At 53.8% G+C, this 71,052-nt stretch overlaps 1 protein-coding gene and 1 pseudogene across 3 annotated transcripts in view; both read right to left on the bottom strand.

The window, feature by feature from the left end:
* Positions 1-22,656: 22,656 nt before the first annotated feature.
* Positions 22,657-48,290, bottom strand: ANXA5 (annexin A5). 2 transcript variants are annotated; one of them, XM_081090982.1, is made up of 13 exons: positions 48,130-48,290; positions 47,927-47,977; positions 38,526-38,610; positions 36,502-36,596; positions 35,082-35,195; positions 32,864-32,954; positions 28,340-28,419; positions 27,886-27,942; positions 26,450-26,543; positions 25,534-25,629; positions 24,010-24,068; positions 23,693-23,815; positions 22,657-23,461 (listed from the first exon to the last, which is right to left on the bottom strand). In XM_081090982.1, the coding sequence occupies exons 2-13, from the start codon at positions 47,933-47,935 to the stop codon at positions 23,399-23,401; spliced, it is 966 nt and encodes a 321-aa protein (XP_080947108.1). In that variant the 5' UTR covers positions 47,936-47,977; positions 48,130-48,290; the 3' UTR covers positions 22,657-23,398. The 2 variants fall into 2 exon arrangements, with proteins under 2 accessions (XP_080947108.1, XP_080947109.1); XM_081090983.1 differs by having other exon boundaries at positions 22,661-23,461; positions 26,450-26,531; positions 48,130-48,280.
* A 22,688-nt stretch (positions 48,291-70,978) lies between these two features.
* LOC308519313 (large ribosomal subunit protein uL30-like) overlaps positions 70,979-71,052 on the bottom strand; it is a 2,073-nt pseudogene continuing 1,999 nt past the window's right edge. The window contains exon 2 of the transcript in view: positions 70,979-71,012. The product of the transcript in view is annotated as a large ribosomal subunit protein uL30-like (transcript). The remainder of the gene's footprint in view (positions 71,013-71,052) is intronic.

The following is a 71,052-nucleotide window of genomic DNA, read 5'->3' on the forward strand; positions in this document are numbered from 1 at the left end:
TGCCCTAGATGTCAGGTGACGGGGCTGAGGGATGCGAGGAGCTGGGAAGATTATTGCTGAGCATCCGGGAAGAGATCAGCATGTGGGCCAGGGGACTGAGGGGAGACGCCCCCTCCCGAAGTGGGTGGCATCGCCCAATCATTGAGGGCAGCCTGAACGGAGCAGGAGGACAGAGGAAACCAAGCTCACTGTCTGGCTGAGCGGAGGCTCCATCTCCTCCTGCTCTCGGACATCGCCGCCCTCGATTCTCAGGCTCCGGGACTCAGACCACAGCTCACACCACTGGCTCCTCAATTCTTAGGCCGTTGGCCTGGAACTGAATTCCACCACCGCCTGTCCTGGGTCTCCAGCTGGCAGACGGCAGATCCTGGGGTTCTCGGCCTCCACAACCACATGCGCTAACCCTATAATATGTATATGTAGGTGTATGTGTATGTGTATATACACACACACATCTGTATGTACATATACACACACACACAAATATATATAATCTTATTATTTCTGTTTTTCTGGAGAACCCTGCCTAATACTCTAGGTAGTGGTTGGCAAACTGCGGCTCACGAACCACATGCGGCTCTCTGGCCCCTTGAGTGTGGCTCTTCCACAAAATACTATGTGCGGGCGCGCACATACAGTACGATTGAAACTTCGTGGCCCATGTGCACGAGTTGGTATTTTGTGGAAGAGCCACACTCAAGGGGCCAAAGAGCTGCATGTGGCTCACGAGCCACAGTTTGCCGACCACTGCTCTAGGTCATCGACTTCCAGCCTTTTTCGTCTCATGGCACACATTACACTAGTTATTAGAATTCTGCAGCACACCAAAAAATATTTTTGCCAATCTTATAAAAAATAGGTATAATTTTGATTCAATCAAAATTGTGTTGTGTTGGCTGTTGTCATCTTTTTTACAATTTCAAGGAAAAGAGGTCAGTGCTCCTGACTGAATAGTCAGGCACTGCATGTTTTAGATTTTCTCTCAGGGCCCAGGCTAGGTAGCTCCATTGATTGGAGCATTGTTCCAATATACCAAAGTTGCAGGTCCAATCCCCAGTCAGGACACATACAAGAATCAACCAATGAATACATAAGTAAGTGGAACAACAAATCAATGTTTCTCTTTCTCTCAAGAAAAAATAAATAAATAAAATAATAAAATAAAATAAAACTTCTTGAGGCATCCTGGTTGAAAATGGCTGCGCTATGGTGATCAAATTCGTAGAGACAGAATAGAGATTGCCAGGGGTTGGTGGAGAGGGGCTGAGAAGTTATTAATAGGTCCTGGGATGATGTGGGATGATGGAATACTGTGTGGGACAATGATGGAATCCCATGTGGGAGATGAAGGAATTCCATGTGGGACGGTGATCCAATTCTATGTGAATGATGGAGATGTTCTGATTTCTGCGTAGGATAATGGAGTTTTTGGTGGGATGATGAAGGAATTCTGTGTGGGAAGATGATTCTGTGTAGGATGATGATGGGATTCTGTGTAGGATAATGATGGAATTCTGTGTAGGATGATGGGTTTGTGTGTAGGATGATGATGGAATTCTGTGTGGGTTGATGATGGAATTCTGTGTGGGTTGATGATGGAATTCTGTGTGGGGTGATGGTGGAATTCTGTGTAGGATGATGGGTTTATGTGTAGGATGATGATGGAATTCTGTGAGAGATGATGGAATTCTGTGTGGGGTGATGATGGAATTCTGTGTAGGATGATGGGTTTATGTGTAGGATGATGATGGAATTCTGTGAGAGATGATGGAATTCTGTGTGGGTTGATGATGGAATTTGTGGGTTGATGATGGAATTCTGTGTGGGATGATGTGGAATCTGTGTGGGTTGATGATGGAATTCTGTGTGCTATGATGATGGGATTCTGTGTGGGATGATGATGGAATTGTTGGATGATGGTGGGATTCTGTGTGGGATGAGATGGAATTCTGTACAGGATGACGATGGAATCTTTGTGGGATAATGAGATTTTGTGTAGTATGATGATAGAATTCTGTGTATGATGATGGGATTCTATGTGGGATGATGATGGATTTCTTTGTAGTATAATGATGGAATTCTGTGTAGGATGATGATGGGATTCTGTATAGGATGACAATGGAATTCTTTGTGCGATAGAGATTTTGTGTAGTATGATGATGGAATTCTGTGTAGGATGATGATGGAATTCTGTGTGGGATGATGATGGAATTCTGTGTGGGATGATGGGATTCTGTGTTGGATGATGATGGAATTCTTTTGGATGATGGGATTCTGTGTAGGATGATGTGGAATCTGGGGTGATGATGGAATTCTGTGTTCTATGATGATGGGATTCTGTGTAGGATGATGATGGAATTCTGTTTGGGGTGATGATGGAATTCTATGTGGGATGATGATGGAATTCTGTGTAGGATGATGATGGAATTCTGTGTAGGATGATGGGAATGTGTGGGATGATAATGGCATTCTGTGTGGGATGATGGAATTCTTGGTTTGATGAAATTCTGTGTTGGTTTACGAATGATGGTGATGATTTTACAACTTTATGAATGTACATTCTGCCACCGAATTTCATACTCAAAAATGGTTAAGTTGGTAAGTTTTCTATTATCTTTTTTTTTTAACTGACTCTAATATGTATTCACCATGAACATAGGAAGCAAGTTAAACTCTCCCACAGGTAATGCAGAAAAATTGGTTACACTGCAGGGATAATTACCAATGAAATGAACAGCCCTCTTCACTCACTCCTCATTTAGTTTGACCTCTGGACATACACGCACGCTGCATCCTGGTAATAAACTAAACAGGGAGAATCTTCTGGTAAAAATAAACAAGTGACTTAAATATAGTGTCTGAAACATGGAAGTGACACAGTTGGAAATGTCAGCAAGGTAGGCATTTGGCCAACATGGAACACAGTAAACAAAGTCACGGTCATTGTGGCCGTAAAAGCGCCAACTAACTCAGAGCAGGGACAAGGGAGAATCCAGATACCCCTGCACCAGGGGGGCATTTTAAAGACGCCATTTGCCAGCAAATGGCAGAATCAATGGGAATACCAGAGGTTGATGGAAGAGACTGGACCCATGTGCAAGTTCTTGGCCGGGTTCCATGGGCTGTCCCAAACAGTGGTTCACAAGCCACTTACGGTTGATTTGCAGATTTCAACAAGCTTCACCATGACTGTGTCTACACAACACTTGCCCTACAGGACCGAGTCCTCTCAGAGAACCTGTTTGCATCACAGTGAGCTGAAGCAGGAAGAGGTATGCTGAGCCACGCCTGACGCTGCAGCCATGGCTGAAAGATGTCCCCTAAACAGTGGGACTGCACATGCTGGTCTGCGGTTCCCTGATCTCACATGACAATAGATGACAACAAAGACGAGCAAACTGTCACCTGCAGGAAACTGAAAGTAATTGGTCCTTGCATGAAGGCACACTCAGAGAGGCACAGCCCAGAAACCAGATGTAAACGAGAAGTCATTGACATCTTTACCTGCATCTACTAGTGAGCGCACAAGTGAGGCTGAATGTAATACCCACAGGAAAGCTTCGCAATCCCTCCTCGCTCCTCCCCTCCACAAGTCCCTCTCACTCCACACCTGCTCCAGAACACCCACATGTGCTCCAGAACCTCCACATGTGCTCCAGAACATCCATGTGTGCTCCAGAACCTCCACACGTGCTCCATAACCTCCACACATGCTCCAGAACATCCACACATGATCCAGAACATCCACACATGCTCCAGAACATCCACACATGCTCCAGAACCTCCACACATGCTCCAGAACATCCACACATGCTCCAGAACCTCCACACATGCTCCAGAACATCCACACATGCTCCAGAACATCCACATGTGCTCCAGAACATCCACGTGTGCTCCAGAACACCCATGTGTGCTCCAGAACACCCACGTGTGCTCCAGAACCTCCACACATGCTCCAGAACCTCCACACAAGCTCCAGAACATCCACACATGCTCCAGAACCTCCACACATGCTCCAGAACCTCCACATGTGCTCCAGAACCTCCACATGTGCTCCAGAACATCCACATGTGCTCCAGAACATCCACGTGTGCTCCAGAACCTCCACACATGCTCCAGAACCTCCACACATGCTCCAGAACATCCACGTGTGCTCCAGAACATCCACGTGTGCTCCAGAACACCCACGTGTGCTCCAGAACCTCCACACATGCTCCAGAACCTCCACACATGCTCCAGAACCTCCACACATGCTCCAGAACATCCACACGTGCTCCAGAACATCCACATGTGCTCCAGAACATCCACACATGCTCCAGAACCTCCACAAATGATCCAGAACATCCACATGTGCTCCAGAACATCCATGTGTGCTCCAGAACATCCACACATGCTCCGGAATCTCCACACATGCTCCAGAACCTCCACACATGCTCCAGAACCTTCACATGTGCTCCCAAACATCCACACATGCTCCAGAACATCCACATGTGCTCCAGATCATCCACATGTGCTCCAGAACACCCACGTGTGCTCCAGAACCTCCACACATGCTCCAGAACCTCCACACATGCTCCAGAACATCCACATGTGCTCCAGAACCTCCATATGTGCTCCAGAACCTCCACACATGCTCCAGAACCTCCACACATGCTCCAGAACATCCACATGTGCTCCAGAACCTCCACATGTGCTCCAGAACATCCACGTGTGCTGCAGAACCTCCACACATGCTCCAGAACATCCACACATGCTCCAGAACATCCACACATGCTCCAGAACCTCCACACATGATCCAGAACATCCACATGTGCTCCAGAACATCCACGTGTGCTCCAGAACCTCCACACGTGCTCCATAACCTCCACACATGCTCCAGAACATCCACATGTGCTCCAGAACATCCACACATGCTCCAGAACCTCCACACATGATCCAGAACATCCACATGTGCTCCAGACATCCACGTGTGCTCCAGAACTTCCACACATGCTCCAGAACCTCCACACATGCTCCAGAACATCCACACCTGCTCCAGAACACCCACATGTGCTCCAGAACCTCCACATGTGCTCCAGAACATCCATGTGTGCTCCAGAACACCCACGTGTGTTCCAGAACCTCCATATGTGCTCCAGAACCTCCACACGTGCTCCATAACCTCCACACATGCTCCAGAACATCCACACATGATCCAGAACATCCACACATGCTCCAGAACCTCCACACATGCTCCAGAACATCCACATGTGCTCCAGAACATCCACGTGTGCTCCAGAACCTCCACACATGCTCCAGAACCTCCACACATGCTCCAGAACATCCACACATGCTCCAGAACATCCACATGTGCTCCAGAACATCCACATGTGCTCCAGAACACCCACGTGTGCTCCAGAACCTCCATATGTGCTCCAGAACCTCCACACATGCTCCAGAACCTCCACAAATGATCCAGAACATCCACACATGCTCCAGAACATCCACATGTGCTCCAGAACATCCGCACATGCTCCAGAACATCCACACATGCTCCAGAACCTCCACACATGATCCAGAACATCCACATGTGCTCCAGGACATCCACGTGTGCTCCAGAACCTCCACACATGCTCCAGAACCTCCACACATGCTCCAGAACATCCACACACGCTCCAGAACATCCACATGTGCTCCAGAACATCCACATGTGCTCCAGAACACCCACGTGTGCTCCAGAACCTCCATATGTGCTCCAGAACCTCCACACGTGATCCAGAACATCCACGTGTGCTCCAGAACCTCCACACATGCTCCAGAACCTGCACACATGCTCCAGAACCTCCACACATGCTCCAGAACATCCACATGTGCTCCAGAACATCCACGTGTGCTCCAGAACCTCCACATATGCTCCAGAACCTCCACACATGCTCCAGAACATCCACACATGATCCAGAACATCCACATGTGCTCCAGAACCTCCACATGTGCTCCCAAACATCCACGTGTGCTCCAGAACATCCACGTGTGCTCCAGAACCTCCACACGTGCTCCAGAACATCCACACATGCTCCAGCACTTACACATGTCCTCCAAAATATCCACATGTATTCCAGAACCTCCACACATGCTCCAGAACCTCAATGCATCCTCCAGAACATCCACATGTATTCCAGAGCCTCCACACATGCTCCAGCACCTCTGCACATGCTCCAGCATATCCACACATGTTCCAGAATACCCACATTGCTCCAGAACCTCTTGTAGCCAAACCCCAACACCTTCTGTAATCTCAGCCTGGGTGACTGTTTTCAAAATCTGCCTGTTGCCGTGGTTTTTTCATGTTGTCCAATCCTTTTCCTCCATTTTCCTGATGCTGCTTTCCAAGTCCTGAATCAGACAAAACTCTTCAGGGGAGCTGCCATCAGGCAGGAGGAAGACAGGCCAGAGCACAGATTAACACATCTTCTCCCTATCAGATATCCAGCTGTCAGCTATCATTGTTTTTATTTTTTAATGTTTTATTGATTTCAGAGAGAGGAAGAGAGGGATAAAAACATCCATGATGAGAATCATTGATTAACTGCTTCCTGCACACCCCCTGCTGGGGATCAAGCCTGCAACCCCAGAATATGCCTTGACTAGGAATCAAACCATGACCTCCTGGTTCATGGGCCAACACTCAACCACTGAGCCAGGCCAGCCAGGCCTCAGCTATCACTTTAAAACCCAAGTCAGAAACTGCCAGAGCCGAGCTGACAGTACTGCTCCCCATACATGGGTCCCTGTTCTGACCTTAACTGCTCCCCATACGTGGGTTCATGAAGCAGCATCCGTGGCCAGTCTCTGCTCAAGAGCCAGAGCCAGAGCGGGCCTGAGGTGCAGGGGCTCTAGAATAAAGACAGGCAGGTGATAGGACAGTGGAAGCAGAGTGAAGGCCGAAGACGTTATCTCCAAGCACAGTCAGCCTTGGGGCGCCACCTTGGGGTCCGCCCCTGCCCTCCCTGGCCTTCCAGTGGAAGGCTCTGCGACCGCCGCCCCTACAGCAGGAGGAGGGTGTCCGAAGCCTCAGCCACCAGTGGCGGGGTCTTGGAGTGTCCTCCTGCCGCAGGGGTGGCCTGGGAGTGGGCCTCCCTGACCGCCGTCTCGCAGGGTTTGTCTCGGGTCATGCTCACGCTTCGGTCCTCTTGTTCCACTTTCCCGGCACTGGTCGAGGTGAAGCAGAGGTAAGACCTTGTTCCCGAGTTTCGAACAACAGCGTGCAGGCAGCCTGACTTCCCAGAAGCAGTTAGCCTGTTGTTCTACTTGCTCTGAAAGATGAAAAATGAGAACAAAGTTCAGCAACGTGTATGAAGAGTGTGCCTCTGGCTCGATCTAAGCCAGCCTGTGCCCAACTCTAATTCTGTTCTGTTTGAATGCTTCCATTTGCAAAGTCTCAGAGGTGGGGCGGAAAGACCTTGAACCTACGCTGTTAATTAAAATTCTCTTTTGTTTGGAAACGAGGTGATAATGAGCAGCAAAGGGAAGACTCACTTACAGAGAATCACGGTGGTTTGTAATATAAATTCCCAAGGACGTTTATTAAGGCTTCAGAACTTCTTTAAAAAGTCTGCTTGTCTTAAAAAGCAGTGAACACAGTGTTGTTTTATACACTGATATATGGATCTTTGTCAGGAGACAAAAGTTGCATGTTATTTCAACAGTGAGGGTTTCATATGAAGAATTAAACTAGGTAAAAAGATTTTTTTAAAATATATTTTTATTGTTTTTTTACAGCGAGGAAGGGAGAGGGATAGAGAGTTAGAAACATCGATGACAGAGAAACATCGATCAGCTGCCTCCTGCACACCCCTCACTGGGGATGTGCCCACAACCAAGGTACATGCCCTTGGCCGGATCGAACCTGTGACCCTTCAGTCCGCAGGTCAACGCTCTATTAAAAGGATTTTTTTAAACTAGAAAAACAAATTAAAGAATATGGTGTTAGAAGCTGGCCAGCGAGGAAGCAGCTGGGGGGAGCGGGGACTGGAGAACAAAGGACGGAGGAGGGAACTCCTAGCGTTAGAACTGGGGACAAGGGCCCACCGAGCTGACCCTCAGACCTCCGACTGTGGGCACCTCTGACCGCGGGCACCTCTGAGCACGGGCACCTCTGAGCACAGGCGCCTCTGAGCACAGGCACCTCTGACCGCAGGCACCTCTGAGCATGGGCACCTCTGAGCACGGGCACCTCTGAGCACAGGCACCTCTGAGCACAGGCACCTCTGAGCATGGGCACCTCTGACCGCAGGCACCTCTGAGCACGGGCACCTCTGAGCACGGGCACCTCTGAGCATGGGCACCTCTGAGCATGGGCACCTCTGACCGCAGGCACCTCTGAGCATGGGCACCTCTGACCGCAGGCACCTCTGAGCATGGGCACCTCTGAGCATGGGCACCTCTGAGCATGGGCACCTCTGACCGCAGGCACCTCTAAGCACGGGCACCTCTGAGCATGGGCACCTCTGAGCATGGGCACCTCTGACCATGGGCACCTCTGAGCACAGGCACCTCTGAGCATGGGCACCTCTGACCGCAGGCACCTCTGAGCACAGGCACCTCTGAGCACAGGCGCCTCTGAGCACAGGCACCTCTGAGCATGGGCACCTCTGACCGCAGGCACCTCTGAGCACGGGCACCTCTGAGCACGGGCACCTCTGAGCATGGGCACCTCTGACCGCAGGCACCTCTGAGCATGGGCACCTCTGAGCATGGGCACCTCTGAGCATGGGCACCTCTGACCGCAGGCACCTCTAAGCACGGGCACCTCTGAGCATGGGCACCTCTGAGCATGGGCACCTCTGACCATGGGCACCTCTGAGCACAGGCACCTCTGAGCATGGGCACCTCTGAGCATGGGCACCTCTGACCGCAGGCACCTCTGAGCACGGGCACCTCTGAGCACGGGCACCTCTGAGCATGGGCACCTCTGAGCATGGGCACCTCTGACCGCAGGCACCTCTGAGCATGGGCACCTCTGAGCATGGACACCTCTGAGCATGGGCACCTCTGAGCACAGGCACCTCTGACCGCGGGCACCTCTGAGCTTGGGCACCTCTGACCGCGGGCACCTCTGAGCCCGGGCAGGGAGTCGGGTATTGCAAAGGGAGGCTTCCTGGCCCCTGCTGGCCCCTGAAAGGCACAATGACACCTCTTTCTTCAGAGGCTGCAAGATCTCCAACGTGAATTCAACTGCTTCTGTGAAATGAAGCGTCCCTCTCACTGTGGTACCACAAGAGCCCAAGGAAGCAAACAGGAGGCCTCCCTTCATGGCCCTTGGCATTCCAGTCCTCTCTAGCGCCCCCTTCGTCAGAGTCTAACAGAGCCGCTGGGGAGGAAACCCGGATTGAGGAACCCAGCCCTACCATCACAAAGCTGAGGCAGGACTGAGTGGTGCAACCACCCCTCTGGCAGCTCCGCACCCTCGCCCACCTTCTGCACACGTCTGACCCCGCACAGCAGCCAGCGGACTCCAGGGCTGCAGCTGACTCGTGCCCATCCCGGCACCACAGCTCACACAGCTGCCATGGATCAACACCCCACTACACCTAGAATATTCCGGGGCCGTCCTCCAAGACCCAGGCACTTCTGCAGAGTCCAAGCCAGCACGCCGAGTGCAGATGAGATGTGTACCAGTCAGTATCCCTGCATCGCCCAAGTCTTTGACTGTGGCCACCAGCCGAGCCATTTGTCCAGAGTCGTGCTGTTGCTTAGTAACCTGCGGGGAGGAGACGTTCCAGGGGCAGCCAAGCCGCTGGGTCCTTCCTACCCAACGTCTATACTTTGCGGGTCACAGAACTCTTCCAGTTGACACGTCTACTCAAGTTATACATTCGGAGACTCGGGCACTAGCCACAGTGACTTAAATTGAGGCCAAAACCCCGTATCTCCTGGACCACCATCAGCCCCGCTCTGACTAGCAGACCATAGCGGCATTGGGGTGGCCCTGACTTTAGCAACAGTTCAGAGGCTGTGTACAGTAGTTCCAACGTCCAGCTACTGTATTTCATTCCCGCGCGCACCACGCCCCAGCCCCCTGGGAGAGAGCTGCAGGAAGAGTTACCACAGCTGCTGAGAACTTCCCCACATGACTTGATGGCTCAGAAACCTGCGGGTTCTCTGTAAAAGCATTCATGGCAGAGCAAGAAGGTGATGAAGTGTTCATTTCCTTCCATTCATTCACTCAAAAAACCCTAATGAGTGCCCACTCTGTCCCAGGCCTTGTAGAAGTTGGGGGACTGGAGGAAGTGCCCTCCAGGATCTCACATCTTATTAAACAGGAAGAAAAAAATCAAACATTTCAGGTACTTTCAGAGAAGCAGCATGAAAATGTCCTCACTGTTATACATGTATAAGTGAGTGCTGAGTAGTCAGAGGTGGACTGTGACTTACTTTTCTATTATCTCTCACCCCCACGCCTAACAGCAGCTTGGCAGGTGAGTACAAAGAAGGTCCCCCTCTCTCTGTTTTTCAAATCCCATCAGCATTTCCTGTCAGCAAAAGACAGGCATGGCTCCAGGCTCTGGCTTCCTGTGAACTGGAGCAGCAGTGCAGGACCTAGCCCAGCCCTGGGCAAACTACTGCCCGCCGGATCCGGCCCGTTTGAAATGAATAAAACTAAAAAAAAAAAAAAAGACCGTACCCTTTTATGGAATGATGTTTACTTTGAATTTATATTAGTTCACACAAACACTCCATCCATGCTTTTGTTCCGGCCTCCGGTCCAGTTTAAGAACCCATTGTGGCCCTCGAGTCAAAAAGTTTGCCCGCCCCTGCCTTAGCCCATCTGCACCCGGCAAGTGCTCCGCATGGGGCAGGGACACAGGATTTTTGTTGCAAGTCATAATGAAGATCCCCAGACACTTAGAAGTTGCAGGAGACTGACAGTCACTGCATCCACCACATCAACAATCCCTGATGCATTGCTTCTCCCTTCCTGTCCTTACCTGTCTCAGTTCACAGAACAGGTGTCCAGCCCCCAGTAAGTCACCCAGTTCCTACCCAACCTCCACAGAAGGGGCTCAGCCCTCTGTCTCCAATATATGGTTGGGGCCTGCCTCCTCCTGGAGGACTCCATGACCTTTCACAAAGCATAAACCTCCCAAGTTCCAGAACTTGACCTCAACTTATGGGGCGTGCAGGTGCAGTTTCATATGTAGCGGGTGTGGACTAAAGGGGACACATGTTGACCTGACAAGCTCAGGGGAGGCCTGCATGGCAGTCTTGCAAACTCAGAGACCTAAAGTAACCACAAGTGTTGGTCTGAAATTAAACTTTAACTAAAAGCAGCTGTGGTGGGTAGTCACCTCCTAGGCCAGTATCTACACTGACAAGGTCAACCTTTGCCTTAACTGAGCCTATCTGTCTTTTTGCCTCTATAATAACAGTAGAGGCCCAGTGCACAAATTTGTGCATGGGTAGGGTCCCTCGGTCTGGCCAGCAATCGGGGCTGATCAGGGCCATCTTGCCCAGTCCCAATCAGGCCAATCAGGGCCGGTTGGCCAGGGAGAAGGACCACGGGAGGTTGGCCAGCTGGGGGGAGGGACCGTGGGAGGTTGGCTGTGGGAACACACTGACCACCAGGGGGCAGCTCCTGCATTGAGCTTTTCTCCCCTGGTGGTCAGTGTGTGTCATAGCTACTGGCCGGTCATCCAGTTGTAATGATTGCTTAGGCTTTTATATATATATAGATACCCTTAAAATGCCTGGGAAACTTGTAACTTCCCTTTTACTGGACCCAGATTTAGTAGTCTTCTATAAGTGATAACAGTTGTTCTTAAACATTATGAAATTTTCGGACATTCTCTGTAAGAGGTCAGACTCTGTGGCCACTGTGAAAAAGGCCTGGTTGGCAGAAATAACACCCGAAATAAAATGGCAAGACAGGAAAAGAGCCAGAGAACAGGATGCAGAGAAAGTAAATAGTAACACTTCTAATTCAAATATTCAATACCAGAGGTCATGTCCAAGGGAGAAAAGATCAGCATTGACATAACAAAAACCTGAGATCGAAGGGAGAGGACAGGTTTGAGATATTCTCAAAGCACAAGGAAACATGATAAAGAAATGAAAACCAAGGAGGACAAAGAAAAAAGACGCAACCTCCGAATTATATATTTTCCTCAGGAAGAGCAGAAAACATTCAAACCTATAATTACCAATTGTCTAAATTTTAAAAAGAGTCTCAGGTTCAGAGATTAAAACAGTTCATCTCATTCCAAGTAAAACCAACAAAAATAAATTCATAATTAGACACATCCTGATAAATTTTTCAATTAAAATAATAAAGGGAAAAAATCTCATAAACTTGGAGGCTGATGAGATGAAGTGGGGAGGGTTACACAGACTGGCCTCCGCCTTTTATTTCTACTGAGCGCTAAGTGAAAAGAAACATCCTCAGCTTTTGATGAAAGCAAATTTTATAAACAACCACATTGTTTTGCAGGGAGTAGACAACAAAATTATGTTCACAAATACCCTTTTTCCTATGCCAGCCATGAATAAGGTGAGTCAAAATAATAAACAGTCATATCAGAAAACCATACATGAAAGCCTGGGGAGTCCTTGCTGGTCAGGAACTGAGTTGGCTGACCTGCACTGGAGTGGATTCTGCCCCCCAGAGGTAGAGCCTGGAACTTCACTCTATGATTTCCTCTTCATTCACCTATATAATGTTATTAACCAACTAGAGGCCTGGTGCATGAATTCATGCACCAGTGGGGTCCTTCAGCCAGGTCTGCAGGATCGGGCCAAAACCAGCTCTCCGACATCCCTCAAGGGGTCCCGGATTGTGAGAGGGCACAGGCCAGGCTGGATTGTGAGAGGGACCCCACCGGTGCACGGTTGGGGCCAGGGAGGGACCACGGGAGGGCTCCAGGGTATGTCTGGCCCATCTTGCTTAGTCCCAATTGGCCGGATCCCAGCAGCAAGCTAACCTACCAGTCAGAGCATCTGCCCCCTGATAGTCAGTGCATGTCATAGTGACTGGTCAGCTGGTCGACTGTCTTCCCCCTGGTGGTCAATGCACATCATAGCAAGCAGTTGAGCAGCCTTAGCATATCATTAGCATATTACACTTTGATAGGTTGAATGGATGACTGGACGACTGGACACTTAGCATATTAGGATTTTATTATATAGGATGTTGCCTCCAATGAATTCAATTTAAAAATATAATTAAAAAAGAGCTACGATGTGTAAGCACCTCCTTTGTCCCAGGCACTGTGTTGGGCCCTGGGAAGAGCAGTAAATCACATCATTGTAATCACTTCCCTAGAAGAGCCGGCATAGGGAAGCTAATTCTTGGGTCACATTCTTCACCCCACATTTAGCAAGGACCTCTTCTCAAATAGGCTGCCCACTGAAAACAATCACGGTGTTACGATGCCCCAGCACTTTCAGCGATTAAAGTGTCAGGACACAGCACGGGGAGATTTGTCCTGCAAAAGGTCCTCTGTTTCCCCTGCAGGACAGCAGAATTACACAAAACGAAATAAGAGACTCAAGCCACAACTGTCCGTCTCTTTAAAGATCCTACGTAATGAACAGGCTTTGGACTTTCCGGCTGGAAAACACTGCTGTTATCTGTCACCAGCACATTGTCATACCTGCTTCCAGCCAAGATTCGGCTGTCTGTGTGCTGACTACACAGTGGACATGAACCCTGGCAGCAAGTTAGCACCTGACAGTGTCCGAGGGCTCACAGAGGGGCTGTCTGGACCCTGCCCTCTCCTGGCACCTTCCCCCGTCACACCCGAGCCTGCTCCCAAGCCTGGGGTAGTGTCACCCACACTCTCCCTCTCTCCATAGCGTGCATTCCAGGGATTCCGGCTCTAATCAGACAATGCAGAAATGCCGAAACAGGGCACCAGAGAGTGTTCTGATACCTGCATTAAATCAACACTGAGGACCTAGCTGGTTTAGTTCAGTGGATAGAACATTGGCCTGGGGACTGAAGGGTCCCAGGTTCGATTCCAGTCAAGGGCACATGCCTGGGTTGCTGGCTTGATCCCCAGTAGGGGGCGTGCAGGAGGCAGCCGCTCAATGATTCTCTCTCATCATTGATGTTTCTATCTCTCTCTCTCTCCCTCCCCTTCCTCTCTGAAATCAATAAAAATATATTCAATTAAAAAAAATTAACACTGAGATGGAGGGGAGCTATTCTCAACTCCTCTTCCACTTCACAAATCTCTCTTCTTCTTAGAACCGTTAGACTACTTGCCAAATAGATTTTGTGCCAAACATGTAGGCCTGTGGATGGTGCCTACCACCTCAGCACAGTGCAGATGATGTTTACTCAAACCTGGAGGGCAGGAGCCCGAGGAGGCAGCTTGGCCCGTGTGAGTCAGGAGGAATTATTGATCAGGTTTGATCAGAGAAGCAGACCCACTACAGTGCTGTAGAGAGTGCCTGGGAGAGGCCCCTGAGCTGATTGTCTGAATCCAGTGGCGCCTGGCAGAGCCATGCCCTGGAAACATACCTTGCCAGAGGCAGGTGTGTTGTCAGCCTGACCTTCAGCTCAGGTGCCAGGGGGTGGATTTCATTATCTAAATCCAGCCAGGCACCAGGAACAAACACAATTATCCAGGCTCAGCCAGGAGTGAGGATTACAAAGAAGTCACAAGAATGCACATATTTTCTTTATCTTAAACTTTAGTAAAACTTCCTGGTATCTTAGTATATAAAATAAACGCACTGTATCGGCTCTGGGTCCCTGTCTCTCCATCAGAGGATAGCTGTCCCACCGGTCCCAGCGTTCCCTACTGTCTTTGTGTCTGTCTCTTTCATTTTCTCAATCCCCCGTCACCCCTACTCAGGATTCCTGTCCGCTCTCTAGCTGTGCTGGTCACAAAAAAGAGAGAAATATTTATGCATTGCAACAGGTATTTATGGGGAAGGGGGTCCCGACAGCCGTGGGATCTGGTGAACCATGGAGGGGGGCTGTGGTGTCCGTGTCTGGTGCCTGAGGTCCACAGGGCCACCGCCAGGAGGGACCATGAACACCAGGTGGGAGAAGGGGCAGAAGCGCCGATCCACTCGGATCAGAAGCTCCCACCGCACTAGTAAGTCAGCCTGTTACTGTTCAGATTCCGGCAGAAGACGCGGACCCTGTGCCAGAGACACGGCTCTCTGTTGCTCACAGCACAGGGGCACACAGCATCCCCTTTGTCGCAGGTCCCTCCTCCCTCAGCCCCCGGGGCCGCCCTGCAGCGCGTTGGCACACAGTTGAGAAGCGGGTCTGGAAAATAGCCACAGGACACGCGTGGCAAGAGTGAGCGGCCTGTCCCCGGCCACGGAGAGTGAGCGGCCTGTCCTCCGGCCACGGAGAGTGAGCGGCCTGTCCTACGGCCACGGAGGCTTCGGGGGCCGCAGCTGACGGAGCAAGAGGGCGTGTGGAATGGCCTAGCGTGGCCCCTTCAACCAGTGCCCAGCAGGGCCGTGTGTTCACATCATGAGGGCATGTTCCCGGCTCCCTGTCTGCCTCCATAATAGCGTACACGGCAGCAGCCAGCTCTGAAGGAGGAAATGGTCTGAGTACACAGTTGGAGCTACAGGTTTACAAAGCGATGTCTGTCATCAAAGGCGGACCCGCTCGGTCCTCCTGCTGTGACCGTGGCCCACAGGAAGCCGCCGAACCAACCGACATGCTTCTCGCCCACCGAGAGGCAGAGGTTCACGCTGGCCTCCATCTCAGACCCAATTAAATCTGCATCTGATTGCCCAGCTTCCACCCAGGCAAGAATTTCCAATCGCATTGTTACTCTACCCGCTGGAGGGCACATGAGAAACAGGGGGGGAGGGAGGGGGGGCGCGGTTACACAACTCACAACACAAAGAGAAAATGGCTTCAGCTTCGGTGAGCATTCGCCTAGTTCTCCAGGACACAAATCTGGGGGCTCCTCTGAAGGACAGCTCCAGGTCTCGTCCCTCTGCCAGCTGCCCCCGCTCCTCATGGGACCGGGACAGGAGTGGGGGACAAGCCCAGCCGCTCAGGAACCCCTGTCCCCCCTCCCTGTGGCCCCTCCCTCGCCAAAGCCTGCCCTCCACTCAGGGTTGAGCCCACCTTTGTGCCCGCCTCCCATGGAGACAAGCAGAGAGGCTGCTGTGCGCTCAGACCCCGAGGGGCCACCCCCACCCCAGGCCGCAGGGGAGGCCAGGTCTTCACCGCCTCAGGTGAGCCTCCAGCTGCAGCAGCGACAGGGGGAGTGAGGACGAGCAAGCTTCCCCGTCACACACACTCAGAGGCAGGACCCAGCACAGACCCCACTAGCCTATGGCCACTCATTTCACCTGAGATCTCCTCTCCCTACAGAGTGGCGGGGTCAGGGCCACATCACTGTGCCAGCTCCCCTCTCAGGCCCAGCTCCTCGTCTCCCCACCCACCCTGTTCAGCAGACACTCACCACACCTTCCCACCTGCCAGCCAGCCACCCCCCCACCTCCCAGCCCCACCCCCACCGACCAGCCACCCCCCACACCTGCCAGCCAGCCCCACCCCCACCTGCCAGCCAGCCCCAGGGGATAAACTCTGGTGCTCAGCATGGACTCTGCCCAGCGCACCTTTACTTCAATGAAGTACACACGCATCCTTGCTTTACACACGAGGAAACTGAGTCAGGAGAACCAGTGCAGCGTCGAGCACTGGTGGCTGGTGGAGGAGGGGTTCCGCTGGGCAGGTGGGCTCGGCAAGCCTCTCCCTGAGTCCCGAGGTGGCAGGTGTCTCCCCAAGGCAGCACCCCAGCAGCAATGGGTGCAGAACCTCGTGGCCTCCCCGCTGTCCTGGGCCCCGGCAGCCCCAGCCCTCCTCCAGGCCCCCCACCTGAGGGCCCTGCTCTTCACTCGCCCCGCACCCCCGACATTTCAACCCAGCAAGCGTGTGCCTCAGAGATGACACCGTGCTTAGCCGCGCTGAGGAAGTCCTCTTGTCCTAAACTGGCAGGTACACACGTTCATTGGTGTTGAGTGGCTATTCCCTCCCCTTTCCCTCTCCCCCACCCTCTCGTCTGTTCTCTTCCTCACTCCCGACTCCCTCTCCCTGGCACCTTAATGAGCTTCATCTTCAGGTGGGTAATCCAGCCCAGCCCAGCCTCAAAGGCGGGTCGGGTCGGTCGGACATGCTCACCCGCCGGGGACCCCCCATCGGACTGTAAACCCTCCTCAGCAGAGAACGCTTCCCACAGGCAGGCGAACCTGGGCAGCTACGCTGAGTCCGAGACCCTAAAGCGACTATGGTCTCTACAGCTCCGTGTGGCTCTACCCGTCAGTGCCAGCTCGGCTGTGGCCATTTTTAAACAAAGAGAAATGAGGACGCCGTGGCCTGTGGCTCCTGGACTCTTGATTTCTGTCTGCCCCCCGCCCCCCGTGCACAAATTTCATGCACTGGGCCTGTAGTGATAACAATGTTAAGGCTTGTGACACCCACCCCCAGGGGCATGGGGAAGTGAGAGGATAGGACTTCTATTCCTTACACTTTCATGCTATTTGATGTTTTACACTGGTGTCGTTATTGCTTTGATAAAAACAAGGAATTTTTCTTTAATAAAATGAAGTCATGTATTGGAGTCCAAATAAGGTCATTCCGGACACAGGCCCACAGCGGGAACGGGAAGGAGGGGCAGGTGGGACAGATATAATGAGGGAAGATGGTCTGCACTTGGTCATTAACAGAAAGGACGAAGGGAGGGAGGCTATGAAAACAATCCCAGAGCTTTGAAACTGATGAGTGTTAGGATAGTAGAGCCACGACCAGAAACAGGACGTTCGGGTGGGCACCATGCCTGTGGGATTCGGGATGGAAGTAGCCTTAGACATCTGTAACAGCGGTTCTCCACCTGTGGGTCGCGACCCCTTTGGGGGTCGAACGACCCTTTCACAGGGGTCGCCTAAGACCATCGGAAAACACATCTATAATTACATATTGTTTTTGTGATTAATCACTATGCTTTAATTATGTTCAATTTGTAACCATGAAAATACATCCTGCCTATCAGATATTTACATTAAGATTCATAACAGTAGCAACATTACAGTGATGAAGTAGCAACGAAAATAATGTTATGGTTGGGGGTCACCCCAACATGAGGAACTGTATTAAAGGGCCGCGGCATTAGGAAGGTTGAGAACCGCTGGAAGCTAACAGGGAGAAAATGAATTTAAATGTTTTAAACATTCCTTCATTTCAAATATCAAAACCCAGGAGGCACACCCATTCTGCGAGGGGGATTTTCCCTACGGGCACGTCTGGCTGCTGTGTAATTGTTACCAGGTTTTAAGAGAAGGGGAACGTAGACAAACCCCAAGACTTGGCCGGGGCAGGAGACGTGCCCGCCTGCTCCACGCTCCACTGACGGGTGGGGAGCGGGAGGGCAGGTGGGAATTGATCCGACTATAAAACATCCTGGGGAAAGAAGCCAAGGCTTTCAGACCAGGACTGACTACCCTACCCAGGGTCACGGGTGAGTGACCAAGTCGGGGATTAAAGCGGAGATTTTCTTTCTGTCCGGGGTTGGGCTGAGGAAGATGGTGTAGGAATCTGGACCCCGTGGTGCTGAAAATGTTTCAAGTTTCAATGTAAACACAGGTGCAGTTTGAATGTCATGGAAGTGAGTTTATGCCAACAGCACCACCTACTGGGCACGAGAGGCACTGCCGCCCACTGGATGGGATGCCAGTATCATTACCACTAGGTACAAGCACAAACTCAAGTGATGGAACGGTTTTTCCCCATTCCTGCCAAATTAACTAGCTAGGGGCATACGGTTTGGAAGTTCCCCTGACACCTCGGATGGAGAGCATCACTCCAACCCCAACAGGGAGAAAATGCTGTGTATACCACAAAGGCGCTTTCTCGACACTGCCTGGTATAGGCAGAAAAATGCCTCACTTCCCCCCCAGCACCAAAAAAAAGATGCCCACGTCTTAATCCCCGGCATCTGTGAATGTGTGGCCTCACGTGGCAAAAGGGAGTTTGCATCCGTGACCCTCACATGCAGAGGGTACCTGGCTTATGCAGGCAGGCATCAGCAGGGTCCTTAAGAGGGAGCGTGCCAGGCCGAAGAGAGGGGAGGCCGGAAGGGGAGCTGGTGTGACCCCAGGGCCAGCAGGGTGGGGAGGAGGGGCTGGGAGCTGCGGGTGCAGAGCCTCCAGCGGCGGGGACAGACAGGACGAGGCTTCTCCCTGCGCCTCCAGAGGAGCCGCCCTGCCCACACCTTCACTCCAGCCCCGAGGCGAGGCGGGCTTTGGACTCTGACCTCCAGAACGCTGAGATAACAATTTGTGTTATATTAAGCCAATGAGTCTGTGATCGATGAATGTATACCTGATATCTATATGTTTTAAAGTGTGTATGTAATGTCCCAAAAATGTATATACACTTCAAATAATTATTAATTCTCATAGGTTAAATCTGAAAAGAAAGAAACATCAATTGAGCTATAAACTGTTAAAGTGTGGTTCTGGGGAGAAAAATGAAAAAAAAAAAGTGTGTTTTCGGGAACACCCAGCATGTGTGTGTGTCTGTGTGTTTTAAATTGTAGTTTAAGGAGCTGCTGCACACACACACACACACACACACACACAAAACTGACTTCATGAGCAAATCTACCGAACACATAAGGAAATTTTCATGCCAAGTTGATAGAGACTCATGCACAGGATAGAACAAGAAGAAATACTGTTATGGGGTCAATTCATTTTATGCGGCCAGCATTACTCTGATGCCAGAGCTGAACAAAATATTTCAAGAAAAAAAATAACTACAGACCAATATCCCTCATGAACATAGAAACAATAGTTTTCAAAAATATACCAGAAGTCATATCCAGCGACATACAGAAATGACACCACATCATGACTAAGTGCAGCTGTCCTGGGAACCCAACGTTGTGCTGCATTTGAAAGTCAACGGACGTGGCCCAGCTGGTGTGGCTCAGTGGTTGAGCGTCATCCCATGCACCAGGAGGTCACGGCTTGATTCCTGGTCTGGGCACATGCCCGGGTTGTGGGCTTGATCCCCAGTGGGGGGCGTGCAGGAGGCAGCCGATCAATGATTCTCTCATTGGTGATTCTCTCCCTCTCCCTTCCGCTCTATCTCTAAAATCAATAAAAATGTATTTTTTAAAAAAAAATTTTTAAAGAAAATCAACTGATGTAATTCACCTTATCAGTAGGAAAAGAAGAAACGCAGTCTGGTTCAAAATGGAGACACACGAGGACCTTGAACTCACCTCCGCATGGCCGCACAGCGAGTGCAGACACTTTTTCTGAAATAAACCGCACCCCAGGCCAAGAAGACACTCCCCACATTGACTCGGCGGGAAAGACACCTCACCATTAACTCCCCCAGCGCAGTGGTGCCTCAGCGTCTCCCTGAGGAGTGAAGGGCCAGAACCCCACACCTGGCACCCCAACTTGTAAAACCTACACCTGAGATACAAGTCCCATAATATCTGGCTTTCAAATCCAGCAGGGCTGGCGTCCATGAGACCCCCAAGGCTCTGGCGAACTGAGAAACAACTTAAAGGGCCGGCACAGACTCCCCGACCGGGGGGCCCAGCACAGAGGCAGCCCCTGAAAAGCGCCCCCACTGCCGGGAGGAGAGGCTTCTACGCTTATCTTTTTGTTTGTTTTAATCCTCACCCAAGGATATTTTTTCCATTAATTTTTCTTAAGAGAGTGGAGGGGAGGAAGGAACAGGAGAGGGGGGGAGAGGGAGAGAAAGAGCGAAACATCAATGTGCGAGACATCGATTGGCTGCCTCCCACATGCACCCCAACTGTGGCCAGAGATGGAGCCGGGCACACGCCCTTGACCAGGAATCGAACCCATGACCCTTCAGTCTGTACGCCGACACTCTCTCCACTGAACCAAACCAGCTAGGGCTGTATGTTTATCTTTTTTTTTTTTAAATTGATTTCAGAGAGGAGGGGAGAGGGAGCAAGAGATATAAACATAGATGAGAGAGAACACATTGATTGGCCTTTTCCTGCACACACACACCACACACACACACACACACACACACACTGGGGATGGAGCCCGCAACCTGGGCATGTGCCCTGACTGGGAATCAAACCGTGATCGCCTGGTTCATAGGTCGAGGCCCCACCACTGAGCCACACCAGCCGGACTTGTATGCTTATCCTGACGAGCCAGCGCGAGGGCAGCTTCTCGTGAACACAGTCCCGGCCTCCGGAAAGGAGCTGTACACCCTCTGCCGCCCTGCCTTTGGGGACCCGGGAGACACCTGTCCTTTGCCCGCTCTGGGGCCGCGGGCGCATGCTCACGGGTCCCAGGGAACTGGAAGAGGGAGAGCGTTCCTGGCCACCACCACCCCACAGTGGAGAGGCACCCAGTGTCCCGTATCTTCAGAGCAGTGGCCCAACACATTTGGAGGGCTGCCCGGAGGAGGCAGCATGGCCACGCTTTCTCCGCCACGCTCTCCCCGCCACATCCTCCCCGCCACGCCCAAGCACCCCTCTCTGGGAGGGAGCCTGCCATGTACCTGGTGCCCTGCTTGGTGGCTGCTGCCCAGGGCCCTCCCGGCCTCCTGGCTGTGAAGGCCAGTGCAGTTTGGTTCCTGGGGCCCATGGGACACACCAAACCAGCAGTTCCTGGCAGGAGCCACCGCGGGGACACTGCACAGACTGGGACAGAACCAGTCCTCGTGGCGTCTCTCCGTGAGAGCGGCCTACTGGCTTACTTGGGACGCTTACACGGGACCCCCGGGGTGCCATCTGGGGACGAAGGGGGGCACCTACACCCTCTGCCTCCGCCTCCTGCAGGCGCCCAGGCCTGCACCTCCAGCAGCTCGTGTGCCTGTGCGGCAGAATTTCTGCACCTGCTGCCCAGGGACCTCCTCCTTCACCAGCTCAGCTGCCACCAGGCTGTGCTCCTGGCCCCGCGGGACTGGACCGTTACAGGCAAGGAGAGTTCTTCCCCGCCCCCCGCCCCCAGGGCACAGCAGAGACCACACAGAGATGCACCCATCTTCCTGGGAAAGGGCTACCGGCTTATCTTGATAGCTGCTGTTAATTAAACTAAACATGGAGGGGCTGCCTGCAGGCCTCTGCAGGGACCAGGGGGGCCAGGGGGGCTGGGGGTGCCATCGCCACGCTGCCCCGCCCCCCCGCCCACGGTGCCTGTGTCTCTGTGGCTGAGAGGAGCCTGTGCACACGTCTGGGCCCCGGCTTTGGTGGCCACCAGCAGAGGACACATCGTGACAGCCTGGCTCTAGCGGCCAATGGGAGGTCACAGGTTCAGCGAAACGCACACAAAGCAGTTCTTCACTGGCCTTCACCCCAAGCTCAGCGCAGAGGGCGCAGCCAGAAACGCCCATCTCCCAGCCTTCCCCTCGAAGAGGTACACTTCATCCTTTAAAAGCTGCTGCCTGCCCTGGCTGATTTGGCTCAGTGGATAGAGCATTGGCCTGCGGACTGATCTTGGGTTCAATTCCAGTCAAGGGCACATGCCTGGGTTGCAGGCTCAATCCCCAGTAGGTAGGGGGCGTGCAGGAGGCAGCCGACCCATGATTCTCTCTCATCATTGATGTTTCTCTCTCTCTCCCTCTCCCTTCCTCTCTGAAATCAATAAAATTATATTTTTTAAAAATAAACAAAAGTCTAATCACTATGCTATACAATTGAAACTAATATAATATTGAATGTCAGGTGTAATTGAAAATGTTTAAGTAAATAAATAGACTAGAAAAAAGAAAATAGCAAACATGCGTGAATGATAGAAGAAAACTAGCTCTCTGAATGTTTGGGTGAAGTTTCAGCGTTTCTACGAAGGATCGTAAGCCTCGCGGAAATGGTGCCCCAGGGACACGCTGCCCGTGGGCCGAGACCTGGCCGCGAGCTCGGCTCCCGCTCCCGCTGCAGGGGACGTGCAGTCGGCCGGCTGCGTGTGGGCGTCTCACCCCCAGGCCCGCGGCACACCCCCCACCGTCAAACACGTTACATTCCCCAACACACACACCCACAGGCCGGGAAGGACATGTTTATTGCGCGGACCCTCTGAAGGCACCACACGATTCCCAGGTGTCACTCGGCGGCCCAGTGGCCAACGAGCCTTCCAGGTTCCCAACTTGCAGCTGGGCGTCCGGTCCGGCCGCCTCTTCCAGGGACACGCGGGAGGCAGCTTTGGTCTGAGTGAGGAAGTGGCTTGAGGGGAGTCAGAGAGGAAGGATGAGCGAGAAGCCCCGTGCCCGCCTGCGTCTACGACACGCGTGGGGCCATGGGCGTAGGGACAAGGGCGGCGGGTCAGGCAGGGGTAAGGCAGCGAGTGGCGCTCGGGCAGCGGAGCGGCGAGCGGTGCTGAGGGCGGTGGCGGGCACGGGGTGGGCACGGGCGGGCACGGCGGGGTCCCTGGTGGCACCTCAGTCATCTTCGCCCCCGCAGAGCAGCAGGAGGGCTCTCTTGTAGTCCCCGGACGTGTCGCTCTGAAACCCAAAGGCTCTCCGTGAGCAACCCCCGCAGCGGCCGCGGGGACCAGAGAGAACCAGCCGGCAGGGAATTTCACCGGGACTTTTCCCCGAAGTGGTGACCCGACTGTCACATCGGGGATGTCACGGGGTTTCCTGCCGACACAGCCTCTCGCTCCCGGCTCTCCCCGCCACGGGTGCGCGTGGTCTGCGTGGATTTCTACACGGAGCATCGAGCAAGGCCCTCACCTTAATCATGGAGTAGAGCGAGGTGGCGAAGTTCTTCCGGAACTCCTTCCTGATGTTGAACAGGTCGACCTCGCTCCGGGACACGATGACCCTGATGAGGGTGTGGTCGTCGGTGCCAGCGCCCTGGAGAAGGACAGGCAGGCCCGCGTTTACAGACCCGCACTCCCGAGCGGGGCGCACCCGCAGAGCAAAGCCAGGTAGTGACATGCAGCCACGAGCTTTAAGGAGAGAGGAAAGTCCCCAAGGCCACCGCCTAAACCGCAATCGCGGTCGCAGGGGGAGAAAGGGCCAGAGAGAAGCGAGTGAGGGGGACTTGCCTTCATCGCGTAGTAGAGCGTTTCGGCCAGGTAGGCGGGGATGCTGCGGATGCACTTCACTAGGAGAGCGAGAACATCAGGTCAGAGGCTAATCTGGTAAGAAAGGGACCAAGAAGCCCTGGCTGGTTTGGCTCAGTGGGTAGAGCGTCGGCCTGCAGACTGAAGGGTTCCGGGTTCGATTCCCAGTGTGGAGCGTGCGGAAGGCAGCCGATCAACGATTCTCGCTCATCATGGATGTTTCTATCCCTCTCTCCCTCTCCCTTCCTCTCTGAAATCAATAAAAATATATTTATTTTTTAAAAGGGACTAATTAGAAGTCCCAGGCTGCCTCGCGCGGAAGGCTGTCTATTCCTGAGGACAGAGAGCGACCTCCTGGGAGCTGAGCTGCAAGTATTTCCCCAGACAGGGACTCCCTCAGGCCCCGCTTCCCCAGCAGGGGGCGCAGCGCCGGGGATGGGTCTGAGGCCACTGCTCCCAGCACCCTCCCTCTGGCAGTTTCAGTAGCGTAGGTTGTTATGGCACAACCTTCATCAGCCCCGAGAAAGTCTACAAGCATCCTGGGGGTCTCCTTCCAGTCTATGCAAGCCAGTAACACGGATTTCTCTTCTCCCTGGTCTTTGCAAACCCCGGACTGCCCCCCGCCATGGTAACCGAGGTGTTCGGTCTGCACCCTGCACACCACGGGGGCAGGGCCCAGTTCAGAAGGAACCAGGTAAACATATGGCAGAAAAGGGCATCTCCCCTGGACGGGCACCTGCCCCTCCACCTCCTGGGGCGGCCGCTCGGCCCCCAGGCTGCTGAGCTGCAGAACGCTTACATGAAAATCCCTCACGATACAAAAATCACCCTCCACGGGGCGGGGCAACTTTTCCAATGCTTAGAAAAAGCCCAGCCACCAGCGACTAAACCCGTCACAATGCTCACGTGCAGCGGGCGCGCCGCTCGAACCCGCGGGAAAGCTGGGCCAGGGCCCGGCCTCCTCGGCCTGCCCCGGATTTGGAGAACATGAGATACTGCAAGGAACTGAACCCACTCGGTTCCCCCCTTTTTCCGGATTATCCTGAATGTGCAGCTAAAACGAAATTCCAGTCATTTATCTGAAAACAACCGTGGTCACAGCTTCCGGTTCATCTAAGACACTTTTCCTACATCGGGCGCCGCGTCTCAGCCGCCACGGAGCCGGGAGGACGGTGCCGGGAGAGCATGGCGTCCCGTAGGCATCGGCCGTAACGGGGACCAGCCTCCAGGGGATGCCCACTTTCCGGGTGATCGGGGAACGGTAGGACTTTTAATGCCACTTCAAAATGGTTTTTAGACAATTCCCTTTATGATCCCACAGGAGCTAACGAGATCATCAAGTATTTCCAACATCGGAGCAGGCATCCCATTGGACACGGAGGCGTTGGCGTCCTACAAGCTCTTCTTTTCCTAAGAAACCGGTGTGATCTTCAGACACAGCCTGAGCTGAACGAACTCCGGAGCTCTCGATACCACGCGTGCCACGTACGCCGTACAGGTACCTACCCACAGCCAGGAGCAGCTGCTCCAAGTTGCCCGAAGTCTCCCGGTCGATGGTCTCCTCGATCTGGAACCCCGATATGGTCATGTACTTGTCAAACACTGGAGGAGAGAAAGAGGAGCTCAACACCGGGGCTCACCCTTCCCAGGAGAAGGCCCTTCCCTCCCCGGCACTGCCCTTCCAGACGCAAAGCCCCCTCTCCTTCCTGACGGAGCCCCATTGTGCCCGAGCCTCGAAGGGCCCCAAACACCTGCGGACAACGGTCGTGCTCCCTGGTCCCCCGGCCCCTGAGCTATGGGACCGACGGGGAAATCCGGAAGATTCGGAGACGCCTTCCTTTCCTTATAAAAGTCACGGAAGCGCGTTTACATCTTCCTTTTCTTCTCGCTGTGAAAACGGTCGCTACGTTTGGGGCTACAGCCGCCATCCTGTGACATGGGACGGAGCGCGAGGGAGCGAGCCAAGTGCTGAGGACAGTGGAAGAGATCAGAGGCCACGGCGGCCACGGCGGCACAGGTTCCCGTCACCGGCCCCTGAACTCATTCCCGCCTGGCACCGTGGGTAACGGGGACTATCCAACCTAATAAACTGTGGACAACTTATTAAAACCCAGAGAAGTGACCGAGTGCCGACCTATCCAGAGAAGAGGGGTGGTGACCGCTGTCCGGAGGGAATGCCTGCAGGGCCCACAGCTCAGGGGTCAGTGACTGAGCGCGACAACCCAGAGCCTGCCTCTCCCTCGTAGAGCGAGAGTGGACAAGGAGCTCTCGCTTTTAAAAAGCTACAACAGCCGCGAAGAGAACGATGCGAGTCCTCTGGGTCCCCAAGAAGCGAGCAGACGCGGACCCGCCCGCAGGTGCGCCCGCCGGCAGCCGGCAGCTGGCAGCCGAGGGCCTCCCCGCACCGCGTCCCCGCACTCACCCCTCCGCAGGTGGGACACGCTCCGCGTCCCGAAGATGGTGATGAACTTCTCCTCATCCGTGCCCCACTTCAGCTCTCCCGCCTGGAACAGCGTCTGCGGAGAGTTCCGCCCGGTCAGCCCCGCTCCGGCCTCTCGCTGGCATCACACCCGGTTCCACTCCCGGAACCGGAACCGCCCGGTGCATCATCGGACCCTTTTCCACCCTCATGGTTCCTATCCTGACCTCCGGCCTGAGTCTGGGGCTACTTGGGGCCCCGAGGATGAACTGCCATGGAAGACGGATGGGTCGGAGCTAAACGCAGCTCTGGCCCCGGGTGAGTGTCCCCAGTGTGGCCGCGACTGGTCTCTCCGGGGCCCCCGGAGTGTGGGCCAAGTTCCGAGCGGCCACACACAGGCTGGGAGGGAGTGGCCTGACCAGGGGCTGTGTCCTCTGCCTTTTCTGTTTTCCTGCTCTGGGTTCGCCTGGTAGAAAGTAGCTTCCTGTTTTCTCTTCACACCTGACCGTGAGCCCGAGCAAGCCTCAGACCGTCCTCGCGTGGCTCGGCCCTCGCGTGGCTGCAAGATGGCCATGGGCGTTTCAGCAGCTGTGGCAGGGCCCGTGAGGCCTCTGCAGGCCCTCCCGTGACTGACAGCTCAGTTCCACATGTGCCTTTTCACAGGGAAGGGATGTGTGCCCTCCGGTGCCCATGTAATTACGGGGGGCACGAAAGTATATGGACATCAGCACTCAGCCGGAGGCCCCTTGCTGACATGTGGACGATTTACTGGAACCCAGAGGCGCAATCCTCACAATGTCTGTGTTACCCTGTCAGTTCCGCACTTCACAGCCAGCACGCCCAGGACGCCAAGGGGAAGGCAAGTGGCTGAGGCTGCGGCTGGGAGCCGCCCCGTCCCCTCAGTGGCAAACCAAACGGGGCCAGGCGGCGGTCGCGGCACATGGGCACGTGGGTGCGTGGGCATTTCAGCCACGCTGCGTTCAAGAACAGAGACTGCAGTTCACTTCCAGAACACGAGACGAGTTCCATCTTTACACTCAATTCTAAAATTATTTTAATAATAAAAATAAAAAGCATCAATCCTGGTCCTGTGAGCATGTGCTTTAACATGGGGAAGATCCGCCGGCCGGCGTGGCTCAGTGGTCGAGCCCCGACCTATGAACCAGGAGGCCACGGTTCGATCCCCAGTGTGGGGCTGGCAGGAGGGAGCTGATCAATGATTCTCTCTCATCATTGATGTTTCTATCTCTCCCTCTCCCTTTCTCTCTGAAATCAATAAAAAATATATATTAATTTTTAAAAAGTGAAGGAAACGTACATGGGCCTTGTGCTTTGAGAGACCAGACAGGCGCCATTGCAACACGGCACGGAGAACGCCATGAGCACGGACTCTCTTCGCTCGGGTGTCATACGCAGCCGCCACACACGGGGCCACTCACCTGGGCGTCCTGTTCAACCTGCGCCTCGTCGATCCCGGCGTCGGGGTCCCTATTCGCCTACGAGAGAGAACAGACACCCCGAGTTAGCGAGTTAGCGGCGTTTCCCCGGGAAAGGAAGCGGCGCCACCTGCTGGCTGTGCGCGGAAAGCTTTTCTCTCCGGAATAACGTACTTTTATTAAGATCCTATCAGTGTTTCCCCTTATCCCACAGCGAAGTCCAACCCCGACCGGATCCTCTTGGTTTTAAATTCTATGAGTAAAAGAGGACAGCGACACCCCAGAAAGCTGCCAGTCAGCTACGAGGCGTTCCGCTCAGACCCGAGACAGACGGACCCCACATAGCCAGCACCAAACGGGCACCAGAAATGACTGACAGAATCGCGAGTGGCCTCGCTTCACGGGTCAGGCCAGTCTGGCTTGGATTTCCTTTCGCACTGTCGCGCCCACCCGGTACCTGCAGGAGGACCACCAGCATCCTCTGGTAGAACCCCGAGGTGTCCCCCACCACGTCGTCCTCCAGGCTCGAGCCGTATTCTGCAACAGAACAAGGTCAGAGGTAGTCACAGCTCCGGCAGCTAGAAGAGACCCCGCCCCCTTCGCCAGAGGAGGAGACAGAGGGAGAAGCTCTGCTCAGCCCAGCTGGCGGGACCCATGAGCCAGGAGGTCGGGTTCGACTCCCCGTCAGGGCACACGCCCGGTGGCGGCTCCATCCCCAGGACCACAGGAGCCCGCAACCCTTGTTACTAACTTGCAGCCGCCACTGAAGGAAGGAGGTGCCTCCAAGGCATTTAAATATTTCATCGCTATTGGAACGCAGACAGCATTTAAAAGCCTGAGACGTCGGTTGGGATTGGCGTGCAAGAGGCAGCCCATCAATGATTCCCTCATCACTGGTGTTTCTCTCTCTCTTTCCCTCTCCCTTCCTCTCTCTGAAATCAATATAAACATTTTTAAAAAATTGATCTTAACTTTAAAAAAGAAGTATCTGATTGGCATAAACGTTCTCTGCTCTGAGTGCCCCAGAGTGTGACGCCAAGGCTCTGAGAGAGCGGCTGGACCGAGAGGCATTCAGTTCCCCAGAAGCACTGGGTCCCCCCCAGAAGCACTGGGTCCCCGCCCGAACCGGGACTCAGCCGCTCACAAGCGCTCGGGCCAACGCCAACGACGCTGCGAGCCTGCGGGCACGGCGGCCCCCAGCGCAGGCGCTCCCCGGCTGACTGCCTCCCCCTTCCAGGTGTGTGCAGCACGGCCCCAAGGCCTCCCGCCCTCCGGACCAGCGATCTTCCACCTCTCCCATCTCGCGGCATAAACGAACCACTGAACTCCTGCGTGCCAGCACACAGGGTACTTTTTGCCAATGACACACACACAAAATGAGGCATCATTTTGATGCGTTCACACCGGACGGCTACTGTTGTGTTGGCTGCTGTCATTTTTTCCTTTGACAATCCAAGGCAGTGGTTCTCAACCTGTGGGTCGCGAACCCTTGGGGGGCCGAACGACCCTTTCACAGGGGTCGCCTAAGACCATCCTGCACATCAGATATTTACATGACGATTCATCACAGTAGCAACATGACAGTGATGAAGCAGCAACGAAAATAATTTTATGGTTGGGTCACAACCTGAGGAGCTGTATTGAAAGGGCCAGAAGGTTGAGAACCGCTGATCTATGGGGAAAGGTCGGTGCCCCTGACTCAACAGTCAAGGGCTGCATGTTTTAAACATTCATGAGGCACACCAGATGAAAACTGCAGCTCTGACAGTCTCAGTTGTCTTTCTTGGGGAACGGCCATCCTTCCACTAAAAGGGTCCTTTTCCTCCGCAGCAAATAAAGTTCACGCTGAGGGCAGCAGTGGCAGCTTAAACCAGGCCGCTGCCCGCCACACATCTCAGCTCTTCCTCCGCGGCCGAGGCAGGGAGACCGGACCGCAGGAGCCCGCACCGCAGGAGCCCGCAGCGCCGCCGAACGAAGGCGGCCGACCCAAGGCATTTAAATATTTCATCGTTATTTGAGAGCAGCCAACACTTACAAGCCTGAAACTTCTATTTTAAAAGGTCCAAGAACGTTGTATGTTTCTTTCAATCAGTTACCCAAATACAAACCCTGAAGGAACCCTTCCTCGCTCCCTCCACTCAACACCTTTCACACGTGTCTCCCTGTAGGGTTCATTCCCCGCACCTGCCACCCACCTGGACGGTCGGACCTGCCTGGCTTACCTCCCGCCCTCACGAGACCACCTGATCTGCCATTGATGCAGATCCTTCCTCCTGGTCCTTCAACACCCCTCGCCCCCCAGGAAGCGCTGTGCCTTTAACCAAGGCCGACCTGCTGACCCACCATGTGGATCCCCTGTAACGGCCTAACTCGCCTGCTCAGGTTCTCTCCACCCGGACACACGCGTTTCCTCCCCACGGTCGGGCTCTGTCCCCTCCATACACTTTCCACAGCCCGGTCTCCGTGGCACTGCAGGCCGTGGGTGGGCGACCCAACTGCCTTCCTTCTCCCCGACCCACCCCCTACGCCCCACCCCCCACCCCTGTCTCAAAACCCTGCTCAGCGCCTGACTACACCATGAAGACCCTCCCAACACCCAAAGCCTCTCTTCTCTGAGTGAATTCCTGCATAAAGGCTGTGGGTATTTGGCTTCAGTTTGAGGTTTGCGGTCCTGTAATTACTGCCGCTTCTCTAAGTCCCGTCCGTCATCCCTAAGTAGGCAGCAAATGCCCTGAGGGCACAAACCAGGCCTGGTGCATCTTCCCTGTCACTCATGACAGCCACAGGCAGGCACCCGGCAGCCACCAGGACGCACGGGCTCACTCTTCCAGGTCAGAAAGGGATACCTGACTGTGACCTGGAACACGGCTCTCAGGTGACCACAGGCATCTGAGATGCACGTCCCACCTCTGCCTCGCGGTTGGGGCTGTCCAGCCGTAACAGCAGAAGCAGGCAAGGAGTGTTACAGGGCCCCGGGCAGGAGGACTAGGGAAACGGAGGCAGGGGAGTTAAAACAAGGCCAAACAGTGCAGCCAGCTTGTAACTAGCAAGCCATTATCTTTCCAGCCACGAACGTGAGAGCAAATGGTGAAAAACCTTCGGAATGAGAGAATGCAGAGAGGGATGGGGAGGGGAAAGGGGAAAAGGCAGTTCTACTCCCTCAGCAGGGAAGCCCGCAGTCTCAGGTTGGGCAAGACAAAGTTGCAGGTGCTTCTCATGAATTCTGGGAAGGTCACAACAAAGGAAAAAAAAAGGGGGGGGGGGGGCCTTGAGAATCACTCTGCACCAAAACAGTCAGCAGAGGAGTGTTGAAGCCTATGGACAGGAGGGTATATAACGCCTCAGACCCCACCCAACTCGCTCTTCACTGAGCTGAGAGCCTGTCTGCACTTCATGGGCCAGATGCCTAGGTTTGCTGGCTTTGCTTTTGCTTCTTTCAATCGAGATGCAGCTTTAATTTCTTTAATAGATTGGCTTTTCACAAGGCAGTCAAGGTCCCTTGTATAAATCTATAATAATAAAAGCGTAATATGCTAATTAGACCAGAGAGCCGAACAGCGCAACGACCCGGCTGGGAGGGCCGAGCCCCTCGCCTGAATTTCGTGCATCGGGCCTCTAGTTCATTTATAGGAGAAGACGAGGATGGAGGTGGGGGACAGCCTCTCCCCCTGGCGCAGGGGGCTGTCCTGTCCGGGAACCCCGCTCTGGTGTCGGTGAGAGGGGCCTATGACAGAGAGACCAGCACTTGGGACGGTAGCTGTTCAGCTGCTGTAAACCCCACCCTGTTCTGACTTGCTGGGTCCCAGCGGACATTCCTAAGATGAACAAACGAATGCTCCTGGCTGAGAGCAGCGGGCCTGGCCGCCATCCGGAGGACGGCTGGTCCCTCCGCCAGGCAGGGCGAGGCTGGTACAGGACAACTGACGGGGAAACTCTCTACTACCTTTACTTTTATTTTCATTTTCCTGGTTCCATTCACAGAATATGCTTCAGACCAGCAGACTTTTTTTCACAGGAAAAGTAAGGCCCGCCAGAAAGAGGAGCCAGCGTGGAGCCCTCAAACGCTGCCGTTGCCGAATGGCGTGCCTGGCCGCAGACACTCAGCCGGGTGAAATGTCTTTTTACCTCGGAGAATTCTCAACTTTGCTAACAGAAAACTGAACTTTTATAAGGACGAAAAAACCCCTACATCTTTCCCTTTTGCTAATCCTCACCCAAGGATATATCTTTTCTTTAACATTGCTTTTACGGAGAGTGGAAGGGAAGGAGGGAGGGAGAGCGAAACACGGATGTGAGAGAAACACATCGACTGGTTGCCTCCTGCACGCACCCCGACCAGGGGCAGGGAGTGAACTCGCAACCCAGGTAAATGCCCTCGACGAGGAATCTAACCCTCGACCCTCTGGTGCACAGGCTGACCCTCTAACCACTGAGCCACGCTGGCAGGGCCTGCTTACATCTTAAAGTGAATATGAAAGAAAGACCCACTGTGCCTACCTAGTGGCGAATCCCATCTAAACGGGAATGCCGTCTTCATCCAAAGCTCCTTATAAAACTAAAAGTTACCCACAAATAACTACATTAGCTGTGGGAAAGGGGAGGTGGGGAGGAGAAAAGCAACTTGAATGGTTTCTCACTTATTCCCTCACCCATTCGTCCAGCAGTCACGCGTGGCCTGCCTCCTGCAACCACGGACCTGCCTTCGCTCTAGAGCAGCGGTTCTCAACCTGTGGGTCACGACCCCTCTGGTGGTCAAACAACCCTTTCACAGGGGTCGCCTAAGACCATCCTGCATATCAGATATTTACATGACGATTCATCACAGTAGCAACATTACAGTTATGAAGTAGCAATGAAAATAATTTTATGGTTGGGTCACAACATGAGGAGCTGTATTTAAAGGGCCAGAAGGTTGAGCACCACTGCTCGAGAGAAATGGAGGAGGGACGGGGGGCACGAGAAACGCAGGTTGAGCCTGTACCTTCCTCGTAGACGTTCTTTATGGCCGTGAGCTCCTCGGGGGTCCTGGAAGCAATGATCTCCGTCAGGACTTTCTCGTCCGTCCCCGCTCCCTGTGGAGATTAATTTTCAATAAAAAGAACATGTCAACAGACTAAAAAGGAATCGATCCTCCTAGAACAGACGTTACCCACGTTGCAGGATCATACAAAGAGTGCCCAACATGACAGTCCCTTCTTTGCATGTGCGTCCCGTTAGTTACAGGAATAAGAAACTGCAAATTGAGACAATTTTACCCCTTGTTGTCTAATGAAAAACAACGTCCATTGTAAGTGCGCATACAGAGACAGCGGGTTATACAAACCTGTAATTTTATCGGCTTAATTCTAAATAGTTTAAAAGTAAAGCATTTCAATGAAACATGGAAAAATAAAAGAGGCTGAAATAGTGCAAATGTAACTCTTACATGGATTTATATAGAGAAGCACTGATACTTAAACAATCTACCCAAAACATCAGCCCTGCCCCCACCTCAGGTCTCCGTGGGCGCACGGGGGCTTCTGAGCAGAGGTGACAGGCAGTGTGGCTCAGTGAGCAGGAACTGAATCAGTCAAAGGATTGGGACCTGCTTTCTGGAGTTTTAAAAAATAATTGTAATCAGCCTTAACTGGTTTGGCTCAGTGGACAGAGCGTCAGCCTGCGGACTCAAGGGTCCCAGGTTCAATTCCGATCAGGGGTGTGTACTTTGGTTGCGGGCACATTCCCATTGGGGGGTGTGAAGGAGGCAGCTGATCGATGTTTCTCTCTCATCGATGTTTCTAACTCTCTATCCCTCTCCCTTCCTCTCTGTAAAAAAAAATAAATAAAATATATTTTTTTAAAAAAAAGAAAAATACTTGTAATCAGTTTTCCTTTTTCTGATGATAAAAGTCACAGTGACACTGATAAGTTAGAAGACACAAGCAATGATATAACCTACCTCAAGTTTAAAAGGTAGTATGTGTAAGCATTATTCTCTTCATATCTCTGTTTCTTTACCCAAAATCAAGCCCTTGGAAGGCCTGGATGTACGCTCTGGCAGAACCTCAGCTGCTGCTACCACCTCACAGCACACCACCAAGACACCCTGTCTCCGGTGCCCTGAGACAGTGTTTGCTCCCAAAGAATCGCTGTAGGAAAATGCAGGGCGTAGGCCCAGCAAGGCCCCTAACTTGGTACCCCTCCTCCCTCCACTCCCACGAGGAATCCCTGGGCCACATTATCTCTTTGTTATTCAATCTGTTTCCTTTTCCTCCGAACCCAAAACTGCTACTGAATGAAGTGTCCAGTGCCGTAGGTCCAACCACCGTTTCAGCGTCGTCAGACTTACACGGAAGTTCCAGCACCCGTGGGGGACACGCCGTTAGTTATCGGCTGCAAGGAAAGTGTGACGAGTTCACCGGACACTCCCAGGGAAGGGTGCAACAACACCACTCTGATCTGAAAATCCCCCGAAGCTTTATTATTTAACCTCTAATGATTAACCATACTATTTTCCCCAACTCGCCAACTTCCTATTTTATAAGATAAAACACCTAACCTGTAACATTTTAAAGACACATCTCAAAATTAGAAACAGGCTTAAAAGATCTAAAAGGCTGTAAAAAATGTTAAAAAATTTAAATAGCGCCCAGCTGGCGTAGCTCAGTGGTTGAACATCGACCTATGAACCAGGAGGTCCTGGTTTGATTCCAGGTCAGGGCACATGCCTGGGGTGTGGGCTCGATCCCCGGTGTGGGGCGTGCAGGGGGCAGACGATCAATGAGTCTCTCATTGTTGATGTTTCTATCTCTCTCTCCCTCCCCCTTCCTCTCTGAAATCAATATATGTATGTGTATATATATATATATATATATATATATATATATACACACACACACACACACATATATATGGGTATATATATGTATATATATGTATATATGTGTGTATATATGTATATATGTGTATATATACCCATATGTGTGTGTGTGTATGTGTGTGTGTATATATATATATAGTAAATAGCCACTATTACTGAGTAAACTATACAAGAAGGATTAAATGACACGCTTGTAACTGCCTCCGCCTCTCCTCCTGATTGCCTGCCACAGTTCCGCTCTCCAGGAAACCCTCGCAGGAATAACCGAGTATTTTGATGACGACGACGAAGGAGGGGAGGTCACGAGCACAGGCCCACATGGAAGGCGGGCGCCCTGTACCTTGAGGGCGTGCTTCAGCTCGTAGGCGTCGTAGAGCCAGGAGGGCTTCATCAGGGCCACGATCAGCTTCTCGAACTTCCCCGTCAGCTCGGACTTCAGGTCGTCCAGCAGGTCCTGCTCAGAGAACACAGGCGCGTCACCAGGCGCACAGGGTGTGCGTCTTCGCTGGGAACGGCGGCCCTTGCTCTGAAGGGCGGCCCTCGCTCTGAAGGGCGGCCCTCGCTCTGAAGGGCGGCCCTCGCTCTGAAGGGCGCCCCTCGCTCTGAAGGGCTCCCCTCGCTCTGAAGGGCGCCCCAGCAGGAGGCGCGGAGCGAAGCCGAAGCCGCGGCTCTGAGCGCTGCGCCCGCCCCGGCCTGGGCTCGAGGGGAAGCAAGGCCTCCCCCCCTGTCAAGGTCGCTGTTCAAGATGTTTCTCTTCCTTCAGGAATTAAAAAAATGAAAACTTCAAAAGGACACAAAAAAATCTGTTTTACAAATACTGCTCTGAGGAACACCTGTAGCTTTAAAAAAAAACTGCCCCCCAAAACATCGTAAGTGTATGTTGACAAAGGGTAAAAACTGGCCCGTCCTCCGCCAACACCTCTCTTTCCTCTGTGTCACGGAGGACGCGGTGCCCGACGGGGCTGCACCGTGGAAAACGCGCTCGCGGGTGAGAAGGAGAGCGGGTGCTCAGCCCTCCACGGAGCCTCCTGACAGCTGGGAACTGGGTTCAAAGTGCCTGCTGCTTCTGCTGCTTTTTTTTTTTTTTTTTTTTTTGCTTTGCATTTATTTCTAAATGAAAGGGCGAATGAAAATTTGCAGAATGATGAAATGACACCCAAGTTTTTATGGAGACGCCCATTCATTTCGTAACAAATTTAATTTCCGTTTGAATTGTCAAAATACCCTCCCCGTCGAGACTGTGCCTGTGTCCTGACGACACGCACCGTGGCCCAGGCCAACAGCTGGGAAACAGGCCGGGACCCCATGGGACCCCCTGGGGAGGCCGGGACCCCGTGGGACACCCTGGGGAGGCCGGGACCCCGTGGGATACCCTGGGGAGGCCGGGACCCCGTGGGACACCCTGGGGAGGCCGGGACCCCGTGGGACCCCCTGGGGAGGCCGGGACCCCATGGGACACCCTGGGGAGGCCGGGACCCCCTGGGGAGGCCAGAGCCTGTGGGACCCCCTGGGGAGGCCAGAGCCTGTGGGACACCCTGGGAAGGCCGGGACACCTGGGGAGGCACAGCAGGGCGGGGTCCAGCCTCACGCAGGAAGGGCAATGTGTGGGGACAAGCGGGTGAGCACTGTTCACCGACAGCTGCTAATTAAGCAAATGCGGGTCGGGGAGGAGGAAAGCTGGAATCGTTAAATACACGATTTCTGCCAAAATTTCAAACACTTCTTAAACTCGCAGCTGCCGCAGTCGACGGGCGTCTTACCCGGCCAAACAGCGTCTTGAAGGCGGCCACGATCTCCTGGCGCTGCGCGTTGCTGCGGGCCGTCAGCAGCGTCAGGATGCTCTCCTCGTCGGTGCCTGCAGGGGGCGCTCAGTCAGGCCTGGCTGCACACCCACCGCCGCTCACCTCTGCAGCCGGGCCCTCGGGGGCCTCACCCCACACAACATGTCGTGTTCGGAAACGCATTAAGCTAGAACGTGACCACATGCCCGATGTGGCACTGCCAGCACATCCACCGCCGCTGCTGCTCCGGGAAGCAGGCGGGAAGCCCTCCGGGCTTTCACACTGAGGGCACCGGTGTCCTCGCAGCAAACGGGGCTGTTCCCACGCATGAAGCCGTGGGGTTTCCAAGTAACGAGAGGGACAGAGGGAGACCCGGTTTCAAGTGGCAGACAAGGGAAAAATACAGACACACACAACCGCGGGCTACGGCAGGACGCGACAGGGTCCAGGGGCGACCCAGGCGCTAAGTGGGGCCCCAAGGAGGTTCTCGAAGCGACAGGAGGTGGACGGGGTTTGGGAAAAGGAGCAGCCGTCACTCTTGAAGGAAGAAAGGCCAAGGGGAAGGAGGACGGGCTTTTGTTGGGATGAGAGGAAAGGGCAGCAGGGGGAACACCAGGCGTTTGTGAACAGCAGGGACAGCGTGGCTCAGAGACCGGGGAGGAGTCAGACAGGGGGGCTGGGGTACCACGGAGGCCTGGCCAGGCCAGAACCCCCCTCTAGGAACCCTCCCCAAGGGCAGCCACGTCTGAGAAAGGGGGGTCCTAACACGGAGCCTGGGGCAGGGGAGCACCTGGTGCAGGGCCTGGGGAAGGGGAGCACCTGGTGCAGGGCCTGGGGAAGGGGAGCACCTGGTGCAGGGCCTGGGGAAGGGGAGCACCTGGTGCAGGGCCTGGGGAAGGGGAGCACCTGGTACAGGGGCCTGGGGCAGGGGAGCACCTGGTGCAGGCCCTGGGGAAGGGGAGCACCTGGTACAGGGCCTGGGGAAGGGGAGCACCTGGTACAGGGTCTGGGGAAGGGGAGCACCTGGTGCAGGGCCTGGGGAAGGGGAGCACCTGGTGCAGGGCCTGGGGAAGGGGAGCACCTGGTACAGGGTCTGGGGAAGGGGAGCACCTGGTGCAGGGCCTGGGGAAGGGGAGCACCTGGTACAGGGTCTGGGGAAGGGGAGCACCTGGTGCAGGGCCTGGGGAAGGGGAGCACCTGGTGCAGGGCCTGGGGAAGGGGAGCACCTGGTGCAGGGCCTGGGGAAGGGGAGCACCTGGTGCAGGGCCTGGGGAAGGGGAGCACCTGGTGCAGGGTCTGGGGAAGGGGAGCACCTGGTGCAGGGCCTGGGGAAGGGGAGCACCTGGTACAGGGGCCTGGGGCAGGGGAGCACCTGGTGCAGGCCCTGGGGAAGGGGAGCACCTGGTACAGGGCCTGGGGCAGGGGAGCACCTGGTGCAGGCCCTGGGGAAGCGGAGCACCTGGTGCAGGGCCTGGGGAAGGGGAGCACCTGGTGCAGGGCCTGGGGAAGGGGAGCACCTGGTGCCGGGCCTGGGCGTGGGGAGCACCTGGTGCTGGGCCTGGGGACGGGGAGCACCTGGTGCAGGGCCTGGGGACGGGGAGCACCTGGTGCAGGGCTTGGAGGCTGGGAACAGTGTATGTGGAAATCCTCAAGCACAGAGGCTGCTAAGTGTCTGGGAAGGAGTCTGGGACAGAGGAGACGGGCGTGGAGGAGGCTTGAAGCCGGTGTTGCTGGCAAGGACAGCGGAGACTGCAGAGGGGGGCCCGGGAAGGTCTGCTCCCCTGGCCATCACCCGCCACAGGAAGAGCCGACAGGCGGCTGCAGACCCAGGCTGCTCAGTCCAGACCCTGAACCCTGGGTGGTCAGGCGATGATTCCGTCATCTCAGTGCACCTCTCTCTCCAGATCAAAATATCCCAAAATCAGTCCTCCTGCGAATCAATGATGTTTTGTTTGGAAAAACAATGATCCCGTTTCTTTAGAACAAAACGAAGGGGGCCTTACCCAGGCCCTTCATGGCCTTCCGGAGGGTCTCCGCATCCGCCCGCTCATCAAACCCGGGGAAGTCGGTCACGGTGCCTCTGAGAGCCTGAGGCGGGAACAGGGGCATTATTCACAGTGTGACTACCACACACACACAGCACGCACATAACACGCACACACAGCATGCACATAACACGCACACACAGCACGCACATACACACAGCATGCACATAACACGCACACACAGCACGCACATCAACAGTGAGCCCGGCTCTATCACATCCCTGCGCAAATCAGCTCCCCGTGATAAGCTGAGTCACCCTATTGAAATGGGCGGATCAGCAAGACCATTCCATGCACGGACTACAGCCCCCTGCAGCACCTCTGGGACTCAGTGGGAGACCCGCTGGGGGGGCGGCCCTCTTCCCTCCGGCATGGCCTCTGTGAGGACCCCCCACCCCCACCCCCACCTCCTAACTCTCTTCCTCCCCGACCTTCTTCACAGGAAGCCTCTGGCCCCTGGTCCAGGAGCCCTCGGAGCCCACGTTCTAGCTCAGGGGTGGGCAAACTTTTTGACTCGAGGGCCACAATGGGTTCTTAAACGGGACCGGAGGCCGGAACAAAAGCATGGATGGAGTGTTTGTGTGAACTAATATAAATTCAAAGTAAACATCATTACATAAAAGGGTACGTTTTTTGTGGTTTTTTTTTAGTTTTATTCATTTCAAACGGGCCGGATCCGGCCCACGGGCCGTAGTTTGCCCACGGCTGTTGGCAGCCCTAACCCAGGTGCGCTACGCTCTCGTTCTTTGACTTTGCGTGTAGCCCTATTTCCGTTTGCTTATTAGTAACTGTACGGTAACCTGACAACGTCTGGGAGGTATTGGAAATGTGTGCACCAGAAGAAGACGATCTTTGAATGACAACGGTGCATTGTGGGAGATTCTCTCTACATTCCCTGCTACCCACCCTTTGATCACACACACAGCACTTACAGCATCAACACATTTCATGCTCGCAACTTCTTTAGATCTTTAGTGGAAGAAGGCTCCCAATACTGAGCTAAACATTTATCGCTGATAAAGGGGGCTGCCAGCATTTCCTTCCACCCACAAATGTTTTCAAAGCCCCTCCAGACTCCCGTTAGGGTTCCATCGGAAACTGAGGGACCCTAAGGGGAGGGGAGGATCCTGGCGGGTGTGCAGTCACGCGTGTTGGATTATGAACGCATGCAAGCCCGGTCACCGACGCCCCACCCAGCCTCCGACTGCAGCACTGGCCAGCAGCATCCGGCCACCAGCCAAACCAAAACAGATGCCGAGAGCAGCCACAGGACAGGCTTCCACAGGACACAGCACCACGGCCAGCTGGCGGCTCTCCTCGGGGCCCTGAGCTGCGCCCCCTGAAAGAGCAGCGCACGGATCCTTGACCCCCTTCAGGCGGCTCCTCTGAGCCCCTTAAGGGCGAGGCCTGGTCCCCCCCAGCGGCAGCAGGGACCTGCTGGGTCAGCTGAGGGAGAGCCCTGCCCTCCACATCGGTCCGGTCCTCACGCCCCCCTCTGAGGAGTAAGTCGTGGGCTGCCTCCAGCAAGAACCCTCCTGGGCCAGGTTAGCGAGACCCCCTGCCCTGGATGTCCCCTCTCAGTAATTTCCACCCGCTGACCCCTCCCCTACTGCATCCCCAGTGTCTTCGCTGTATTCAGACTCGAACCCGCTCTCTCCCCATTGCAATGGGCGTGAATGAAGTCTTCCTCACCACGGTAACGGGGTCAGGATAACTCTCTCCTGTCCCTCCTCTCACTCAAGGAAAGAAGCAAGGCCCCTCGTCCCTCGGAACAGGAGTCACCCTGAGGGACCCTGAGAGGACCTCAGGGCTGTGCTCCTGGGGCCCAAAGAACACAGCCCAGGAGGAAGGGCTGCTTCCCACGTGATTGCCGGGCCCTGCAGGCTGGCAGCAGGTCCTTCCTGTCCCTGAGCTAAAGAAAGGGTGTGGCCAGCTAGGGAAGGGGAGGGGCAGCCCCATGCCCCCTGGTCTCATCTGGAGGCCGGGAAGCTAAGTCAAAGCTCTCCACTCCCCCCACCCCGCTCCGGAAATGTGCCCCCGCCAGGCAGTCTCCCCCACCTGCCTCTAACACGGCAGATGCACAAAGAGCCACAGGCCCCCTCCCCTGGTTCCACAGCTTGAGCCATGAGGACCGGGCGGCTGATACAGGCAACGTCAGGTGGTCCTACATCGTTACAGGGAGCACCTCTTGGGAGATAAGCTGGGAAGGTTGGGAAGACGGCCCGTCCGAACTGGGAGGAAAAGTGCTGCCTCTCGGGCCACATGCAGCCGCCGCTTAGCGGGGCTTCTTCAAACCCTCTGCCGACGCCGCCAGCATCATCATAACAATGAGGAAACACACGCGTTCTCACAGTGTGAGAACCTGGGGCCCATCGCTGGTGTAGTTTGCCAGTCTGTTTATTCATTCATTCGACAACCATTTTTCTTTTATATGTTACTAGAGGCCCAGTGCACGAAATTTGTTCACTCAGGGGTGGGGGTGAGGGTCCCTCAGCCCAAACTGCGCCCTCTCACAGTCCGGGACCCCTCAGGGAATGTCCACCTGCCAGCTTAGGCCCGATCCTTCCAGGGATATGGCCTAAGCTGACAGTCAGACATCCCTCTCGCAGTCTGGGACCCCTCCCTCCTTACCACCCACCTGCAGCAGAGGCAGGAGAGCCTTGAGCCTGGCTTCTGGCTGAGCGGCGCTCCCCCTGTGGAGAGCATTGACCACCAGGGGGCAGCTCCTGCATTGAGCATCTGCCCCCTGGTGATTAGTGTGGGTCATAGCGACCGGTCATTCTGCCGTTTGGTCGATTTGCATATTAGGCTTTTATTATATAGGATATATACTTTATATCAGAGAGGAAGCAAGAGGGAGAGATAGAAACATCAATGATGAGAGAGAATCATTGATCAGCTGCCTCCTGCTCGCCCACACTGGGGGCAGAGCCCACAGCCAGGGCATGTGCCCTGACCAGGAATCGAACCCTGACCTCCTGGTTCGTAGGTCAATGCTCAACCACTGAGCCACACCTGCTGAGCAACAACCATTTCTGAATGTGTCCCACATGCCAGGCACTGTACTCTCACTAGGAAAATGCCGAGACCTCTACCGCCGAGAGGGCATGGCTGCTGTGTAAGTGGAGGCCGGACGTGTGTAGGGCACACACAGAGGGTTCTCTGGGGTGACATGAGCACTCGGGGGGGGGTGGGGGGGGGGGACTGAGTGGGAAGAGTGGGAAGAAATGGGAAAAAACTTCCCCAAAATGTCTTGAAAGTGGCCTGTGACGTCGCCAGGCAGGTTCGGGAAAGTGGAGAAGTGCAGAGAGGCGTGTCAGAAGCATAAACCCGGGAAGAATGCAGCTCTGGTGAAGGGTGAGTGTTTCAGCAGCCAGGGCGGTCCCGTGGGGGGCGCTGGAAGGTCAGCTCAGGAATGCTGGCTTCCTCCGGGCTCCAGGCCAGCCCTCAGGGCCACGGGAGGAGCAGCCACTCTGCACCCAGTTACCAGGGCAGCGGCGGAGACCACAAAGTGGGCCCTGAAAACCTGGGAAGACTGCAGAGCTACCAGCACAGAAAGGTGCAAGACTCCAGGTCAGGAGCAGCGAGGCGGAAAGGAACAGGCAGACAGGGTCAGGTCGGACAGACGGGGTCAGGGCAGGACAGGCGGGGTCAGAGCCGGACAGACGGGGTCAGGTCGGACAGACGGGGTCAGGGCAGGACAGGCGGGGTCAGAGCCGGACAGACGGGGTCAGATCGGACAGACGGGGTCAGGGCAGGACAGGCGGGGTCAGAGCCGGACAGACGGGGTCAGATCGGACAGACGGGGTCAGGGCAGGACAGGCGGGGTCAGAGCCGGACAGACGGGGTCAGATCGGACAGACGGGGTCAGAGCCGGACAGACGGGGTCAGGGCAGGACAGACGGGGTCAGAGCCGGACAGACGGGGTCAGAGCCGGACAGACGGGGTCAGGGCCGGACAGACGGGGTCAGGGCCGGACAGACGGGGTCAGGTCGGACAGACGGGGTCAGGGCCGGACAGACGGGGTCAGAGCCGGACAGACGGGGTCAGGGCCGGACAGACGGGGTCAGGGCCGGACAGACGGGGTCAGGGCAGGACAGACTGGGTCAGAGCCGGACAGACGGGGTCAGAGCCGGACAGACGGGGTCAGGGCCGGACAGACGGGGTCAGGGCAGGACAGATGGGGTCAGGGCCAGACAGACGGGGTCAGGGCTGGACAGACAGGGTCAGGGCCGGCAGAAGGAAGCAGGAGGCCGCTCCTGTCGGCAGGGGAACAGGCGGGCGGCTGCTTTCCCTTCCCCACAGCAGGCCTGTGAGTGGGAACTGGAGCCGGGAGGAGGCGGTCACCAAGGGCAGACACGGGAGAAAGGGGTCGGAAACCAGAGCCAGAGGGCAGGGAGGTCACCTGCCCTCGGACGGCCGCCAGCACCTGCACCGGCTCACCAGGGCCCTGGCTCGGAGGCCGGAGGGAAACGTGTTCCGGAGGGAAGGAGACAGGGGGAGTCCAAAACCAGGGGAAGAAAAGGAGGGGGGCTGGGGGAACAGGGCCCTGGGTTGGGAGGCTGGGTCCTGGCGGCGGAACAATGGGACTGGAGACACTGAGCAGTGAAGTGGGGGAACCCCTACCTTACAAACGGCGGTTTATTAAAGCATGATTCTAAGAACAGACCCGGGCCCTGGCCGGGTAGCTCAGCTGGCTGGAGCATCGTCCTGAGAAGTCGAGGTGGCAGGTTTGATCCCCCGTCAGGGCACATTCAAGAAGCAGCCAATGAATGCATCCGTAAGTGGAACAGATCAATGCCCTCTCTCCTCTCTCTCTCTCTCTCTCTCTCTCACTCTCTCCCTCCCTCCCTCTCATCAGCAAGTAAGTAAAACATTAAAAACACACTTAAAAAACACTTCTCGCTGTTCGCAGGCCAGGGAGGAGCTGCAAACAGACGGAAAAGCAGGAAAAGCAGGGGTGAGGTGAACGGCAGAGGAGACAGAGATTTGCCTTAAAGAGACGAGAACTGTGCCCCCGAGATGAAGGAAGCCGGGAAAGCTGGAGAGCAGGGTCCTCAGAGCCGCAGCCACCGCCTCTGAAGAGGGAAAAGTGCTGGCTGGAGAGCTTTCTAGAAATTGGAAAGTACTTGCTGCATTCCATACGGCCAGAGTCACCGTCCCCGCTAGCAAAGCCCCGTGGGGACCAGACGTGAGTCACAGGCGTGAGTCAGAGGCCACAGCCCTCGTGTGGACATCCTGCCCACACCCGCCCGCCCACACGGAGGGGGCCGCGCTGGGCAGGGTGACTTCCCGTGATTCAGACAGGGCTTCCCTCGTCCTGTGCGCCCGCCCCCGCCCCGCCCCCGCCACACATCGCACCCCACCCCCCGCCCGGGAGAATTCCACTGCACCAGGCGGGGTCACCCTCAGTCACCCTCGTCCCCTGCCACAAAGCCTTCACAGGGAATTATACCTATTCTCAGGCAACACCTGGCCAAACACATAATCCACTCTGAACGCTCACCTTCAAAATTACCCACTCCTCCAGCTCTATCATTTTGTTGGCTTTTTTGGTTTGTTTGCACTAAATGAAGAAGTTCTTTACCTTCGAAGACCAGGCATGCCAAAATGGGTAAAATTAACCCAAAGAGCAAGGGAAGGGTTGCTCTTCTCTACACAGAATTTAAAGACACAGAAAGGCTGGATCCAAAAACCATGTAAAGCAAAGAAAGGTCTCAGGAGTCCTCATTTATATTTTTAAATCAACGGCTGTGTTTGCGAAGTTTTAGAAGAGTATACAGGCCATCCTATATAATAAAACCCAAATATGCACATTGACCAGTGGAACGACTGGTCACTATGACGCACACTGACCACCAGACGCCCAATTCAGGAGCTGCCCCCTGGTGGTCAGTGTGCACCCACAGGGGGAGCACTGCTCAGCAAGAAGCCGGGCTCACGGCTGGCGAGAGCAGCGGAGATGGGAGGAGCCTTTCCTGCCTCCAAAGCAGCGCTAAGGACCCCTTGGGGGTCCCAGACTGCGAGAGGGCATAGGCCGGGCTGAGGGACCCACCCCCACCCCCACCCCCATTGCATCAATGTCGTGCTCCGGGCCTCTAGTAGGAATAGAATTTACTGCAGGAATGGATCTATGATGTAAAAATGCTGTGACATTTCTACCACATTAAACTTCTAAGTCGCTAAGAGAAGACATGCCAACTGCCACCTCTAACTCGCCCGCCACGGGGCAGGTCTCCCAGGGCAGGAGCTGCCAGGAGGGAAGGGCAGACTGCCAGTGGACTCAGGGGCTTGCAACGCAGCCAAGCCCTTTTGGATCCAGTTCTTCCACAGGATCCAAAACAAAGACAAGAGTCAAAGGAACCGGGACCTGAGTGAGGCTAGCCGGAAGCAGCACAGGCCAGGGGTATCGGATAACCCTGACCTGAGACCCGAGGGGAAGTCCCTCGCCACTGAGAGATCCGACCTCGGGTGCAGGGCCTGGACAGTGTACCAGATGGGGCACCGCCTCTGGACTGAGCCTGGTGGCAGCTTCCCCACTCACACTGACGCTGCCCCTATCCCTGCGCCTGTGCCAGACCTTCATAAAAATACCCTGTAAATTACAGCCCAGGGACTGCAAACCAATCCCAGATTTCCTAATCCAACCTTCACGTCAGAAGGTAACTCCTCCAATGTTCATGAAGTTTCTGGTGAAAAATTATGGAGCCTGATTTTGCCTCGACGACATTCCTGCTGCCCCTGAATGTGTTCACTCTTTATAAACACCCTTATAAATGAAACTAAGCTCAGACGGCCCCAGGATAATATTTTCAGTTCCATCACCTTAAAGAAAATCCTATATAATAAAAGGCTAATATGCAAATTGTCCCCTCGACCAGGAGTTTGACCAGGGGGTGAAGCCGGCCCACCAACCTCCCTCAGCCCCTCCCCAGCCGGCCCAATCGGCCCTGATAGAGGCGGGCTGGCCAAAACCCGCCCATGCACAAATTCGTGCACCAGGCCTCTAGTTAAAGACAAAAGCCTTACATTGAATGAAAATGTGTTAAATAGATCATTCATCTATGAAATACAGCCAAATCTTGATTTTTTTCTATCTGTGGAAAAAGTTGGCTCTAGCTAACGAGTGAGATGGAAAACCCATGGGAGCAAGTCGGGAGGTTCCCACGTTCAGTAGAAAGAGAAGACACCGGTACGGAAGACAGTTCATAAACATGAAGAATTGCCGCTGTGAGTGCCAGAGTGCTTGAGTGTCAACCTACAGACCAGGAAGTCACGGTTCAATTCCAGGTCAGGGCACATGGCCTGGTTTCGGGCTCAATCCCTAGTGTGGGGTTGCAGGAGGCAGCCGATTGATGGATGATTCTTTCTCACTGTTGATGTTTCTCTCTCTCTCTCTCCCTCTCCCTTCCTCTCTGAATGAATGTTTTAAAAAACTGCCACTGTGGAAGGCTACATATTAATTTTTCAATAGGAGGCACGGATTTTTAATAATACATTTCAAATTGCTAAATGTGCACTTGGAAGAGACTCAGGAATCTGATCGCGTGAGTCTACAGGTGGCCACAGAGTGAGGTCTCTGGTCCCCACACCCACAGGTCAACAGGAGGATCCGCCCTGGAATCCATCTGAACCTGACACGGACGCCCCTCCAGGTGCCCGGGGGGCCAGAGGACATGCAGACAGGAAGGTCAGTTCCATAACAAAAGTACAGACAACCAAAGTCCATCGCAATATTAGACATTTCACCAAAATGTTTTGCTGGAATGGCTTCCAAGGATAACTAATGACAAAGCCAGTGCAAATTCAACATCGAATCTTTAACAGCTGTAACTTTCATGAAAACTAAAAACTGGCTTTGATTGGAAACAGGCCTGGTGTTATGGTGGCATAGAAATCACATACATAATGTTATAATACAAACCAGCATTCTCCCTTGTTCTGTACAGATAAGGGCCCTGACACTACTTCCCTTCTTTGAAGGTATTAATGTCCGCATCGGAAAAAATTCCCTCACTGATGCTCTCTTGAGTCAAGTGTCTACATGATTAAAAGGCATTGATTGAAAAACTTCAGGCATCGCTGGGAAAACACACGGGAGAGATTCAAGAAACAGCCAAATGAGCCAGGATAGAGAGAATGATTCTTTGAAACTTGCTCACTCATCATTTACATCACCACACCAGCATATCAAGATAGGACACATTATTCTCAGGAAAGTTAATTCCACATAAAAGTATCCCTTCCAGGGGGAAGAACCTAAACCAAAGTTTCCACTGGAAGTAACCTAAGAATCGGTTCATTGTAAGATTTCTTAAGAGCAAAAGAGGAAGTAAGAATGGAGCGCTGTCTGAATTTAATAGTTACCAACCCATCTTAATCCCCCCACTTTCTCTTGGAAAGGACTGGGAAACCTTACTCACTTTTGATAAGTTAATCTGATAAAAAAGAACTCCCAGTGAGAAAGGGCATTGTTTGCGTAGTGAAAACCCTTGTTTAAAAAAATGACCTGGACCCTGACAAGCCATTTAGAAGGATAAGGTCTGTAAAATAAGTTCTGGGTGGAGCTGCCAGGCAGCGATGTTTAATTCACAAAGGACTGGATGTTTTATTCACACAAGACTGCGCAACATGGTCCATGTTTACAGACTGCTCTGTAAATCACACCATTTTCTTTCCTACATTTTTGATTAATGATAAGGAGACAACGAAAGCCAATATTAGGTCATCCGGTTCTGAAACAGACCCAAGCGAAATTCAACTCAGAACTCGTTCCGCGAGTTCATTGCTTAAGCGGCTTTTCTGTTTCATGTTTTGCATGAAAAGAAAAAAAAAAAATCAGTGCCTACGACGAACCATTCCTTTTAGTAAAACTGGGTTGAGCAACTGGGGAAAGCCGCTCGAGTTGCTCAGCGGAGAAAGCCGCCGCCCATCCACGGCATTAAAATGCAGGAAACCAGGCGGAAAAAAAAAAACGAAGGAAGCCAGAAAAAAGAAAAAAATGCGTTCCCCTCACATGACCGCGCCGGGCTGTTCCTGCTCTGGTTCTAATTTTAGCGGCCCTTCGGATTTGGAGGAGGCCCCTTCGGATTTGGAGGAGGCCCCTTCTCCACGTTCACTCGCGACGAGGCAGAGCGCAAAGCCCGGCCACGTCACCTGGGCCGCGCCCGCGGGGCCGGCCGGGTCCGGGACACGCGGGAGGGGGCCCCGAGGGACCGGCGGCGGGACCGGGGACCGGCACATTCCTCGGGGCAGAGCCTCTTTGCTCCGAAACTTTCCCGGCTCAGACACGTTCTAGAGCCGCCCGGGCGCCGCTGACCGAGGCGCGGAACGGGGCGCAGCGGGGCGCACGGCCTTACCTGCGCCATGGCGACTGCTCAGGTCCGGAGAAGAGACCGAGGGGCGTGGGCCTGCAAGACAGGGGCCAGCGCTGGTTCCCGGAGGCAGACCCGCCCTCCCCAAGCCCGGGATCGCCCTCCCCGCGCCCGGGATCGCCCTCCTCCCCGGTCTGTGCCCCCCTCGCCCCCTCGGAGGGCCCCTCCCGGGCCAGGCGCGCACTCACCAAAGAGAGGGACTAGGAGCCGGAGCCTCCCGGAGAGCGGCGGGTGCGGGCGCGCAGCGAGGCGACAGGGATGCCAGCAGGGCGCTCGGACCGCTGCTCCTGCTCCAGGCAACGGAAACACCCGTCCGGCCCGCCCCCCCTGCCCTGCCCCGCCCCGGCCCGCCCCGCCCCCGGCCTCCGTGCGCCTGCGTGGGGCGCGGCCAGGCAGCGGGTGGGGCCGGGGCTGCGGCTGCGGCTGCGGTGGCACCCAGGTGGGGCGCCGCTCCCCGGGGCGGGACGGGCGTGGGGAGCCGACCGGGACTCCCTGGCCTCCGCGGCCGCGGAACCGGGGGCCCCAGCCGGCTGCTCGGGCGGCGCGGCGCGTGGGTGTCTCTGCAGGGACAGCCGGTCACTGCGCCAGGGACACTTTGACCTTGGAATAGACAAAGCGTGAAGCTTGGAGGGCCGCTTCCCAACTTGTTTTTAAGTTATGAGTCTTTCCTTTTCTTTTTCTAAGTGCCAGTAGCCCGCTCTTAAATGTAGCGCCTTCGGTGGCTTAGGAGGGAAATTTCAAAACCTCTGCGCGGTCCGTTTCCTTTCCAGAACCAGCCGACGACTGTAATATCATTTAAACTTGATGGTCGTCTCCCATGAAGTCAACATGCCATGTGAGCACAGATGAGACAGACGAGGGGATGCCGTGGGAGGCGAGGCTGGCGTAGAAGGCAGAGCTGGGGAGGCAGCGCCAACTCAGACTCCGGTGCCGGGGAGGCACAGGGTGTGGCCACGCGCCCGGGACAGAAGCCTGCAAGCCCACTGGGGGAGACCAGACGGATGCCCTGTGATCAGGGCAAGGCTGCGCGTCAGAGACAAGACTCTGCCTGGGGGGATACGGAAGGGGTTTGCCATCTTGAATGGAGAACTGGTGTGGTCCTTCGTCTGGGAGTTCTCCTTTGCTTGCGCGTGTGAGCACAGGCTCCAGGAGGCCCTGACCGAGGAGCAGCGGGGAGGGAGGCGAAGCCGAGCAGCAGCGTGAGGGCCTGCGGCTCGCACCCCGCCCAGGTCGCCTCTCCAGTTCCCGCCCGGCCTCTTCTCACCCGCCCTGCCTCTGCCTCCTGCTGCGTGTCCTTTAAGTCCCGGGAGGTAGCGGCGTCCTACCTGCTCCTTAGATTTAAGTGGCTGTAGAGCCCTTGGGGGAAATGGGTCCAGATTTCATTCAGAACCTCCTCCTGCGCCAACAGTGCTGAACTACAGGGAGGCAACCTCCCCTTCCCGGGACCCCGGTGCCCACCAGAAATTACCTAAAAGCAGGCTCCTCGGGCTTTTGCTTTAGATGGCCTTCCCCTGTTTCTATTCAAAACAATATTTGCATTTATCCAGCGAAACATGAGTCATCCTCCCTAGCAGGCGGCGGACTGTGGGTCTTGGGTAAATAATCAGGAAGAAAGATTCTCCCAGGGCTCTTCAGGGCGGAATGTTCTGAGCCTGATGAGGATTCTGGGGCTGTGAGTGGAAGGAGCCACGGAAGTCCTCAGCTCTCGCACAGGCCGCGTGGGTCTGGCCTGTTGCCGCCTCCCCTGCCCGCCCCTGCCCGCCTGGCGGAGGCCATGTCCCTGCCCCCTGAGTGTTTTAAGTGGAAGAGCGAGGGGTGAACGCATCCACTGGGGTTGGTGTGCGGTTTTCATTTCGAACAGTGGCTGCTGTTAACTGCAAACCCCTGATCCTCAGAGCTGAGGAAGATACGCGAGCGGGTCCAAGGAAGCCCTGTGGAGAGCATGGCACCAGACAGACAGACAGACAGACGCGCGTGTGCAGACAGGGCCTCGTGCTGGAGAGGACTCCTTCTGGGGGAGTACAGTTTGCTTTATGGTCTGGCCAGCCTGCGGCCTGCACAGTGATCTGCTTTTTCCTGCTCCGGGTGGTGGTGGGGACTGGATGAGCTCACTTGTTTAAGGCCTAGAAATAACAGGGAGGCTGGCCTCAATTGCTCATCCCGATAATTTCTCCGTCCAAACGCTCTCACCACCAGCCCCACCCTCGCTTCCATGCTGAGGATTCAGCCCCACCCACCCACTCAAACACCAGAAAGCAGGCCTGTGACCCCAGGGGCCATGCCGCAGGCTTACTTCCCAGCCCTGCCTCCCAGCCCACTCCCCCACTCTCCCCCACCCCCACCCGGGGCCAGGCATGGTCCTCTGAGCACTGCTTCTTGACCTGGCACTTCTGCAGTCACTCAACAGCTTTATTGTGTCAGACCTGTGACAGGCACTGAGGACACAAAATAAAAAAGGTGCAAGACTCTGTCCAGGAGGGCACCCAGCCTGCAGACTCAGTGGGTGTCAGCAGAGTCCTGGGAATTTATGTAAGGACTAGAGGCCTGGTGCACGAAATTCGTGCACTCAGGGGGGGGGGGGGGTCCCTCAGCCCAGCCTGCACCCTCTCGCAGTCCAGGAGCCGGCAGTCAGACATCCTTAGCGCTGCCACAGAGGTGGGAGAGGCTTCCGCCACCACCACTGCACTCACCAGATGTCAGCCTGGCTTCTGGCTGAGCAGCACCCCCCCTGTGGGAGCGCGCTGACCACCAGGGGGCAGCTCCTGCATTGAGCGTCTGCTCCCTGGTGGTCAGTGCACCTCATAGCGAGTGGTTGAGCGGCCTTAGCATATTATTAGCATATTATGCTTCGATTGGTTGAATGGACGACCAGACGACCAGACACTTAGCATATTAGGCTTTTATTCTATAGGATTCCTCATGGAGCCACGGCTCCAGCTCCAGTGTCACAGGGTCACCCAGCCTGCAGCGGGCCTGGCCGTCACAAAGGACAGTCCACCTCCCCTCCACTCAGACCCAGGCTCACTGCTCCCACCCCGCTGCTCAGGTCTCAGCCAGGCCACCCACAGCCAGCTGCACCCAGGACACCCACAGCCAGCTGCACCCAGGACACCCACAGCCAGCTGCACCCAGGACACCCACAGCCAGCTGCACCCAGGACACCCACAGCCAGCTGCACCCAGGACACCCACAGCCAGCTGCACCCAGGACACCCACAGCCAGCTGCACCCAGGACACCCACAGCCAGCTGCACCCAGGACACCCACAGCCAGCTGCACCCAGGACACCCACAGCCAGCTGCACCCAGGACACCCACAGCCAGCTGCACCCAGGACACCCACAGCCAGCTGCACCCGGCGTGCTGAGCCTGCCCATCATTTGGGCGCCAAGACCAGCGGCAACCATTGGACGTCCATATGCAAAGGATGAAAGACAACAGTTGGACACAGACTCACACATTTCACAAAGTTAACTCACACTGGGGCACAGGAGGTGGAGCGCAACCCCTTATCCCTTGAGTGTGGGGTACAGAGTGACTTTGTCTCCCACATCACCGTCCTGGTTAAGCATCACGGTTAATGCGTGGCTCCTGCAGTCCCTGCAGTCCCTGGTTCCCTCGGTTTCCCTCGCAGCCCCGCCCACCACGTGGAAGGGGAAGGTGGCGGATTCTAACAACGGGCCCCTGCCTTGCACTGGCCCCGGCCGGCCCACCTGCCAGGCACAGTCTGCCACCAGCCTCTTCGCTTCTCCTCCCTCTAACTTATCTTCACACCTGATTGTGTTACTCTGTGCATATAATCAATAGGTTTGTATGTTCGGCTCAATCTAAAACAGACACTTAAAAAAATAGTGCCTGCTGCCAAAACCAAGTTAGGTTTCCCGCTTGGAAGGATGGATAACTCCCTTTTAGAAGATGTAACGGGGTATTCGGGACACCAAACTGGGAGAGCTTTCACATCACACAAGCGAAACAGTATTTCCCAGTATTTTCCAAGAACTGCGTGAGAAAGTGCCCCTCGGCCCCTGAGCCCAATCATTACCCTCTGATTCTTAGCACAAGCAGCGCCCTTTCTCCGTCTGGATTTGTGGGGGGAAACCACATTCGGCTGTCCCCACACACACACCCACACACCCACACACACAGGGAGAGGCCAGGCAGCAGGCGAGGCGTCCAGGGCAGTGGGCGGAGGGCTCCGTGACTCAGGGTCCGGGAATCCCATGGGGTGGAGGAGGAGGGGTTAAGAATAGAAAGAAGAGGAAAGGGAAGAACTTGACCAGGCCTCACAGCTGTGAGCCGGGGCCGCTCGGGGCCAAGGACCAAGGGGGCAGAGGTTTGGCCCTATAGCAGGTAACCCCAGGGGCTCCCGCTGCGCGGGGAAGGCAGAAAAGGGAAAGCTGTGGCTGGAGGCCAAGGCATCCTGTGGGGAGAAACCTATACGTACAGAATTCAAGCTGCTACCAGTGAAATACAGACACGGAGGCCCAGATGGGAGGGACACGTGTGTAGGGTTCACTCTCTCCCCAGCTGACATCAGCAGTCCTTCCTCAGGGAATTTTAGCTCCACACCCTGGCCACCCGCAGCCGCCCTGGGCCAAGGGCCCCTCGGGGTGTCGCCGGGATGCCATTGCCTTTCCGGGCGCACCGCCCTCTGTCAGGGGCTTTCCATGGTCCCCAGGACCACGCGCCTTCCTCTGGGCAAGCTTTCCCTTCGTGTATGCAGCTGCCTGTCGATTTTTTTTTTTTTTTTTTTTTTTTTACTGTGGAACATCTTAAACTAGAGAAAAGTGAAAAAGATATTTTGTTACTAATTAAGTTTTCTTATAATTAATACCTCATTAAACAGATTTTAAAATAGATAAGATGTTTCAGACACAGAATAGTATTATCAGTATTCCTCCTTAATAAGTTATTTATGTATCTAATAAAAAGCAATAGATACAGCATTGCTTGGCATGTTTCAAATCATATAATTAGTGAGGTACTATTCAGACTCTTTAGCAATTCTTTCACTCTACATTGTGTTTTGGTGTTATATTAATGAGGATATTAAGATCACTAACACATTTGACTACATTAAAATTAAAAAGTTATGATGATAAAATATTACATAAATGAAGCTAAAATACAAGCTGCTGACTGTAGTTCATCTTTTTCTTCATTGATTTTAGAGAGAGAGTAAGGGGGAAAGAGAAACATTGATGTGAGGGGAACATCGATCAGCTGCCTCCTGTACAACCCCCAATCGAGATTGAACCCACAACCTAGGTATGTGCCCTGATGGGGAACTGAACCTGTGACCCTTTGGTAACAGATGACACTCCAACCAACGGAGCCACACTGGCCAGGACTGTAATTACTTCTTTTAAAAATATACTAGAGGCCCAGTGCATGACATTTGTGCACTGGGAGCAGGTCCCTCAGCCTGGCCTGAGCCCTCTCGCAGTCTGGGACCCCTCGAACGATGTCCACCTGCCAGCTTAGGCCCGCCATTAGGTTGATTTGCATACTAGGGTTTTATTATACAGGACTAGAGGCCCGATGCATGAAATTTGTGCACGGGGCAGGGGTGGGGGAGGGGGGGTTGTCCCTCAGCCCAGCCTGTGCCATCTTGTAATCTGAGACCCCTTGGGGGATGTCCAACTGCTGGTTTAGGCTAAACCAGCAGTCGGACATCCCTCTCACAATTTGGGACCCCTCGCTCCTTACCGCCCACCTGCTCACTCCTTACCGCTTGGCTCACTACTCCTTAGCGCTGCCGCAGAGGCAGGAGAGGCTCCCACCACCGCCACTGCCCTAGCAAGCTGTGAGCCCAGCTTCTGGCTGAGCGGCACTCCCACTGTGGGAGCGCACGAACCACCAGGGGGCAGCTCCTGGTTTGAGCATCTGCCCCCTGGTGGTCAGTGTGCATCATAGCAACCGGTCATTCTGGTCATTCTGCGGTAATGGTCACTGGGCTTTCATATATAGAGATAGATTATTCTTTCAAAGATGTTCTTGTTCACAATTTTAAAAGTCAAGTTTTTCTAATATGTTTTCAATTTTAAAAGTCTCTTGTTGCCCTGGCTGGTTTGGCTCAGTGGATAGAGCGTCTGCCTGTGGACTGAAGGGTCCTGGGTTCAACTCCGGTCAAGGGCACATGCCTGGGTTGCGGGCTCAATCCCCAGTAGGGGGTGTTCAGGAGGCAGCTGATCAATGATTCTCTCTCGTCATTGATGTTTCTGTCTCTCTCTCCCTCTCCCTTCCTCTCTAAAATCAATAAAAATATATTTAAAATAAAAAAAATTAAATTATAAAAAATAAATAAATAAAAAGTCTCTTGTCTTACTTGGTTCCAGCATTAATTTCCATTCTCCAGGTAGATTTTCTCAACTTTTTAAAAAATATGTCTTATTGATTTCAGAGGAAGGGAAAGAGAGAGAGGAAAAAAAAAATCACCAATGATGAGAGAGAATCATTGATCAGCCACCTCTCGCATGCCCCACACTGGGGATCAAGCCCGAAATCCAGACATGTGTCCTGACCAAGAATCGAACTGTGACCTCCTGGTTCACAGGTCAACACTCAACTACTGAACCCCACTGGCTGGGTGACTTTCTCAACTTTTTAAACTTTTTTTTTTCTGGAATTGGCGTCCATGTTTTTAAATATCATCCTCTTTTTTTTCTCGTTAGGATAGTACCTATTGCCTCCATCCTGTGGGAGAAATGACTCCTGATAATGGCCTGTGAGCTTTCTTCACAGGCTCCCTCTCCCCGTGTCAGCTGCTCTCATTTCTGCGTGGAGCAATGCTCAGTGCTCACATGACCAGCACGTGGACAGTCACTCACGAAGGGCCACGTGGGGTCCCTGTGCTCTGACCTCACTCTCCTCTATGGCTTGGTTCCCCCTGTCGTCCCACTACCCTCACTGGTTTCATCGACTGTGTGCCTACAACTCTTTGTCTTGAAACTCTCCCCCAAAACTCACCAGGAAACACACACACATAAACACACATGCACAGACGTGTGTGTGTGTGTGTGTGTGTGTGTGTGTGTGTTTTCCCCTGGGCGGATTTCCCAGGCCTCCCTCTGGCGCACTCTCTCTCCCTGTCTGGTCCAGTTGTTCTATATCTGCAGCCAGCTCTCCACGTGGGAGTCCCCTCGCTGCCATCCTGGTCACAGGGCGACCGATTCATCCCACTTGCCAGGGGTGGGCCCAGCTGCAACGCTGACAGCCCCACCTCTGGCCCCGCGGGCCCAGGCGGACTGGAACAACTGGTCCACCCACCGGGACGCCCTTCTCCGCATTCCTGTTTTAGGTCCCATTTCCTGGGTCCTCTTTTTTCTTGGCTCATCTCCGTATTTTGTGGATCCCATTCTCCAGTGTTTTCCTGAAAAGGGGGTAAGGGCATTTTTAATTGTGTGTCGGGCGTGTCTTTGATTGGCTTTCACACTTGTCAGAAAATGTGACAGAGAACCGAGACCAAGGCCTGAAATCATTCTCCATCTGAACGGCTAAGGGACTGCGGCCTCCGGCTCCCATGGGGCTGCAGGGTGAGAAGCCTGGTGCCTCTGGCCTGGAGCTCAGGCCCTGACCTCTGGGAGTGCGGGACCTTCATCCCCGAGGCTCTGGCATGCCACACGCATGCCCTGGGGCGCTGTCTCTCTCTGCAGGCATGTGCAGGGCGCTGAGCGAGCTCTCCATGATAGACGCGCTCCTGCCGCTCCGGGACACCATTCTTCAGAAATCCGGTGCCTCTCTGCCTGCCTTCCCTGGTTCTGGAGCTCCGGCTTATCAGAGTGTTGGGCCTCCTGCATGCTAACAGGGTCCTTTATTTTTGATTGGCTTTCTGGGAGAATTCCTCCAATATCTCCCCACTGGCTTGGGGATCTCTCTGTTGCATGAAACCTGGCTCTCTGAATGTTCCACCTGTAGCCTTCGCTGGTCCTTTCCCAGGTGGGTCTCTTCTTACGCGTGAGGACACCCACAGGGTGGCTTTGTCTGCACGTTTCCTTCTGCTCCGTAGGTCCTTCTAGCCTCCAACTGTTGGCTAGATTTGCCTCTGTCTGTCCTGGCACAGACTCTCTCCTTAGTGGCTGGCAACCCTTGGCTCGTATTTTAAAACAAAGCAATTTAAAAAGTGACTGGGACAGATGGGTACATGTGCCTGTAGGGCAGCGATTTCCAACTCATGTCTCACATAGACTAATTACTAAGATCCTGCTGCCCTCGGGCCGTCTGGCTGGGTTTTCCGCTGTTTCTTGCATCTTTGCTTCTGCTTTTCGCCAGCTCCCCACAGAGCAGGCCTCCGCCACACTCGCCTGGAAGCGAACTTTGGCCGCCTCGCCTCTCCTTACAGGCCAGCAGCTACTGCACCACCCGCCCCTGATGTTTCTAAACATCTCCCAGACCATAGCTCGGCTGGGCCCTGCTGCAGCCCCCGATGCCCGTGCTGGTTCCGCTGTGAAGTCGGTTTGGCTGCCAGTCATCGCCTCCCAGCTCCCAACATTCCGGGGCTGCCACAGCCTCTACTCATGAGTATCCCATTGTTTCCCCTGAAAAAACCCTTTGCTGCCACTTGAATGTAGTTTGGGCAGGAGGCTAACCGGCGTGTTTGCTCTGCCCTATTTAACAGAAGCCTGGCCTCGCCTCCGTGTGTGTGTGTGTGTGTGTGTGTGTGTGTGTGTTCCCTGTCGCTCGGGAGGCGGCGAGGGGAGGACGGCCCCTGGGGTGACTGTCGGGGGGCCTCGCACGCTGCCTGGCACACACGCGGGGCTAATACGTCAGCGAGGGGTTTCGAACGGATGCTCACACGTAGACGGTCATTTTGTGAAATACTGTCAGTGTTTTGCTTCGTGTTTCCCTCCAGTGTTTCACCCTCCCCTTTGCAGTGAGGCTAATCTACAACCACTGCTTCAGGGGACGCCTGGGACAACAGGAAGCAAACGACGCCAGGATTTTGTTTCAGAATCTTACTTCTTTAGTAACATTGACAGGGCTTGTGACATAAGCAGAATATCGGGGCAGAAGCACTGACGCCTACATCTGCTCCCCCCGCACCCGGACAGCTGACCCTAAAGAGTTAGAGCTCAGCTCAGGGAAGCAGCAACGTTTCAGAGAAGAACTAGTGGCCCGGTGCATGAAATTTGTGCACATTAAAAGGGGATTAATTAGAGGAAATATTATTTCTCTATAATAGAAGTGTCAGAGATGAAAGAAAATTAGTAAAATGTATATGAAAATCTTCCTCCTGTCAGAGTCTGGGGCGCACCATGGGACCCAGAATCGAGTCCCCACCCACTCACGTGCACCTCAAAATTGCGCGAGACCCAGACCCAGACAGCCCCACCCCCACTGGGCTAGGTCAGTGATGGCGAACCTATGACACACATGTCAGAGGTGACACGCGAACTCATCTTTTTAGTTGATTTTTCTTTGTTAAATGGCATTTAAATATATAAAATAAATATCAAAAATATAAGTCTTTGTTTTACTATGGTTGCAAATATCAAAACATGTCTATATGTGACACGGCACCAGAGTTAAGTTAGGGTTTTTCAAAATGCTGACACGCTGAGCTCAAAAGGTTCGCTATCACTGGGCTAGATCCAGACCCGGCCAGTCCCAACCTTGTCAAGTCCTGCTGGGCAGGGTTGCAAGCCTCAGGTCCCCTGGCCTGGCACCGGGTGGGGGCATGGCCTGAGGCCCCCCGTCAAGCCCTGCCAGGTGGGGGGCAGGCTGAGGTCCACTGTCAAGCCCCACGGAGGAGGGGGGGTTGGGAGGGGCGCAGCCTCAGGTCCCTGCTGATTGCAGTTAAGGCTTTGTTACGGGAACTTGGCCTCTGCTGTGGGTGCCGCCATCTTTGGGGCGAAGTGATGGTCAATTTGCATATTCCCTCTTTATTAGACAGTATAGAGCATGTGTCCTGGCACCTAGGACCATTTCAACCGCAGGGATGGCTGGGAAGCACCGGAAAGCCTCCTTTGCATTCAAGAATGGGGATGTGGTACACGGATAGAATGGTGGGTCTAACGCGATTTTGAGGGTAAGAATGAAGGTCAGGAGATGCCAGGCTGGGCCCCGGGTGGGAGACAGCATGAAGCCCCGTCGGCAGGGGCATCACAGACAGGGGACATGAGCGTTCGATCCCTCCCCACCCTGACACTTTGCACCACGTAAACCCCTCGTTACTTACACACAACTCTCAGGAGACCCCCAGACTGGTTGAGCTTAAGTTTCTGCCACTTAAGTAAAGGGGAGCTGAAGATTGAAGTTAAGGTGAGTTATAAAAACATAAAATTAGCCAGGCTGGTGTGGCTCAGTGGTTGAGCATCAACCTATGAACCAGGAGATCACGGTTCAATTCCCGGTCAGGGCACATGCCCAGCTTGCGGGCTCCATCCCCAGTGTGGGGCGTGCAGGAGGCGGCCGATCCATGATTCCTTCTCATCATTGATGCTTCTATCTCTCTCTCCCTCTCCCTTCCTCTCTGAAATCAATACAATATATTGTAAAAAAATAAATAAAATTACATTTCCCCAATGCCTCGGTTGGCTGGTTGAAAATCATATAAAGCAGATTGTATGAGCAGATAGTGATGTTAAATCTTATAAGCGATTCCTAAGTTTTACCACAGATGACCGTGTGCTCACGGTGCTGATGCATGGAAACGGCCAGCAGGCGGTGAGGCAGCAGGTGGGCGCTTGGCTGAGGGCACCATTTGCTCATCTCAACAGAACAAACGAGGAAAACACGTGTCAGGAGCGCCTGGCAGGACCTGTCTCTGTGGAGGCAAAGGCCAGGCCCTCACTGATGGCTGGAGAAGCCGGATGAAGTGCACAAAACAGCATGAGGCTGCTGGGAGGGGATTGAGCAACAGGCCTGGGGGGAGCGCTGGGGGGTGGGCGCTCTGCAGGGACTTCTCCCTGGGGCTCTGGCCATCCACTCCTGGGCCGGAGCCCGGAACCCAGGCTGCAGATCTGGGCAGGAGGTCACTGAGGCAGAGGCAGCAGAAGTCGGGGCAGTTTGGGGAGCTGGAGAGGAAAAGTGGAATCTGTGAGGCTGGCACGCCAGGGAAGGGGATGCAAACCTGCGTCTGGCCCCTCCCTCCCCGCCCCCCTTCTCCCCCCCCCCCCCAGTTCTCCCCAGTCCCAGGGCTGCGGAGCAGGGTGTTAGAGGCTGAGGGGGGAGGGGGTCTGCACGGGAGCTGGGAGTTTGGGGCTCAGACTCCCCTGGAAGGAGGGGAGCAGGCCGTCCTAGGAAGCTGGGAGTCCAAGGTCAGCGTGAGGCCCGGGCCTGGGAGGGCGCTCCCTGGTCGTGGGTGGCCGTGTCCCTGCTGTGTCCCCACCTGATGGGAGGGGAAGGGAGCTCGGGGCCTCCGTTATCGGGGTGCTGATCCACCCACGAGGACTCCTCCTGCTGACCCCGCGCCTCCCAGGGGCCCCACCTCTGCATACCTCACGGCAGGGGCAGGGTTTCAAAGGGTGCATTTGGGGGAAACGTAAGCATCTATTCTAGTTGGAATGGAAGGCTACCCCCTCGGATCGGGGAGTGTCCCACAGAAACGGCCTCAGGAAGACTGCGTGCACCGCGGACCTGCACCTGCGGACAGGCAGGGCCCTGGGACAGTGAGGTCAGTGTGGCTGGGACTGGGGGGGGGCGGGGGGGGAGCACGGGGTGCGGTGTGTCTGCCAGATGCTCCCACTGGGGGTCATGGCACCACAGCTGAGTGCCCAGCCCAGAGGGAGCCCTGCTGTGCACGTGGACTGGGGCGATGAGGTGCCAACGTGCAGTCGCTCTTGGTTGAAAGAAAAAGTCCCCTGGGGGGGGGCGGGGGGGGGGTGTTGAGGAGGAGCGGGGCTGTGGTGGGCTGGTGAGGGCCACACAGGACCCTACTTCCTGCTCACTGCTTCTGTGAACTTCAAGCTGCTCTAAAAAATAAAGGAAAAACAAAAGCCCTGCAATCAGCCCGGCCGGTGTGGCTCAGTAGTTGAGCATCAACCTATGAACCAGGAGGTCACAGTCCGATTCCTGGTCAGACCACATGCCTGGGTTGTGGGTTTCATCCCCAGTAGGGGGCGTGCAGGAGGCGGCCCATCAATGATTCTCTCTCATCATTGATGTTTCTATTTCTCTCTCTCCCTTATTCTCTGAAATCAATTTTAAAAATAAATAAATAAATAAACAATAAAAACCCTGCAATCCGCCTACAGTGCTCCATCTCCAACAGGATTGGGGTGACCAGCCCCCTGGCAGAGGAGGGGGTACAGCCCCTGGAGGAAGATTTCACCCCAAAGCCTCTATACATTTTGAACCCCAATGTCTGGCATTGGTTCAACATCTGCCAGGCACTCCAGGAGACAGACACAATTACTAAGAACCCTAAAGAAAAAGTATAAGCGGGTACATTGATGCAGATGGTTAAGTTATTAGAAAACATTCACCCATGGTTAAGGTGCTCAGGAAAAATAGATGGAAAGAACGTATCAGTTAAAACTAAATGCAGGCATGAGCCTTGGAGTGCAGCGTATATCAAAAAGGCCCTACTGCCAAAACCGGTTTGGCTCAGTGGATAGAGCATCGGCCTGCGGACTGAAGGGTCCCGGGTTCGATTCCGGTCAGGGGCATGTACCTGGGTTACGGGCATATCCCCAGTGGGAGATGTGCAGGAGGCAGCTGATCGATGTTTCTCTCTCATTGATGTTTCTGGCTCTCTATCTCTCTCCCTTCCTCTCTGTAAAAAATCAATAAAATATATATATATTAAAAAAAAAAAAAAAAAGGCCCTACTAATCGCATTCCACGCTTACTGAACGCTGATTTGGGGCCAGGCAGGCATCGTTCCAGGCGATCATTTGGTTTCTCACAACAATTCTGTGAAGGAAGGAGAATTATTGCCCTCCTCCCGCTGCACAAATGAGGAAAAACTTGTGCAAGAGGGTTAAGGACTCAAATACCTACTAAACGGCAGAGCGAGCATCTGAGCTCAGGTCCTCAATACAGAGCCCTCGCTTCTAACGCTGCGCTTCTCGCCGACGGCCACAGCAGAGGCTCCTGATGCCACAGCAGAGGCTCCTGAGGCCACAGCAGAGGCTCCTGATGCCGTGGTCAACGGGACACGGGCCCCAGGCTGTTCAGATTAGTTAGGTCACCGCGATGTTTGCTGTTTTCTCACAAGAGAGAAAGAGCTCCTTTCAGCCTAAGCTGTGCTCCTGACTGCACGCTGCCCAGTGTTGGCGGAAGGGGCGGAAGACGGAGAAGAGAGTGTGACTTCCAGCAGGCTGGAATAGAAATAGACGCAAGCATGTGGCATTTGACCAGAACCGTGCTCAGTACTGGCCGCGTCTAAGCTCCGCTCTGTCCACTTCGGCCTGGACGCTGCCGTATTAAAGCCGCCGCCTCGCCTCTGGACTCCCGGCTGCAGCACCAACAGCTCATTCATTCACTATCCCGCCCCGGGGGGGTCTGTGGGGTGGGGGGGTCGCTGGCAGAAAGTTCCACCAGCGCTCCCAGCATAGCCCTCTCCACCCGAACACCCACTGTTCTGCGGGCGGCCACGCACGCCTGCTCCGCCATCTAGCCAGGCGCCGTCTGAGGGGGGCACTGAAAGGAGAGGGGAGCCTGGCCGCCGTGGCTCAGGGGTTGAGTGTGGACCTATGAGCCAGGAGGTCCTGGCTCGATTCCTGGTCAGGGCACATGCCCTGTTGCAGGCTGGATCCCCAGTGTGGGGTGTGCAGGAGGCAGCGGATCCATGAGTCTCTCTCATCACTGATGTCTCTCTTTCGCTCTCCCTCCATCTCTGAAATCAATAAAAATATTTTTTTAAAAAGAAAGGGCAGTGGTGTCCGCAGCAGGAAGCCCCCGTGTCTCCCACACCCCCTTTCCCAGCGACACCTGCTCACTGTCAGAAAAACCTACCCTCGGTCTCCCTTCTTCAAGCCCCTCTATAGGGAGAAAGCAAACACGGGCCATCATCCTTACCTGTGTGAGCTGATGCAAGACCACGTCTCTCGGGCAGCTCCCTGTGATCAGGGACTTTGGTGGGGATGGAAAAAAAAGGCCGCATGCTAACCCGACAAGCTCAGGGGAGGCCTGCATGGCGGTCTTGCACACTAAAGACCTAAGGTAACCACCAAGGATGGTCTGAAATTAAACTTTCACTAGAAGCAACTATGGTGGGTAGTCAGTCCTCGGCCCATAGTTTCCCTGAGGGCAATTATTTGCCTTAACTGAGCCTATTGTCTCTTTGCATCTAAGATAACATACCTTTGAAATGTAACGTCTCTTTTCCCCCCACCCCTGGGCACAGCCACATGCCCTGGGCGCCAGGACAGGGACCATAAATTCCTTCATTGTTATTGTTATCATGTGAATTGTTGACTGTTGACTATCCTGCACCCGCTTAAGTATGTGCCCATCATTTAACTTTTTATCCAATCCCAGGGGTCCCCCGCTTTGCTTTCTCTCCCCTCCCTAATCTATCACCAGTGGATTTCCTGTGGTCCGCCTCCATCCCCTCCTTCGACTGCAATGTATAAAAATAGATGAGAAAGGCCACCCTCTGGAGCTTTATCCCAGTCCACTGAGATTCTCTCCCCGGCAATTGTCGGCAGTTTGGCTCAAATAAACTCAAACATTCTTTACAGGTTTGGACGTTTTTCCGTTAGCACTGGGAGCTTGACGTTTTGACTGAGGTGCGGTAAGCACAAGTCATGACAATTTTTGAACATAAACCACGGGGTTGTTGCTTTCTTAATTACTACAAAGTGATAACGATTATGTAGCCTACCTCGGAGGATTGCTGTGGAGATTGCATGAGGATTATGAGCATAAAAATGCGAAGGATAATATCAGGCACCCCGCAGGTGCTAATAAATGAGCTGACTTCATAATGCACTGCAGTGGCTTTGGCAGCAATGGCGAAATTAAAGGGAATCAAATGTATTTGAAAAGAACCGGCAGGATGGTGATGGCGGTAGGTCCGAATAAAGTTGGTAAAAGAATAAAATTAGCCCCTCCGCTCACAGAGCTAGATTTCATCAGCATCTCTGCTGCTTCAGGCGATTTGGGAGCATCCTGTGAGCTAACTGTCTTGCCCACAGGCCTAAATATTCACAATCTTACAAATCTACTTAGTGCATTAAGAAATCTGGTGGAATCGGAATGTCAAGTGTGTGGTTAAAATCTCTCTCCATTTACTGAGCGGTCCACAATCTCTGACTATTTACTTGAGAACAAAGCAACCACCTGGCACCATGCCCAGCACCGGGTTGGGTCTTTCTCAGATGAAACCCATCCTCCTGACTCAGTATCAGTAGGATGTGCCCACGGAGCAACTTTTTACAATAACCGCAGTGGGTTGTACATATAACCCAGCACTTCCTCACCGCGTTTCTTTTGTGACCAGAGTAAACCTTTCCAAGCTGGTGAAGAGGTTTTACAGGAACAGTCTGGCTATCGTTCAAAACTAAGGGCATTGGCTCCTGGGACGTGAGAACTCGGGAGTTGGCCTAATGGGTGTCCTGCTCTCGGCAAGGCAACCGGCTTCTCTGATTCCCCTGGGGCTGGTTTTCTGCTCAGCCCTCTGGATGACACCGCACTGAGACACCCCAGAAGGCTGGCAGCTCCAAGCTAGTGTGGCTGAGAGATCTAAAAAGGCAGGAGCTCTGTTTAAACTAGAGGCCACGTGGAGTGACACACCCGACTGGATTTCCCGGTGAGCACTGGCACCGAGCAGTGTGCCTGTCACTTACCAGGTGTGTGGCCTTGAGCAAGTCCCTCGCATGCCCTGCCTTTTCTCTCAGGATGAGCAGTATGGACAGAGGAGGGCTCGAACGCCCATCCTCACCCTGGTGTCTATTACTCTTGCCTTTGGTAGAAGAAAGTGAAGACTTTGTTTCTTACATAGAAGTGCCACTTCCGACAGCTAAGGTGACAGCTATGTATGGAGATAGAAAACATTAATGAAATTAACTACACAAACTAGTGCAAGCAAAATCAAAGTCAACTAATTCTCTCAGGAATCACTCTCAGATGTACCCTCAATGTCAAATGAACTGCCCAAGCAAACATAGGGGACTGATTTTTACAAAGGCACAAAGGCAAGTCGATGGAGAAAGGGCAGTCTTTAAACAGAGCTGCAGCAACTGAACATCCGAATGCAAAAATAAATAAAATCAGACACAGACTTCACACATTTCACAAAAGGAACTCAAAGTGGGTCATGGGATCACCATAGGATCACCTGACGTGTGGGCTACAGGTAGCGGCTTTCTCCTAAAGAATGCAGTATGGAAAGGGGGGAAGAGTAGCTTTATGGAGCAACTTGACAAACACAACCTCAGCTAGGTGCTCAAGGTCAACGTCAACAGTTGTAGTGAAGCACAGTAACCTCCATCTTGTATAAAAATTGCTGTTTGAAATTCTCTGCTATTGTTAGATTGTGCTTGTTCTGTAAACTCTGTCATTTTTAGACAGTCTCTTATTCTATAAAATAACTGTTTTAGTTTGAATAATAGAAAAAGATAAAAACTTAACTGTCTGACCCAAGCTAGCCATCTAACGTAATGGACTAATACTGATAATAATTCCCATATTCTAATGCCAAATGTTTGTTCTTTATGTATCCAAGATTACAAACTGTCTGTAACAATAACTCACACAGAGCTTTGTAAAACCTGCAGACAAAGAAGCTCAAAAGGTATAAATACGGGAGACTTCCTCTGTGTCTTCGCTCAGAGATTTGGAAGAAACACCTCCCTCTAGGCCGCACACAATAAACAACTCCTAATTAATCGGCTCATTAAGGCGTCTTGTATCTCACTCCCTGATTTACGACACAACAGTAGGTCATGGAGATAGCATCGCTTTGAAAGGAGTTTTTAGGGGTAAGTTAGGCAGGTTTAGGAAATTTTAGGAATGAAGGGGTCCATGGGAAAACCACAGGGCTGCAAAGCAGGGAGCTGCCAGAAGGTACACATTTACAGAATAAAGTTCCTCTCGTGAACTTTCCCTGTCTCTGTGTGTTCTTTCTCCTTCCTCTCCTGAACTTTCCCTGTCTCTCTGTGTTCTTTCTCCATTCCTCTCCTGAACTTTCCCTGTCTGTGCTCTTTCTCCATTCCTCTCCTGAACTTTCCCTGTCTGTGTTCTGTCTCCATTCCTGTCCTGAACTTTCCCTGTCTCTGTGTGTGCTTTCTCCTTCCTCTCCTGAACTTTCCCTGTCTCTCTGTGTGTTCTGTCTCCTTCCTCTCCTGAACTTTCCCTGTCTCTCTGTGTGTTCTTTCTCCTTCCTCTCCTGAACTTTCCCTGTCTCTGTGTGTGCTTTCTCTGTTCCTCTCCTGAACTTTCCCTGTCTCTGTGTGTGCTTTCTCTGTTCCTCTCCTGAACTTTCCCTGTCTCTGTGTGTGCTTTCTCCATTCCTCTCCTGAACTTTCCCTGTCTGTGTTCTTTCTCCATTCCTCTCCTGAACTTTCCCTGTCTCTGTGTTCATACATCTTGTTCACCGCAGGCCCTCCCGTGATTCCCATGCCCCCCGCCTTGAGTCCAGGAAGTTGATTATTCCTGCTTGGTTGGTTCCTGTGGTCAGGCTGCTCCAACTGCCCCCTCTGCCTGGCCTCTGCCTCACCTGCCTTTGTTCCCAGGGGACCCTGCCCTGTCTGCCTGTGTTTCATGCTAAACCTCTCGCTATCATTATGGAAAGACTTACAACCTGGTGTCTGACACAATCTAGTCCCGGAGGCAACCGCCTTTGCAGCCCCCAGCGCCTCATTCTCCATTCACTCCCCTGGGACTGGGAAAACCGGTCTGGCTGCAGGGTAGCATTAAACTGAATGGTGCATTAACCAGTCAAACCTCCCCATTGTTCATTTTACAGGGGGGCCAGGTTACATTGCAAAAGATTAGCCTTTTTCTTGCGGGGACCCCGAGTCAAAGTTCTCCCAGCTGGAGAGTATGTACCCCCAGAAAGGGGACTCTCGAGGCACCGCGACCTGGTTCCCCATCTGCAGAGACAGGGGCAGCGAGCCGAGAGTGAGAGGCGTCTCTGCCAGCCTCTGGCTCTTGGGCCATTCTGACAGGGCGGCCCCCACTGAGCAGTCTCTCAGGCTCTCCTGGAAGTTAATCGTGCAGAAACGGTGGTTAGCAAACCTTCGGTCAGCCTCAAGGTTAGTTTCCTCATGGGAGGTTCCCTTTTTAAAACCATCATTTTCCCTTTTGGTTCAGTATCTGGTTCATTTAGTTCTAATTACATATTATCCTTCTGGAAAAAAAAGTGTGTGTGTGTGTGTGTGTGTGTGTGTGTGTGTGTATCAGTGATTAAAAAAACCAAAACCCTCTTCCTGTCAAGTGAATTGGGGCCGATTTGACCAGTAAAATATCTGTTGCCCGTAACATGCCCCAGCTGAAAGGCGACAGGTTTTGATTTTAAAACAGCGTCGGTTGCTTAGATACCTCACCATTTGTACAGAAGCTTCACTCCGTGGACGAACGGGGCCGCAGGCTGACCTGACAAGCTCAGGGGAGGCCTGCATGGCAGTCTTGCAAACTCAGAGACCTAAAGTCACCACAAAGGATGGTCTGAAATGAAACTTTAAAGCAGTGATGGTGGGCAGTTACATCCTAGGCCGGTATCTTCACTGACAAGGTCAACCTTTACCTTCACTGAGCCTGACTGTCTTTTTGCATCTATGATAACACACCCTTGAAATGTCTGGGTAACTTGTAACTTCCCTTTTTCTGGACCCCTTGGGGCACAAACTAATGTGCTGGGCGCCAGGACAGATGCCACAAATTCCATCATCATCATGTTAACTGATCCTGCACCCACCTAAGTATGTGTCCATCATTTCGCTTTTTATCCAATCCCAGGGGTTTCCCTGCTTTGCTTTCTCCCACCTCCTTAATCTATCACCAATGGATTTCATGTAACCCACCTACGTCCCTCCTTTGATTGCAAATGTATAAATACAGATGTAACCTGCCATTCTCCGGAGCACTATCTCAATTCTTTGAGGTTCTGCTTCCCGGCAGACGTCGACAGTTTGGCTCAAATAAACTCACAAAAATTCTTTACGGGTTTCAGTGGTTTTTTTTACGTTAACAACTCTGAGGGAGAGGGACCCTTAGGTGGGTATGGTTAATAACAGATAAAGTGTCTACAAGGGCCTTACCTTAGTAACTTACCTTTTTATGATAAATTTCAACAAGCAAGGAGATGGGGAAATGCCTTCTCATAGTCCTGGAGCAGCCCTATGTTTGCTTCTGTTTTCTCTTTGTAAGTCACATTTCAGTTTTTCTACAATCCTTCTTATGGTGACCTGGCTTTTTACAGCAAAAGGCTCCGCTACAGGTGCACACAGACCTTCCTGAGTATCTGCGGCCTTGCTCTCAGAAACCTGGAGGTGTATTCATTGGAACAGGTCAGAATAGCCAGGATCACATGTCCTAACAGTTACATTGTGTGAATCCATCAGGGATCGGGATAAAGTCGGGAGCAATTGCTGGTTCCCCTCTAGCTGAGACCAGCTTTTCCCAAAGGGAGCTGTTGGAATCCCTCTTCTCATTTTCCCTCAAGTCGGTGGTGGTAGAGGAGGCGGAAGGGGAAGGAAGAAGGGAGGGGAAAGGGCCAGTGTGGACAAGGAGCTCAGAGAGCAAAGGACACAGTGGAGGAGCCATAGAAGGGGGGAGATGGGGTGTAGGCATTCATTAGCTTCAGAATAGTCCCGAGACAGTCTCTAAAACCTCTTATTAATTTCCTTTTTTAAAAAATAATTTTTTCCTATGCTTCTCCTTGGAAGCTGTAATTTCCTACTTATTCCCTCGGTTTCATTTTAGAGCAGGCATTTCTCTGGTTTCTGCAGGCAAAACATGAACGCAGGTGCCCAAAGACAGCTGCATTTGGGCCATTTTTTAAAGTTGATATTTCCTAGTTAAATCTTCCCATTTCTGTATAGCGCTTGCAAGTCAAGGCTTCCTATCAGGAGTATCAAATGAGGGCTGGGTCTGGGAGTTTCCGGCCTCACAGGCACAATGTCCCATGCTAATTTTTTTTTTTTTTTTTGGCAGGCAAGAATTCTACCACTGAACCACAAATGCGCGCAATTTTTTTTTTTTTTTTGGATAGCTGCAGTCTGAGGACGTTTCCGAGGGCTGTTACGTGGCGGGTTGAAGTGTGCTGCGCATGTGTTGAGCTCCACCAGGCTCTCACCCCTCAGTTCACATTCAACTCTCACGTGCCTCAGTTTCTCTCCCTGCTGTCTAAAACCCCTGGAAGGGCTCGGGGCCCCAGCAGACCAAGCCGTACGGGCCCCCGGAGCCAGCCAGCTAATTACAGTGGAGTTGGGATTTCCCTATGGGGCTCCTGCATGTCGTTAGGAATGACCTATGACACTTCCACAGAGACTCTGAGTTGCCTAAGAACACCCGGCAATGGGCTGGCGGGAGGACGTGCCCCTTTATCTCTGGAGCTAAACGAGTGCAGCTCTCATTTATTCAGCAAAGGTGTTGTTATGGGGTTTTTTGTTTGTTTTTATATTTGTTTTGCTCAGACTCTCAGAAAGCAATTCTAATTGAAAAGCCAAAATCAAATCCAGCCACCCATTTTTTTCCTCCACTCTCTCCTTCGCCTGAGTTCTGTCAGCCCTTAACCTTAGCTCCATCTCGAGGATTTTAAAATACAGCTCAGCCCAGCTTTTGTGACTCAGTGGTTGAGCTTCGACCTATGAACCAGGAGGGCATGATTCAATTCCCAGTCAGGGCACAAGCCTGGGTTGTGGGTTTGGCCCCCAGTGTGGGGCATGCAGGGGGTGGGCAATCAATGGTTCTCGCTCATCATTGATGTTTCTGTCTCTCTCTCTCTCCTTCCCTCTCTGAAATCAATTTTAAAAATACAGCTCAGATAGTCAGACCCTCTACCAAAAAGCAAGGGAAGGTCCTGGATCCAAGAAACAACAAAGTTCACCCAATCGGTGGAGAACCTGCGGGCTCAATGGACCCCTTGCTGGATCCTAGCACCGGGTTTGGGTCTGTGGGATGGTCCTGGGTGAGCTTCCTTGGAATCCTGCTGACTATGCCAAGTAATCTATATATAAAAACCCTAATATGCAAATAGACCAAACGGCGGGATAACCGAACTGAACAACTGGTCGCTATGATGTGCGTTGTCCACCAGGGGCACCCGCAGAACACGGTGGACGTTGGCCACAGCAGGATGGTGGAGCAAGTGAGAGGGGGCGCCAGACCAAGGCGGGGCACTGGTCACTGTCATTGGGGTGAGCCTCTAGTGGTTGCTGAAAATTCTTTCCTCCCGTGTGCTGTGGTCCTGCCTGGCACTTACCTGCTGCCAGCACCAGCCCTGCTCACACCACTGCCGGCACAGCCTGTGCGGGCCCTGATCGTTTGGTACCGTCAGCTGGTGTAAGCTGCAGCTGCCGGCCCTGATCACCCCTGAGGGCTTCTCCACCTCCCCCTGCTCCTGAGGGGAAATCAGGGCTGGCAGCCACTTCTCATACCCGCTGCTGGCGCTGGCCCTGCTTGCACCCGCCAGCTCCGGAGCCACTGCTCACACCCGCTGCCGGCACCCAGCGCCAGTCCCAATCGCTGGGCACCATCAGTGGGTGTGAGCGGTGGCTGCGGCCTGATAGCCCCTGAGGGCGTCTCCACCTCCCTGTGCTCCTGAGGGGCGATCAGGGTAGCAGCTGCCGCTCATGCCCATTGACAGCACCAGCCCCACTCGCACCTGCTGCTGGTGCCAGCCCCAATCACTCTGTGCCGTCAGCGAGTGCGAGTGGAGCTGGCGCCATCAGCACCTGGGAGTGGGGGCGGGAGCTGGGCTGCCAGCAGACAGGAAACCGGGCTGAGGAGGGAGGGGCCGGGCAGGGGCTCGGAGGATGGGCCGAGACTCGCCCCTGTGCCCACTGCAGCCTCGAGGCCCATAGTTCCTTTCCAGGTGCATGAATTCATGTACTGGGCCCATAGTGCTAACATGAAAACATTCAAACCTGTAAAGAATTTTTGTGAGTTTATTTGAGCCAAACTATCAACAGTTGCTGGGAAGCAGAATCTCAAGGTATTGAGATAATGCTCCGAGAATGGCAGTTTTTTACCTTGTTTTATAGATTACAATCAAAGGAGGAGCCGTAAGTGGGTTCCATGAAATCCATTGGTGATAGATTACGGAGGTGGGAGAAAGCAAAGCAGGGAAACCTCTGGGATTGGATAGAGAGTAAAATGATAGACACCTGCTTCTTTTACACAGGTGGGTGCAGGGTAGTTAAGTCAACAATTAACATGATAACAATAACAATGAGGGAATTTGTGGTCCCCACCCTGGCGCCTCCGCCCTGGCACCCAGGCACATGGGTTGTGCCCTGAGGGGTCCAGAAAAAGGGAAGTTACAAGTGACCCTGACATTCCAACAGTATGTTATCATAGATGCAAAAGACAACAGACAGGCTCAGTTAAGGTAAAGGTTGACTTTCCTCAGGGAAGACGCTGGCCTAGGACATGACTAGCCACCATAGGCTGCTTTCAATTAAAAAGCTTTCATTTCAGCCCATCCTTGTGGTCATTGTAGGTCTCTGAGTTTGCAAGGCTGCCATGCAGGCCTCCCCTAAGCTAGTCAGGTTAGCATGTGGCCCCTTTTCGCCCACAAGGGGGACCTGCTCCAAATTGTTAACGTAAAAACCATTGAAACCTGTAAAGAATGTTTGTGAGTTTATTTGAGCCAAATTGTTGACATATGCCGGGAAGCAGAACTGCAACGAATTGAGCTAATGCTCTGGAGAATGGCGGTTACATCTGTATTTATACATTTGCAATCAAAGGAGGGACGTAGGTGGGTTACATGAAATTCATTGGTGATAGACTAGAGAGGTGGGGGGGGGGGGGGAGCAAAGGGGGTGGGTGGGGCGGGAAACCCCTGGTATTGGATAAAAAGTAAAGTGATAGACACATACCTAGGTGGGTGCAGGAACCATTAACGTGATAATGAAGGAATTTGTGGTCTCTGCCCAGCACATTAGGTTATGCCCCAAGGAGTCCAGAAAAAGGGAAGTTACAAGTTACCTAGACATGTCAAAGGGTATGTTATCATAGCTGCAAAAAGACAGATAGGCTCAGTTAAGGTAAAGGTTGA

The sequence above is a fragment of the Myotis nattereri genome, assembly GCF_964212035.1.
Source record: "Myotis nattereri genome assembly, chromosome: 5".
Classification (NCBI taxonomy): domain Eukaryota; kingdom Metazoa; phylum Chordata; class Mammalia; order Chiroptera; family Vespertilionidae; genus Myotis; species Myotis nattereri.

Bases quoted from the DNA above. Each gene is read 5' to 3' on its own strand.
- ANXA5 (XM_081090982.1), bottom strand. The intron at 36,597-38,525 runs GTAAGGCCCCCT...CGCCCCCTGCAG, and splicing joins GAAGGCCATGAAGGGCCTGG to GCACCGACGAGGAGAGCATC. The intron at 32,955-35,081 runs GTACAGGGCGCC...TAATCTCCACAG, and splicing joins AGCTGAAGCACGCCCTCAAG to GGAGCGGGGACGGACGAGAA.